Here is a 72,089-nt window from a genome sequence, read left to right on the forward strand (position 1 = left end):
CTGCCATGTACTGTATGTGGTCAGGTTCTTAGAAAAGCAGACAGCACACACAGCAATAACAACAATAATACAATTCTGGAAGAGGTGTCACTGCTGTACCTGCATTTGACACTGTGAAATGGGCATTATTCTATAATGCAATACACTGCTGTTTTCATTTCCATGGATTTATTTATGACAAATATTTCTTCTGTTTTCTGACCAATGACCACAGATGACCCAAAGCAGAATGATGTTTGAAGATGTAGCTACACTCCTATTCCCTCAAATATTTTACACACTTCTGTAAATGTTTAAAAAAAAACCTTTGTTTTCTTGTCCATGGGTAGATAAGGACAACTACAACCAACATTTTTTACCAAAATGATGACCAGATAATGTGTACATTGACCACATATGACCAAAGCATTTGGTTGACTTTGCATTTTCTATTCTGTATAATTTGGATGGCAAAAAATGAATGGCATTAAATTACGAAATGAAATATAATTTCTCTGTAGAGATTAACACTTTTATTAGAGCAGAGGAGAGGTTGGGAAGGTCACTTGTGTTTTCTTTACACATCATATTTGTTAGATCCAGTTATGTATAGCTGAATGATCTGGTATTATTACTTTATAATTAATGTCATATAACTAATATGTGAAAACAAACCTTCCGTGTCTTCATGTCCTAGTAAACAGTCAGTATTTTCCCTTCTTATTGATAGTGATATGGCAGTTGTTCTTGATCTATTTAGTTGCTGATGTTCTGTGGTTTGAAATGCAACATCCCCCTCTACTGGCTTACTTGTGCACCTGCAGCCTAGTGGGTTCCAAAAAATGTTTGACCTTTAGCATTGCTGCACTGAGTAGATTGCGATCATCCAAGCTAAATGTAATGAACAGGCATATCATGACAGAAATTAGACTAATCATTCAGAATTGCTATTTAAAAACAGTCTATCTTTAGATTATCACCCAATCTCTCAAAGGGCATATCATATCAGTTTACTATCTGGTATGATAATAATCATAGGAAATAATAGGGGGAAAAAACAGGGGGGGAAAACAGTGGAAAAGAGAGCAGGAATCGTCATCACATTAGTACCTGCATGGTGGTTTTTCTGTTTGAAATGATTTTACTCTCTCCCACATTTTTATCTCTCTCTCTCTCTCTCTCTCTCACGATTGAATGGAGCGCAGAGCCGGTCCTGCTGGGGCTGGACCTCTCGTCTCCTGCTTGTGCCAATCCCTATCCTCAGGAGGGACAGAAATCGTTCGGCACCAGCTAATGAGTGAAAGGAGAGATTGATAGTGGGAGACAAAGAGAGACTGTGAAGAGGAGAGAGGTGATTACCGTGCTACATGAAGGGAGAAGAAGTCCAGTAGGAGAAAAAGTCAGATAGAGAGAAACACAGAAAGAGGGGGATATTAGAAAGAGAGAGAGAGGATAAGAGCAGGTAAAGGGATGGATGAAGACTCTTACTAAAAAAAGAATAGCAAAGCACATCCTCTAACACATCCTGTGAGGCAAGACTAGGGCGAGAAAGAGATAGATATATAGAAAGAGAGAGAGAGAGAGAGAGAGAGAGGGAGGGAGGGAGAGTTGAAAAATGAAATCCTGTGGCATCAAGAGAGTAAAAAGGTCAAATCTCAGGTAGTGGTCAGGTGAAAGGAAGAGCAGTTTTTCACGCTCGAGAGGCCGGCACCAGGCGCTAGCGGGCAGCTTGCCCGCCGGCACGGCGCGCTCGTCCCAGCGTGGCGCTTTGTCAGTGTGCTGCGCCGCGTCCAGGGGGGTCCCCGATCCCCCTCTCCTTAGCCTAATTAAAAGAGGATTATCCGCCACGGAGGCCCCGGCCGCGCCAACGCGCCCTGCCTCCGTTACCCTTACTTTCTCCGGATAATCGCACCTCAAGGAGCCGGGGAGGGGTGTTTTTTTTTTTTTTGGGGGGGGAGGGGGGGGAGCATCCGTTCTGGACTGACGCCCAGGAAAAGAGTGTCCAAAGCGCAGAGGAATGGGCAACGGTGAGCTGCGGTCACTTTGACCGTACAGCTGTGAGGGTCGCCACAGGCCCAGCCCCCTATCCCCTGACCTGATCGCTGTTAATGTGAAATTAAGATTAATCTTTAACGTTTTTTTGGTAGCTTCAGTAGTGTAAAGCTCATGTCTAGGGGGAACTCTTGACTGTGAAAGGCCAACTGGCCTGGGGGGCAGGACACTGGAAATGATGTGTTTTACTGGAATAACACTCACAAGGCTGGACGCAGGCAGCACCTTTCAGCAGGAAAAGACACATTGAGAAAGATTTACTTCTAAATATATACACATTTATTAATCACATATAGTCTGCAGATTTTCTAATAGTTTATATTATTATAGTTACTATATATTATAGTTTTACAGTGTTTTATGGTTGTAATGTTTGGTAAAAAAAATGGTGAAACAAAACATGAAAAATAGGTTAAGTGGGTCAGTGTGCAGCAAGGTCAAGCAAACAGTTCAGTTGTAGTGTGCTTTGGATTTATGTACCTTAAATACATTCAATAAATACAGTAATTCATGCAGAGTGGACTGTTGTGGACTGTGAAGTGTACTGTGAGTAAGTTATTTAACTCTTGGAAAACATTTTGATTTTTGTTTGGTTGTTCTGATGATTTAATTACTATTTTGTGTTTGTGGTGCTGTTTATTTGCTATTGCCATTATTAATCAATTTAGAATCCTTGTCATTATTGACTGATTTAATATCTTATGAAGTGTAAAGCTTTGAGCTTTTGTCCTGACACAGAAGCATAATATATTTAGAAACATGCATATGATTAAAAAAGATTTATTAGCCTAATTATTTGCAGTCTATGAGACACATAGCATTCAGCATTGTATAATCCCAACTCATTACTGAGCATTACAAATGTCCTGTGGAACTGTATAGCTCATCTTAGTTATCAGAATTCAGAGAAAGTGGTACTGGGTTTGTAGCATAACTGTGTCATCATGACCCAACACTTTGTTGTTTATCTAATTTAATGTCTGGTTATCCATAGAGTAGGACAAGTAATCATACCCTGTCTGATTTCCCCTGAGGTAAAAGTAATCAGTATTTTCTCCTTCGGGACATGCCTATGTCTGTATTCTGTGTGCATAAACTCTTGAGGAAATGACCACACTGTGTCCTATCCTGACAAGATATTAGTCACTAGCCTACCACAGGAACAAAAAAGACCCCAAGACCACAGTAACTGAAGTAATTCTCCTAGATACATATTTCTAAGATGTGATTTTAGAGTTATTTTATTTTAGTTCTTGTGAAGTATGGAATTCTTGTTGTTCTTGTGGAATATGGCTAGACACCTACCACTAAAGATTCTAGCACGCTCCTCTCTGTATTTACCATCCTTTGAAGTAATGCATCTGTGGATGTAATGCATCTCTGATTAGTCAAGATTCAGTCAGAGAGAAAAAAAGAAAAAACTTAAACAGCAGCAATCATTGTTGTGCGACAGGCATACAAGGATTACTTTGATTACTTGCGTATCTGTCTGTCTGTGTGTTTGTGTGTTATACAGTGTTGTATGTGAATTTGAGTTGTATGAGTGGTATCATCTTAAAGTACATCCTAAGCTTTCATTTAAGCACATTGGTGAAGCTCTCTGACAAACACAGAGGTCACTGGAGCTCTTTGAACCAACAAAAACACTACAGAAAACACAACACAAAACACACATTTTCCACAATTTCCACCTAAAATATACACTTTCTTTATGCCCTGTGACATCAGAGAACATTACAGACACAAAAGACAGAAACTGAAATACGTTCTGGACTCCAAGGATTCAGGAAATGTATGCTTTACCCATACTACTTCATTGCTGGGTGTGATTTCAGGGCTAAAGGATGACTTTGGCCAAAATTCCATGGAACTTCATTGGTTTGTTAGGTAGAGGTGTAATTGTGTTTCTATTGTCATGCCAAGTGTAAATACATGAGTGTAAATGTAACATTTTGGCTACAGCAAGCCAAAGTCAGGTATAGCCTGTAAGGTAGCTGGGCAATTCCATACAAAGGTCATCCTTATGGAAAAAAAAGTTGTGCACACATAAATAGAACTAGTTGTTAAAATGTTCATTTAGGTCTAAGCTTATATTTTATTGTTTGTAACTGATCTGATTGAATTTGATGGAGAATTACACTCTTTTTACATCATAAATATGGTGTGCAACCATACAGAAACAACATTTTTCACATGGCCATATTATACATATTTAGGGCTCTATTTTCCGATCTGGCGCATAGCGGAAAACGGGTTATTTTCACTGCGCAAAGTTTATTCGTATTTTGCATGTCTCTTTTTTTGAGCAACACACAACCTAAGGAGGGGATCTGGCGCATTGTCTAAAAATCGTACACTATCTAAAACGCATTACGCATACATAATACAACATAATTAGAATAAAGATATTACGAAATACATCTCACAATGAGTAGTTATTCACCATCATTTGCAAATTGGTAATGACAGAGAGGCAAATATGAAGCACAGCTGAAGACACACTGCCACAAGATGTAGGCAACTCCTTTGCAGGATAAACATTTTTATATTTAGTCATTTGAAACTTATTGGGGTAAATGTTGTTTTTCCAGGCTATGTTTTCGATGGTAACCCATTGTCAGTCAATAGTGAAAGTAATTAACTGACACCACTGTGAAGTTAGTTTCACTTTGCCAATGAGTTCAAATAATAGACTAGCACAAATGCATGTAGGTACGTCGGGCTACTCTGCTGGGTTTTAGTTAAGCATGGTTTAGTGGAATAACTGTTCCATACGGTCAGGCGTACCAGCTTCAAGCTTCCTTCAAATGCGCAGCTGACTAAAATACTGATGCGCTGTTTAAAACTGGCCGCTATCTGTTAAAGGGAATGACAGATGTCATTATCATTGGTTTAAATTACACCCATGACTGATTAGTATAAGTATAGTATAAGTAAGTATATACTCTGTTGATCCCGTGAGGGAAATTTGGTCTCTGCATTTATCCCAATCTGGGGATTAGTGAAACACACTCAGCACACAGTGAGGTGAAGCACACACTAGTCCCGGCGCAGTGAGCTGCCTGCAACAACAGCGGCGCTCTTAAAGGGAATGACAGATGTCATTATCATTGGTTTAAATTACACCCATGACTGATTAGTATAAGTATAGTATAAGTAAGTATATACTCTGTTGATCCCGTGAGGGAAATTTGGTCTCTGCATTTATCCCAATCTGGGGATTAGTGAAACACACTCAGCACACAGTGAGGTGAAGCACACACTAGTCCCGGCGCAGTGAGCTGCCTGCAACAACAGCGGCGCTCTGGGAGCAGTGAGGGGTTAGATGCCTTGCTCAAGGGCACTTCAGCCTGGTCGGGGTTCGAACCGGCAACCCTCCGGTTACAAGTCCGAAGCGCTAACCAGTAGGCCACGGCTGCCCCTAAATTAAATTATTATTAAATTAATTAATTAAATTAATTAAATTAAATTAATTAAATAATTATTAGATTAAGAAACCTAGGAACGTCTTGTTGCACCAACCGCCTGACGTTTGATAACAAAAACACTCCCAATGTGGACTGGACATCCCACTAGATTTAAATAAGCTTTTCGCAAGTGACCATGCGTTTTAGACTGTCATGATAGGCCCATTAAAAGAGGATAAATGGACTAAAGGTTCCAACAAATTGTTATCATTTGAAAAATTCCAGATTGACAAGGGAATGGTAGAGCAATGTGTATGGGTGGGCCCTTACTAGCCTCAGAGCCTCCCATAGGTGGTATGCTTTCCAAACGTTCGCTTACCCCCTTCTTCAGAATGACACACAGGTAAAGCATGACCAGCAAGACAACATGTGGCAGACAGAGCGTTATGTCACTTTTTTGAGTCACATCGTTGCAAATGTCATATGATCAGGCTTGGAATTTCACCATTCTGGGGGCAAGGCCACTTGGCCTTCAGTTGGGCATATTTGGTGGGGGGCACAAAGGCCACATGTCAGGGCACCAAGGCCAAAGTTAACTATACAGTAGTAGGCTATAAAAATGATCAAAGATTCACTGCAGTAGACCTGCATCACTGTATGAAACATTACAAAAACATGAAACAAGACATATTACATATAACTGTAACTCATCTGATCATCTAATATTTACAGATATCTAGGCTATATTTAACATTTATTTTATATTTGGCCTGTTATGAAATCATGTATTGAACAATTTAAGCACAGTTCAGCTTTAAGAAACTCAAATAGCCTAGATGCATGCTTAGCATTTTGTGATCATTAAGGCTGCTTTCACAAACTCTTAGTCAGCTGCCCTCTGATTATCCGATATCTAGGCGACATTTGTAATATTTATTTTGTATTTGGCCCGTTATGAAATAATGTGGAACAATTTAAACACAGTGTAAACTTTCAATCCCAAATTTGGAGACATCCATGTAGGCCTATGTTGAAATGTACCGCAAATTCAAAACGGGATTACTCTGAAACGGCTAACTGTACAGGGGACTGCTTTACACCTTTCTGTTCGGTAAGGTCTGCTGTTTATTCTGATATATGGTTTGTCATATGTTAAACGAAGGGTTCGTGAAGTATTCCACCGAGATGAATGGGTAGGGAGATGGACGCAAAACCTTCAGTAGAATTTATGATTAAATTGAATATTATTTACTTTTCTCGCGAACCGTTCACCACAGCAATTAGCGGCTAACATCGTTTAAAAGCTGAGAAAAAGCTCTTTCATGTGATACTTGTGTTGTGATGTCTGTGTGATGAGGCTACTTCGCGAGTAGTTCAACTGAGAAGAATGGGTGAATTTGGACGCACTCTTTCTTGCGCTGTCTCTTTCTCCACTGCGTAATTTGCGCTGTAAATGCTAAGATTGTTTTGACAGGCCATAGGCTTAATATATATCGCTATTAGTAGGACGCAAAGCAGATTATGGGGGCACCAAGGCCACCGTGGCCTGTACACCTCTGATTTTCAAAGGGGCGTCAAGGCCAACGCAAGGGGCTACGACGGCCATGGCCGTCGTGGCCGCCGTGAAATTCCTACCCTGCATATGATGAATGTTATGAAACATATCCTACCAAGAGCTTTCAACATTCTTTTAGGAATCATCATTATTCTTCATTCATGTTTGCTGAGATTTCTTTAGGTCTATCAGGAACTGAAGAATGTAAAAACAAAACATGCAACATGCCTGGAAGGAAATAATAGCCTTGCGCATAACAGCCTGCCTAGGCCTAAAACCTGGAGAATTATTAGACCACTTCTCTCTTTCCGGCCTAATTCTGATCTCTCCCCAAACAACTACATGGGCTCTGTACCTTTAAGATCCTCCCTCAATTGACCAAACCCCTCTCTTACGCATACCGGGGAGGAGATAGTTCTAGCCTACTGTCTGAAAGGTATCAGAATCAAGGCGATCAGAACAGCACCGCTTTGAGCGGTGATACGGTGTGTTAACCTCCGAAAACATGGCAGATCGTAGTGAATCGTCTCTAACGCGGAGTCGTACGAATGACAAAGAACGCCAAGGTAAGGTTAATCAAAATATCAGGTCAGTTCGCTTAACTACAATGTTTAACTTCACTCTAAGCAAACAAACCTTGTTTATTGATAACGGGATAACGGGCCACAGTGTCCCGTTACTCGGAATTAGCAGCTAATGGACGAGGCGGAGGCAAACTACGTTACCACAGCGGAGTTTATGACGTGCAACGACAATGACAAGGAGGAGATACTGTGAAGTTATCAAGATTATTTTAGGATGTGGCTATAGTATCGTTAACTGGATAACTTTGGTAGACTGGAGGAGGTTGGTTGGTAGTGGCTCTGGTAGTGGCTGTTCAATTTACTAGTCACATAGCTAGCTAGCATATTACGCCTCTGCTGCTGTATAGCTGCTAGTGAAACTATAATGTGGTCTAACGTTAGTACTATGAATGACAACAACTGAAATAATTCCGCAGAATACGTAACTTCCCGCCTTAAATGGTGGAATATTAAAATTATTTTTGCTGCCACATTGGTTCCCGTTGGAATGGCACGCATGGTAAGTAGGCTAGTTCGGGCCGCAAATGTCTGTCCAAACCCGGCCCGCGTCCGACAGAGTTGCGTCCGAACCCGACCCGATGGAGTGTGTTTGAACCTTAGGTCCCGTTTTGGTGTTGCACCTAGTAAATCAGCACGTTACGATAAAGAGGAATTTATGCGAGTTAACATTATTATTGGGCAAACAATATTTTAATATTCAGTGTCGGAGTGAAGATGTTAGGAGCAGAATATAACAGAAGATGACGCTCCACCCCATTGGTTATTATTCTGCCTGATTTACCCTGATATAAATAGCCGAACTGTTTACTTTTTGTTAGATGATAACAGACACTGTGACAGAGTGGAACTAAGTCTCTCTCTCTCTCTATCTCTCTCTCTCTCTCTCTCTCTCTCAATTAAATTCAATTCAATTGAGCTTTATTGGCATGACAAAAAATACAATTTGTATTGCCAAAGCATACATGTACGTAGTAGTGTGTTAAGACAAAACAAAACATCTCTCTCTCTCTCTGTCTCTCTCTCTCTCTGTTCTAGCTCTGGAGGAAGCAGACTCGAACATTGGTCTGTGTGGATGGTTCCTGGTAGGAATCTCCATCTTGCTGACTTTGGCCACCTTCCCTCTCTCCATATGGATGTGCATAAAGGTAGCCTTGCGTCCCAGTTTGAAAAGTTACTTAATAAAACTGAATTAAATTGATGTTGGTGTACTGTACGTGTTATCTGTAGGTAACATCTGTTTTTTGCTCAAAGTGCGTGTGTACTGAAACTAGCAAACTAATCACCATCCTTCTGACTCTGACCCTGTTCCCTCTCTCCATATGGGTGTGTATAAAGGAAGCCCTATATGCCAGTAGTACCCTGTCTGAAAAGTTACTTAAAGATGTTTAAGTGATTGTGAATGACTTCACATTTGTTGATATTTGAATCAAACACCAAGCAAAACACCAGAGAGTGAGCCCTCCCCTCCCCAAACTCCCCTGGTCAACTAAGGTGTGCGAATCCCAACTGACTGGCTCAAACAGTGCCTCAGTGCAATTTGGAGATAATAGACCTCTGAAGTTCACCTACAAAAAGGACCCAAAAGCTGCCATCTTTGCTCATAATAAACAGATCCGGTTACCATCTTTGCCCATATCGGGAGGCGGATTTCCTTAGATGGGCAAAGATGGCTAGCCTGGACATGCTTGGGCAAAGCCTGGACAAAAGCCTGGCAAAAGATCTCTTTTCAGGGAGATACTAATCTGGAACACCATAATTCACTAACGTTTCCATTAGACCCCAAAAAGGTCAGGCCGATCAGCACAGAGAAGGGATGGCGCTATAGTTTTGAATTGAAAGGGGCTGTGGTAAACGGTAGTAGCAGCACCTGCAAACATCAAAAATTGCAGTCGGAAGAATGTGTACATTTATTTACAACAAAGTTAGGCCTACATATATTATTTCCTGACTGTCGATGCTGCTTATTGTCAGTTTGTAAAGTTTAGGTGAAGTAGGAAGTAACGTCAGGAATACCTGATCAATGTGATTGGTTAGGCTGGACCAATGATTTTAAAGTTAACGCCATGTCTACGCCCGTCACCATAGTGTTGGAAACGTTTCCCAATCATGAGTCCCCAGACTCTTGAGTCTGGTTTTAACCAGGCTAAAAGATGGCAGCATCAGGGGGCAATTAGGAGGTGGACATTCTATCAGTTAATGTCAGCTATCATTGGCATTTGTCAGTTGAATTTTCTGAATTTGAGTTTCTGGACCAATTAACTAGTGAAAATCTAGTGAAAAAACTAGTAAAAAAAAATCATCATTGAAATTAAATAGTTGTTCTACTTCTCATAGAGAAGGACAGTGCCCCAGAATGACATTCTACTAAATTGAAAGGAAATGAAACTTCCTTGGTTGAACCTGGGTTTTTTCCATTGGCTTATCTGACCCATTGTATTGCATCAGTCATCAGATTTGGAGTGTTTGGGGATAGTTCACAACAGTGTCAGCTTGTTTGAACGGAAATGACAGAAAAAAAAAACCTTTTCCTCCCGAATAACTTTTTTTTTTTTAGAAAACCAGTGAATATAGCCAGTTTGTGTAAATCTAGCTGCATAAACTTAATGAATAACCACATTTTTCTGTGTTTCCTGCAGATAGTGAAAGAGTATGAGAGAGCCATCATCTTCCGTTTAGGACGAATTCTCAAAGGAGGTGCCAAGGGGCCAGGTGAGAACCTAAGTATACTATGTTGCAATGCTGTGTCATATGAAGGGTATATTATTACATTATGAACTATAACTATACCTTTTTAAAACACAGACACTTGGAATGCATATAGTGTCCTGCAGATTGTGTATTTATATTTTTTAACTTTTGTTGTACCACTCATGACGACACGTATTAAAACGTATACGACACGTATAGTGAAATACGTGGCGACATGTATTTGTAGAGAATTTAGTTTTTTTTTGCTTAGCTAGCTCTTAGCTAGAAGAGTGTAATGAACACAAGTCAGAATCTGAGTGGGCTTGTGATTTTGTGGAAATAATTCTACTTTTTAGTTGGAAGTAGCACCTCTGTCTATATCTTTACAGCATTTTTTTCAGTGTTTTTTTGTATACCACATGTTATTCTACAAAAATGTGTTGGGAGCGTTCATCCCCAGTAATTCGGAGCCACTTGCAGTTTGTGGTTAACCAGTCTTGCTTAAGTGTTGCTATAATGATGTATTTATAGTGAATTTCCTTTTTCACTTGCTTAGCTAGAAGAAGAGAAGTCAAAATCTGAGTGGGCTTGTGGTTTGGTGGGGAAAAAAATCTACCTTTTAGTTGGAAGTACACATCAAGTGCAGTGTTTTTTCGTACACCATGTGATTCTACAAAAATGTGTTGGGAGTGTTCATCCCCTGCAATGCATTAAGGTGGAGCCCCTTGTACTTTGTGGTTAACCAGTCTTGCTTAATGATGTGAACGGTTGTACTCCTCTTGGATTAGTTGATTGTCTATTGATTTTTATATTGCTCCACAATTGATCTACAGCAGTTAAGAAGACTACTACTACTACTGCTACTACTGAATACAGGGGCAGCCGTGGCCTACTGGTTAGCGCTTCGGACTTGTAACCGGAGGGTTGCTGGTTCGAACCCTGACCAGTAGGCACGGATGAAGTGCCCTTGCACCTAACCCCTCACTCCTCCCCGAGCGCCGCTGTTGTTGCAAGCAGCTCACTGCGCCGGGATTAGTGTGTGCTTCACCTCACTGTGTGCTGAGTGTGTTTTACTAATTAACGGATTGGGATAAATGCAGAGACCAAATTTCCCTCACGGGATCAAAAGAGTATATAAACTTATACTTATACTTAAAAATTGTAACTAATTTAGGGCCAGTCTGAATATAGAAACGGATTCTGACAATATGACAGGGGTAGGGGAAACAGCAGATGGTTTTAAGAGTTAGGTCACATGTACATTTTGTTACTCACATTATGACTGAGAAATCTTTAAAAACTTATTTTACTGTACAAAATTACTCATAACCCTGGCAAATATTGATTTAATGTTGATCTTCTCTTTATCAGTATGTTTGTTCTGACTGAAAATGACACTGCCACATGCCAAAAGGTTGCAAGACAATGTGGTAGAAACATGGAATCAGAAAAATAACCGTTTTTTTTACTTTTGTTTTTTATAAAAAAAAGCTCTCAAAGGCAGAAACAATTATTTGCCATCACTCTGGCCTTGTGCTCACTTTTTGGACGGATTGAGGTCTGGACTCTAAAATGTTGATATTGTTCTCTGTTAACCATTTCTTACCTTGTTTGGCTGTATGTTTTGGATCATTGTGTGATCATCATATTTTGCCAATTTACAAAAAACTAATTATATATAAATTTGTTTTAATGATAAATTGTTCATGTTTATATAGTCAAGATAGTGATAATTTTTTTCTCAAAGAAATAATGCCTACATTTTGGCCATGCAAAGGTAGTGGACAGGTGGTGGTGGTCACAGAGGTACCTCTTTGTAGAAATGTGAAGTACTAACATCTTAGTTATGTGACCTAACAATTATTTTTTCATACCAAAATTAAAGGGAAACTTGGCAGGATTTCCCCCTCTGCTGGAGAAATTGTGCATTATGCTATTTCAAACTGTGGAAAAAGGTAACATAAAGCACATGGATTTGTTTACAAGCTAGCAAAACGGTTAGCATAAGTTCGGCAGACAATGTGGATGTTACAAGGTAAGAAACACGATTTAAAACGAGTTTCTTGTTTCTCAGTTCTCTTTCCGGGACGGTAGTCTCAATGTTGCAAGGTTGGTTTTCCGCCTGGGGACGCTAGGGGCAGCGGGAAAAGTCACCATTTTCACCGAAACAGGTCATTTAACCATCCAAATGATTTCTAAACGGGTTTATTACGTTGAAATAGTTGCCAAGTTCCCCTTTAAAGTCCACTTAGGTCCATATAGGCTTTGTGTTAGTACCAATTAGAAACACTAAGATAAATTAACTGTTGCCATATGGCAACACCATGCAGTAGAGGGCTAATGGTCCAATTGGGGCAAGTCTCTCCACAGACTGCCTGATCTTTTCCTCCAAAATCTTAATGTAGTTTTAGTGTTACTATTTACTTTGAGAAGGTCACCAGGTCCCATTGTCTGAAAAACACCCAAAACTATCCATGTTTCTACCACATAGTCTTACAACCTTTAGCCATGTGGCAATGTCATTTTCAGTCAGAACAAAAATATTGTTCAAGTGAAACATTAAATCAATATTTGCCAGGGGTATGATGTATGAATCATTTTATTCTTAACTCTACGTACTGGGGCAGCAGTTAGCGTTTTTAAGATATCCGAACTCTGTGAGTCCCTGTCATTTTGGATAAAAGTGCCTGCTGAATATGTTATTATGTTATATCTCCATTTTCTTGTAATGTTCATGTCTTGTTTTTTCCTGTAATGGGTGTAAGAGGTGTTAAACCATGCAAACCATATCAACTTCCCCCCCCCCCGCCACAGCCTTTACAAGAAGAGACTTCAGATAGAGCTGCGTGAACTGTGGCATACCCCGCCACAGCCTTTACGAGAAGAGACTTCAGATAGAGCTGCGTGAACTGTGGCATAGAGCTGTATGTTGTTTATTATACAGTATTCATACTGTGCTCAATCTCTGTCGTACAAGATGTGCAGGTAGAGGTGGCGTCTGCGCCTTTCGTCTAATCCTATGATATGCCCGCTGCGTAACTCCAAGATAAAGTTCATTGAGGTAGGGAAGTAGAGACCGCACTCAGGGACTGAGTCATATACAAAAACTGTATTTAAGGTGCCGAGAAAGCATTACAGGCATGACAAACAAAACTAGACAAACGCTTCGGGCCTAGCCCATCGTCAGTGTCTCAATTTAGAAAACAAGATGCACAGACATAAACCCAAGCACATCTGGACCCCAGTTTTCCCAGCCATGGCGACTTGTTTCTAGAGGAACACGTTTAACTGTATTAATAAAATAATATAATAAAATGATGATACACATTATGACTCGGATAACTTACTGTGACTGCATGAATACCCGCTATAACAACTAACAACAGGCATGTGCAGTGCAGCAATCTGGCCTTGAGCTAGAGATTGAGATAGGTCGTTGTCTCAAAACAGAGCATGACTTCCTAATGGTCGCCGAAGGCTGAAAGGTCCGATGCTGAGCAGAGTGAAACCACTCCTGGCCTGCCTTTTAATTACTGTGTAATTTCACTATCAGTGGCTGCAATCTAGACTTTCAAGTGAATTAGGCCACACTTTCTACTGCACTTGGCGTTTAGGCATTTTGTTTTCAAGAGCAGTAAACCTACTTTAATTTAGTGGTCAGTGCTGGTAGACAGGAAGTGAAGTTGGAGAGAGCTGCGCGGTGTGAGTGTTACCGGAACCCAACCGAATGTGGTCAGTAAGCTGCCTCTTACACAAAAGCAGCCCCACAGCGCACCTACTGTAGTTTCAGAGTTGGTATTGTACAGTGATCATTTAGTTAGGAAAAAAAAGTTAACTTTGTTTCAACACATGCTCTGCATGCCTACATCTGGAAGAGATTCTTTTTGAGGAAGCTATTCAAAATATGAACGCCGCCCACAGACGCCCAAATGTTTACTCAATCAGTGAAACTTTAAAGCAGTGACTCACGGTCATATGAGCTTGGGGGCCCTAAGTTCAATACACACGGGACAAGAAGTGAAGTCTGAGGGAACTGGTGGAGATCTGGTGGGGTCAGTGGTCCCCACACAGCTTTATTTAGAAAGCTTTTTGACCTATGTAAGTAGCTGGGCATGAGATAGCCCAAATAACTGACAGCCATGTGTAACATGAGGCAGAGTACACCTGTCAGTGGCCTCCCTGTAGGCTTAGGATGCCTTTAACAGTACTGTAGGTCCAGTGGAAAAACAACAGTATGTTACATTTGAACTACACCTATATTTGTCCTATACAGTTATACTGATGTATGGATTTCAGTTCCTCAATGTAATGCAACATTAGAAAGCAATTCTCAACTATTCACAAATATTTAAGTGCATGTGAGACTGAACAACATAGGCTATGTGGGATTGGGCTTTCAAAAAAGTGACTTGAAAAGATTGTGTGATTGCTGTGTCCTCTCCCTGTAAATGATACAGTAATTGTTTACATTAACCAAGTTATGTGTTTCCTTGTTCCTTGTCTCATGCCATACACAGCATGATGTTTGGTTTAGTGCAAAAAAAAAAAAAAAACTCACAATGCACAAATTAACTGGGAGCCAGTGGAATTTTCCATGATGTATCGCAGGGTCTTTTGTTGTATAAAGAGAAGTGCTGTAGTTTGCAGTCTTGCTAATGGCCAGATGCTTGGTGGATGGTGCCTGGTGTTGTCCTGGAACAACCCCAAGGCCAGTTGAATTATCAGCTAAACAATTATTTTATTGTGTGTATACCCTGGTTCTTTCATGAGTAATTTAACAAATGATTGGATGATCTAGGCTATCCAGGCATAAATTAACTGTTGTTTAAACATGACCCTACAGTGGCCCTGAAGTGCCAAACACACAACAAATCACAAGAACACAAATAAAAAAATAATTAAGAAAATAAACAAAACACATGCAAATGAACACGCAAAACATCTACATCAGTTTCATTTAGGAAATGTTGCAAAGACAAAAAACACAAATATTAAGATGCCCCTAAAGTTGTCTGGCCCCTGGGCTAGACTACCTGCTGTTCTGCTGTTCAACATTGTTTATACTAACTGTGTATTTGTGTCCCAAAGGTCTGTTCTTCGTCCTGCCCTGCACAGATACCTTCATTAAAGTGGACATGCGCACCATCTCATTTGACATTCCCCCACAGGAGGTGATGAATTCTCCACACACACACACACACACACACACACACACACACGCGCGCATACATGCACACACACACACGCATACATGCACACACGCAAAGAATTTATAATCACACACTGCATATGTAAAGGTACAGTTATTTCCTCTCGGTGGTGGTGTTTTGGTTAAGGAACCGGGTTAGCAAAAGTCAAGACTCAAAAGTCCAGGGGTTGCCATTCCCAGCTGCCACCCTTGTGCACTTGAGCAAGGCACTTATCCCCGAGTTGCCCCAGGGAGACTGGCCCTGCAGTTAATTATAGTAAGAGTTATAGTATTTTGCAGATGCTTTTGTCCAAAGCGACTTCCAGAATATGAACTTTACAATAGTTAAAATGAACAATTATTTAAAAAAAGTTGAAAGAACTGTAAGAGAATTGCATAGTAACTTTAGTTTAAAACATCAGCCAAATACATGAAGATAAGCTTAAAGAAGGATGGAGTACAAAACTGACTCATTCAGCTGGCACATCTTCATATTGAAGAGATGCAGTGTGGACTAGATTTTATAACTATTCTATAACTAGGCTATTTTTCTGTATTTAGTGTTTGTGTGTCTTTTTGTGACCCAGATTTTATACTGTGAAAATAACATCTGCATGCTGAAAGCACTCTATTAAAAAAAAAGAATACTTAACTGTGGTCTCACAAGCAAATGGCCCCATTTTTAGCTAACCCACAATTTAATTTCTCCTACTGTGTGTGTGTGTGTGTGTGTGTGTGTGTGTGTGTGTGTGTGTGTGTGTGTGTCCATAGGTCCTGACCAAGGACTCAGTGACAGTGAGTGTGGATGGCGTGGTGTACTACCGCGTGCAGAACGCCACACTGGCTGTGGCCAACATCACCAACGCTGACGCCGCCACCCGCCTGCTTTCTCAGACGACCCTCAGGAACGTGCTGGGCACCAAGAACCTGGCCGAGATCCTCTCAGATCGCGAGGAGATTGCACACAGCATGCAGGTACAAACACACACACACACACACACACACACACACACACACACACACACACACACACATCTTCGTTTCTCAAGTTATGCATGACATTTAAGAATAGCAATGAGCAACTCAGTGAGCTACTTTAGCACATACTTTGACTCTCCAAAGCTTAGTTTTACACTGTCACTGTTGCCGTAGAAGTGGTACTCATAAACCAGTTTGCCGTGTATGATAATATCAGTGCAAACGTTTTACACTGTTAATGTTGCCGTAGAAGTGGTATTAATGAACCAATGTGCTATTTATTCTGTGGGTGTGGGTGCTCATGGATGTGATGGGCCTTGGGGTCCGTTTGTACTTCCCCAGGCCACTCTGGACGACGCCACGGACGATTGGGGCATCAAGGTCCAGCGTGTGGAGATCAAAGATGTCAAGCTGCCCATTCAGCTGCAGAGGGCCATGGCTGCTGAAGCAGAGGCCTCGCGGGAGGCCAGGGCCAAGGTACACATACACACACACACACCCCACACTCAGACACACACACGCATACACATATACATACACACACGCCACACTCAGACACACACACACACACACTTTTTTTTTTTTTTTTTATATTTTTGATGGCCCTTTAAAAGTAAGCATATCCTTTACGCCTATTTGCTTTTCTCCTTCTTTGTAGGCTAATCATATAGGCAAACATATATTAACAGCCCATTTCAAATATATTTTATTTAATATACTTTAATATTATCTGACACACTTGTGTAGGCTATCTTGTAGCCTGAATAGCCAGAATAAGCATTAAGTGGCTACGGGTTGAAAAGCAGTCACTTCAAATCCATTGCCAGCTGATTTTTCTGCTTTGCATTGATAGAAGTCTGACCCCTGCACACGCCACACTCAGACACACACACACACACACACACACCAGTGATGTAGTACTCGAGTCCGGTCTCGGACTCGAGACCGGTCTCGAGACCGATTTCTGCTTTCTCGGACTCGACTCGGACTTGCTCCTTCAAAGACTCGGTCTTGACTCGGTCTCGGACCACAGTGGGAGGAGAAGGACTCGTAATTTCAGACCGAGTCCTCGAGACCAACGCATTTTTTTATGTTCATATAAAAAAAAAAAAAAATGAAATTTCACGGCAGCCACGTCTTTGCCCCTTGCGTTGGCCTTGGTGCCCCCTTCTTTCAATATAATAACAAAATAATTAGCATCACAGCGCAAACTAATTCAGTCTTACACAGTGGAGAAAATGACAGCGCATGGCAAGACAGAAAGTGCGTCCAAATTCACCCATTCTTCTCAGTTGAAATAGCCTACTCGCAATCGCTAAGCCTACTCATCACACAGACACATGTATCACGTCACATCAAAGAGCTTTTTTTCAGCTTTTAAATGATGTTAGCCGCTAACTGCTGTGGTGATCGGTTCGCGAGAAAAGTAAATAATATAATTACATTTAATCATAACGTCTACATAAGGTGCTACACCCATCTCCCTACCCATTCATCTCGGTGGAATACTTCACGAACCCTTCGCTCAACACATGACAAACCAATATCAGAATAAACAGCAGACCTTACCGAACACAAAGGTGTAAAGCAGTCCCCTGTACAGTAAGCCGTTCCAGAGTATTCCGGTTAAATTAAAAATGTAATCTGCAGCAAGTCTCATGTCTCCAACTTTGGTCTTTAGGTTTCAAAATGTGTTTAAATCGTTCCTCATGATTTCATAACAGGCCAAATACAAAATAAATGTTACAAATATTGCCTAGATATAGGTAAATATTAAAATCAGAGGATTTACAGCTGAGTAAAAGTTTGTGAAAGGAGTCTTAATGATCAAAAAATGCTAAGCATGCATCTAGGTTATGAGTTTCTTAAAGCTGAGCTGTGCTTAAATTGTTCAATACATGATAACAGGCCAAATATAAAATAAATATAAATATTAAATATAGCCTAGACATCTAAATATTAGATGATCAGATGATTTACAGTTCTATGTAATATGTCATGTTTCATGTTTTTGTAATTTTTCATACAGTGATGCAGGTCTACTGCTGTGAATAGGCTAAATACAACTTTGATTATTTTTATAGCCTACTACTGTATAGTTAACTTTGGCCTTGGTGCCCTGACATGTGGCCTTTGTGCCCCCCACCAAATATGCCCAACTGAAGGCCGTGGCCTTGCCCCTAAAATGGTGAAATTCCAAGCCAGGGCCTAACTGTTGATTATTAATTCGGGTGATTTTAAATCATGAATATGAAAACTGACATGTTTTTATGGTCTTGGTCTCGACTCGGTCTCGACTCCTAAAGGACTCGGTCTCGACTCGGACTTGCTTCCTCAAAGACTCGGTCTTGACTCGGACTCGACTGTATTTGAAAACCAACGGACTCGGTCTCGACCCTTCAAAGACTCGGCATAGGCGGTATTGTCCCCATCACTAACACACACACACACACACACATACACACACACACACACACACATCTATGCATTCTTATATGCTCTCTCCATCCTTTACGCAGACATACTTTATATGCACACATATTTGGTATTATACACACACCCGTAGTTACAATATCTGCCCACAGATAAAAAAGAGGATGCATGTGCAGTGGTCATAAGAGAAGTGCACGTGGACAGTCACACACAGGTTTCACATGTTTAATCCTGTTTCTACACTGATTGTACTCTTGCATCACAGCTCTTCCTGCTTGTTTGCTTGCTCCATTGACAGTTCTAGACTCTCTCTTCCCATTTTCTCTCTGTCAAATGCATTATTGGATTGAGGTTCTTGTTATGATTGTAGTCAAATTAACACTGAACAAGTGTAATCCAGCCAGAATCATGGCAAATACGTACATGTAATTCAATGTAATTCACAAGCTAGTTATGTTAATGCCCCATCGGTACCTTGTCTCTGTCCTACTCTCTCTCTCTCTCTCTCTCTCTCTCTCTCTCTCTCTCTCTCTGTCCCTCTCTCTTTCTCTCCTCCTCTCTATCTCTCCCTTTGTTCCCCAACTCTAGGTGATTGCGGCGGAGGGCGAGATGAACGCTTCCCGTGCGCTGAAGGAGGCGTCCCTGGTGATCGCCGAGTCCCCATCTGGCCTGCAGCTGCGTTACCTGCAGACTCTCAACACCATCGCCGCCGAGAAGAACTCCACCATCATCTTCCCCCTCCCCATAGAAATGCTGCAGACCTTCATGAAACATTAAGACTCCCACTCACACACACACACACACACACACACATGCACCCACTCACAATACATACGCTTACACATGTCACACGCACACACTGTGAGCATATACTGGACTTTGGACTGTGTGGATGGGATGCGATATTCTCACTATCATTGAAGTCAGACAGATGGCCATACCACATTCTGGGTGCCTGCAGAGATAATGCAGAGAAGTATCCTGACAAGTGACACATACATAGACCATAAAAAGATGCTGTTCTGGTTATGGTTATGAGATTTGGCAGGCGCTTTTGTCCAAATTGGCAGGCGCTTTTGTCCAAATATGATTGGCTGTTGTTGGTAGATAATTAGGTAGACATTTGATTGGCTGTTTTGTTAGAATGGTGGAAGAAGTCTGCTCCATGTACTACCACCACCATGGAGGTTATGTTTTTGGTGCTGGTTTGTTTCTTTGTTGGTCAGTCTGTAAGCAGGAAATCACACAAAAAAAAACGACCTGCCTGATTTTTATGACACTTGGTGGAAGTGTAGCTTGGGCCAAGTGCCATTCTGGAGCAGATACAAAACACTGGGTGGATCCACAAATCCAAGCAACACATCATTGCACTATATTCCCGGCATTTCAGAATTGTGTCAGACTTTGCGAAAGAAATTACATAAAACCTTTTCCCGAAAGAGTTTGTGTTGTCGGTATAGGACAGTCATGGTATGACTTCTATACAGTACACACAGATGTATCTCTTTATGGTATGAGTATTCATGTGAAGTGGAGTGGAATCCAGGTCATGAGATACTCTCCCTCCACTTTAAGGCTTTCAGAAAACCAGAGCATCAAATAACCAGAGGAAATAGAAGTAACCACATCTCAGCCCTGCTGCAAACCCACATGTTCTTGCATTTCTGACACACATTCTCACTGCATAAACACAACACCACCGCGCACAAGCCCTTGCCCAGTGAGAGTAGTAGTGTGTTGAGCCAGAGGTACATTTAAATTCAGAAAACAGACGTGAGTGTTTGTGTCGATTTGCACATTGCACCATATTTTTGTTTACAGTTTAAAGCAAACAATTTGAAATGTCTTCACAAAAACGTTCTAATTTAAAAGTTTGCCTGTTTGCCAAATAGGAATGTACCTCTGAGTTAAGGCTCAACATGCCACTAGTTTGTGTTTGGATCCGTTTGCCTGTATATGTGAGTTGGTATTTTGCATCTGAAATCCCATACAGTATCAATGAGTCACAAAGGTCAGTGTAATTGAATGGTCAACACTGTAAACATTATTGAGGATGATTACAGTGCAGTGCAGAGTGATGCTTAATTGTAAGTGTGTGTGTGTGTGTGTGTGTGTGTGTGTGTGTGCATGTGTGTGCATGTGTGTACGCGCGCGCATGCGTGCTTGTGGGAGTAAGCTGTTCTGAATGCAAAACAGATGCCTTGTATTTTATTATGCTGTACCTGACTCTATCTTTCTCTATCCGTGGTCGTATCTGACAACATAAAGCCTTAATGAGTGTTACATGCTAATCTCACCTCCAAACAGACTTTTTTAAACAATTTATCAGGAAATTTACTTCGGAGCTTTTTTTATTTTAACTAACACATTGTATGATTCAGTATTATAGCGATTGATCAAGTTAACCCTGTTTGTATTACCCATGGCTGTGGCTAGTTATAGAAAGCTAATAATAGAAAATATTATTGCGGTGTTTTAACTGCCCTGAAACAAGCAGTTTTGTTCACTGCCTACTGACCTGCTCTGCCTACTAATGTAATGTCTCGCCAAAGATGTGAATGCCCTAGTGTTACGTGCCTATTTGTACCTCTGCCAAGTTTACACTCTAGGTTGCAGCGTGTGTGGGGTTTCAAAATGAAGCCATGGGCTTTGTTTTATTGCTTCCTGTTGCACTTTGCTATACTGTGTTTTCCAAGTATGTGCCAAGCAGCACATATTGCCATAATAAAGTTCAAATTAAGCTTTGTGTTGTTAAATGTATATGAAATATTTGCTTTTACCAGTATGTGAAGTGCAAGAGCTATATACCCTTGTGTATGAAGTTGGTGTTTATTGAATATCACTTTTATTTGTTGAAGTTGTGTAATGTTGAAAACACGCACTGACGTCCGCATTTAACAACTTATATAAAGCCAATAAACAACTGAAGGTTTATACCATATTTGTACTAAGCCTGATTCTATTGCCCATGCTCCAGATCAAACTCCACCAAAAATGAAATCAGACCACATCTTGGACCACAAATGTGTTTATTTTCTTTATTTCCATCAACTCTCATAGGTTGTATTTATTGTAACAAAAAAGTAAGGCAAGGGAATGAATGAATTCTGCAGTTCAGTTAGCAACATTGAGGTTGTAAACTTGAAGCAGCAAAGCAGGGGAAACCCTCTAAGGTCTGGCTGAAGCTTTAGCTGCAGACAAGCAGGGCTGGTGCAAAGCCAGCTGGAGGAGACCAAGCCAGCGTTGATAGATGTGTTCAAGATGGCGTCTACGCTGTGATGTTTCTGTGCCTAGACCTTTCTCCATCCACTGAATTACCTCTCAAGGAACTCTGGCTCTACACATAGTTCAGCATATTTAAACAAAGCTGAACGTTACGCTATTACTCTTAATGCGACCATGCAGTGGTGAATCTACAGATAACACCTCGGGAAATCTCAAATGAAACAGGCTTCCTCCTCTGAAGGTCTCAGATGGAGCGTGCCTCCCCCACCCACTCCCCCCTGGTCCTCCCATCTAATCACATCCCAGAATAGCAACACAAATTGAAAGTGCCACTGACACATCACCTATTGTAGCTCCAGCATTCCAGCCCAAGATACCAGCACCCTCCCCCCTCCAAGGCCTCATTCATCAGCCCTGGCACATGAAGTGCATAACTAATGTGATTAAGGCTATAGGGTTTCTTCATTCAATAGCACTACCATTGTTCAAGAGCACTCCCATTTGTTTGTTCTGACAGGGAATCTCCATATTTGTATGTTTAAGTCTCATTAGAGTGGAAAGAAGTGTCCTCATTAGATAAATGACTGGTGGATGTCAAGGAGTAGATAGGAGACTGGTGGATTGTAGCCACCAAGGCGCCAACATGAGCTGAATGGCTGTTTTGTTGGAAATGGAGAACCTGAGACCTCTAGTGGCCATTCATAGTTATTGCTTGAATATCAGTTCCCTCCCAGGCTTTCATTTAGCCATCTCACTACCAGTTTAAATGTGGAATGGATTAAAATATTTTTCAGTAGTGAGCTATTACGCCTGAACATGTTTTTTGGCAGTATTGCACTTTCATCTACTCTTTCAGAAGAGGCTTCACAGATCAAAAGTGGGTAGGAATTTCATTACCCAGCCTATCCATAGTTATGGACAACGAATAGTTCATATGATGGCCAAAAAGACAGCATAAAGGCTTGAGGTTCATTCTTTTGTTAAAAGCATCTTGACAGGGTCCTTCATGTTGACTATAATCCTACTTGTGGCAGTATGCATGTGCAGCAGCATCTATAACAGTCATCCTGAAGGGGTATTTCTAAGTAAAAGTCCTTACTGTTGGACAATTCTAATGCTGACATATAAAAACCACACTTTGTGTACTTCTATAGAAAAACAACATGCAGGAGATGTCAAATGAGGCAGGTGTTCTTAGTCATTGTAAAACAGTTGTGTGTGTGTGTGTGTGTGTGTGTGTAAAAACCAGGTGAGATCAGGTCTTCTCTATGTACCTAGTATGCCTCAAACTAGCATAAATAAAAAATGCAGAAAAATGGCTATTGTCCACTGTACGTGTGGAACTGCTACATGCAGAGAGAGCAGCTAATTATTGTTTTCCTTCAGGAGTGCCTGGGGCTTTAGCTCAGGGCGGTAAGGCAGTGGAGCGAAAAAGGTTAAAGGTTAAAAGGTCACAGTTCAAGTTCAGCCATGGCACGCTCCAGGGGGTCGCTGGTCCAGTAGTCATGGTCCCAGCCCAGGAACCAGCCGGTGAACGTGGGCGGCTCGAAGCCCTGCTTGAGCTTCACAATGGGCGTCCGGCGGTCGCGGTTGGCAGGGTCAGTCTCGATGTAGCGAGAAGCTGGACGGAAGAAGAGGGTTGATGATCTGTAAACCACATTTTCTACACAAAAGGCCTGCATCAACCGATAGTCTTACACCAGAGTTACACCGGGTGTGCAATTGAAGTGCTCCATTCGCGTGGCGTAAAAATAGTTTATGGAAGACTTCTAGAAGTCTATTTTTTTTAATCTATACGCGCTGCTATCACGTCTGTCAGTTCTATTGATTATATATGTGAACGGAACGCTTCAGTTACGTGCCCGATGTAGCCTCCCTGTTACACTAAGGGTTGATGCCTCTTAGTATTGTCATAGTATGACAAAGATAATATCCTTTAAACTTGTGTTTGAGCATTTACAGACCGTGTGCTGGTGGTCTAATTTATTTTCTGTTGTGTGTCTGTTTCCTTGAATACGGATATGATTGACATAGATTCCAATTTAATAAACTGATTATCTGCCTAATAGCTGACGTCGGCTGCTTACATCCCTTGTGACCTTAAATAAACAGATTTCGGGTTTCGGAACATACCGGAAGCCATGGCTTCAGTCTTCTCCTCTTCCTGGGCCTCGCTGCCGATCCATACAAACACCTGTGGAGAATTCAGAGAGTCGTTAATGTCTGCATCACCTCCATTCGCTTCCCCTCTCATGTGACCAAACATACTGGTGTCTCTGCCCTACCTGTTCCCAGGTGTCCAGGATCATGACGTCATCTGTGGCCAGATCGTCCTGTGTCAACTCGCCAGGTACCTCCTCAATCTGAGCCAAGAAAACAAGGTTAAGTACATCCTTACAAATATGAAAACTGAGTCTGAATATGAAATGGCATCCTTAAAGGACCTTTAAACTGACAGGACAAATGAAGCGCCGTGGGTAAAGGGCTCTGTAAGACTCACAATGAAGTTGCCTGTCTTGTTGGAACAGGCGAAGAGTCTGGGCGGGTGGGTGTCCATCTTGTCCTTCAGACGGGTGGAGGTGCGATACGCTGCCTTGCCTCCCAGTGCCTCCCAGAAGTCATCTATATGGGAGAGACAGTCAGCCATTACCAAGAGATTCAAACTCTAACTGAACTGTGAGTGTATGTGTGCTCTGTGTTTCTGGATCTGAGTCACTAGCCGCATTTACAGTACATGGACGTTTTTTTTCTTGTCAGAAGCTCCTAGATGTACTGTATTGCCGCCATGGAAACGCATTGTTTAAGTCACTCTGCCTTATTACCACATAGGGAACACCTACGCAGAAAGAAGAAATGTACTCCAACTATTGTTTACATGGGTGGATTTTTCAGTCGATCGAATTATCAGAACGGAGTACACCATCTCTCTCGATCCGTTTGGAAATTTAGTCGGATCAGGCTGAATCCGATCGATTGAGGTTTTTACGAGGCATTTTTATTCCGATTGAGCCATTACTCTGTTTGTAATCAGATTGAAAGCGTCCATGGAAACGGGGCCACTGTTTAAGTTTACTTATTACACATTATTTAAATGTTTCACTATTATTTATATGTTTCGTAATTTATAATAAATAAAAGTAAAAAATATAATAAAGTTACTGAAGGTATTTTGCAGACCTTGTCCAAAGCGACTTAGTGAATGCTGACTTTTAAGGAGCAGTTGTGTGTGCACGTCTCTGTTGGCGTGTGTGAGTGTGTGTTGTGTCGGCGCGTGTGTTGTATTGGGGTGTGTTTGGCGTCCCACGCACCACTCTCTCCTCCCTCGGGCAGCTCGGAGGCAGACACCCCCAGGATGCCACACAGCTGCTGGGCGCCCTGCTTCTCTGGGTCGCTGGCCCCCTGGCCCACCCACACGAACGCTCCCCCCGGGGTCACCAGGACGAACGCGTCGTTCGAGTTCAGGTTGGAAGACGCAGCATCAACCTGAGGCGGGGTCAGAGTCAGGTCAAAGGTCATAAGACTGTGAGTGTATACGGTGATGCTTGAATAAACAAACTCCAAATTGAATATTGATATTTTTACATGGCAAATTCTGTGTATTTAAATGTCGCAAGCCAACACGCCTTTTAAAGAAAGTATCAAAGTCAATGTGTTTACAGAACAGTAAAACTTAGCTTCAGATAACAGTAGCATAACAATACTACAGTATTACTACACTGTAAATAAACTACATTTAACAACAATTTAACAGCCTGAAGCTCATAGTACATTTTGATATCAAAAGAAAATAAACTGCCAAGCAATAACCACTGAACAGTCGCTCACCTTTTGATAATGCTTTACAGTGCATGTTGTCAGAGAGCATGGAGCAGCATGAACTCACCTCCACAGCACGCGTGTGTCCAGTCGAGTTGGAGCGAACCTGGAAGAGGTGCGTGTCTGCGGGGGCCGACTGCCCTCCGTCCCTGGACGTGCCCCCCTTGTGCACCACCATGGGCAGCCCCCCGAACAGACTCATCATGTGGGCAGGCTCTTTTCCCTGGACCACACGCACCTGAGAAACACACACACACATACACACACACACACACACACACACACACGAAATTAAAGGATTATTCATGGTCATTTTTTTCCAGTTTGCAGCCTTGTGGTAGCATGCTCAAGATGAGGTGATTGATGATCTGGGAGTCCACAGAATGTGATGCTTACCGGTACACATTTTATACACAACATTTGCACAAACTTTGTATGCGCATAAAAAACACAAGTGCACACTAGAGGACCTCTCTTTATGAGAACTGTGAGTATCAATTCAATGTAACCACTCTTGTTTTAGTAAGTTCCATCATGCTGTTTTTTAAGCTGTGCTTGCACACTGTGGCCACAGGGTGTCAGTAGCGAACGCCAACAAAAAGGAATGTGACATCGAAGCCAAACTCCTCAGTCCCAGCATCCTCAGCTGTTGGCCGTGTGACATGTTTTCGGGGGGGAGCGTCTGGCCTGGCCTGCTGTTTTGGTCTGTGTGGAGTCTCTTGCCCTCAGCCGGTGCTAAAAGGGCCCCTTTCATGCCCTCCTACTCCTCCTGGGCAACACTGAGACCGGCTGTTTTGGCCACGCCACTATTTCTCGCCACGCTGAATCACCAGTCTGTTTGCATCTGTTGCACCAGTCCACACATTTCTGCCTCATGACCTCGATTCACCCCCTCCAGGCATTTTATCAAGTGTGAATTCACACGGACGACTCCTCATCGCACCCAAGTCTCATGAGACTCTTCGACTCCACACCCTATTGTCCTCTGTTATTTTCCAGTAATGTCACCGTGAAGCCATCGCATGGGATGATATGATGAAGAGTGTAAACATGCACCGACTCAGCCCATGCAGACTTAATACGGTGTGTTTGTGCACACAGTGGACACAAACAACCCCCAAAACAAACACAGAAACACTCACAAACACACAGGCACAGTTATGCCGTACTGGAATAACAGGCAGGCAAAGTGGTGACTGAATTGGGGAGTAATGGACAGGCACTTGGACACGATACGTGAGTGACCACACAAACCACCATGACATGAATGAGCACACAGTCATGCTGAGTGAGATGAACAACACACAGGGAAGTAGAGAAAAGGGCACAGACGATCCCAGATATTTAGAAATGTCAGAGTCAGAACACTGTCTGAAACCTATAAAAGCTGCAGGATTTGTACCACAGATGTGGGAACTGTATACTAGGCTGTATTCTACTTGTTCTGTTTATCCTTTTCTCTGAATCTGGAAATGCATCTGCCAGAGCTAGAATACTCTGCAATTGGGATCAGTGGCTAGCAGCAACAAGGAACAAATGACAACATTGGGCGCCCCTCAAAAACATCTCAGTGGCATGTCCTGTTTTTTGGCCTCTCTTATTCAGATCAGATTTTTATCAGCTACAGCCAAACTAGCCACTGACACTAATGGCCATTCCCTAGCGGACTTTAGGTAATGTAGTACCTGTGGCAGACAACACCTACAGAGCCTATCTATGTAACAGTCCACATAAGAGCTTTACATTTAAAAGTAGTCAGGCTACATTTTGGGACACGTTCAATTTTAACCCTTTGGCGATCCGCTAATGCATTTCCCATTACATGTGGACAGCTCCCTGGCCTGGCCTGGCACTACATTTGGCTTTCAATCACACCAACCCTTCCAGCCAGAATACAATTCAGTCCTGGCTCTAACTTCACCCTCTTTCTGGGATACTGGCCCACAATGCACTAGCATTCAAACCCTCTCTGGTCAACCCCTGTGGAATACATACAGTATCTGACCCCACGCATAAACAGAGATACCTGTGTGGTAAGACGGGCACCAGCAACCTGCAGACAGAGAGGCAGGGGAAATGAACGAGGGATTAGAGGAAGGAAAGAGAGAGGGAGTGACAGTGGTGGATGGAGGAAGGAAAGGGATCAAGCGGATGGAGGAGCCAGGAATGGAAGGACACAGCAGAGAGTGACAACAGCACTCTGAGGAACAATAACTCCACTATACTGTAGGTGCTTACAGCTGTTTTGGGAGTAGTAGAACTGGCGAGTAGAGGAATGCCGTGTTTTTCTAGGTCAGGACACAGTCAACTGAAAGTCTGGCCCAAAAGTAGCCAATTCAAAGTTTCAAACTAGCCGCAGTCTTCCTCCTAGCTAAATGCGAGCGTGCATTTGGGAATCTCTCCTATGGGAATGCAATAAACACGTTCCTACAGGGATGTTCGGCCTGCCAACGGAGCCTGAGAAAATTTAGCAGTTCCTAAAGTTTCACTCAGCTCTGCTGACCGATAGCTTTTTAATCATTACTTCAGAATTGCTTATGCTTTTTCAGGAAAAATTACTCTTAGTTTGTAGAAAAATGCAGAAATCGAAGCTCAAAGTTTAGCATCTCATCAATGATCAAAATTAGCTTCAAAACATTGTAGTTGCATTCCTTTGTTTTTTAACGGGCGTGTGTTGAGTATTGTTTTAGATGAATTCTGTATTAACTTTACCTGGACAGGTCCTCCTCCGAGTTCATCATCAAGCTGGGCACCCAAGATCGCTGATGCACCAATCTCATCTTGGGAGGAGTCCATTCCCTGCCTGTGGGAAATTCAGGTGAATGTACCAAGGATAAAATGCAACTAGCAACAAATGAACAATTTTCAAGTATGAGGAACATGATGTGAGCTACCAGTACCAGAACTAAGTAGGAAACCTCAGGCCTCTCCGAAAAGGGTTCTAAATTTACAATTAAAGCCCCATTATGCAAGATTTCCACTTAATAAAACAGTTTAGAAATCATTGTGATGGTTAAATGACCTACAGTATTGTGGCGAAAATAGCAGCTTTCCCTGCTTCCACTACCATCTCCTAGCGGAAAACCATCCTTGCAATATCTGCACTAGTGTCCCGGCAAAGTCTGAATCGGGAAGTCTCGTGAGAAGTGAGAAGGAGCGAGAAACACAAAATGCTTCGAAATTTTCTGGACATACACATGCCCCCCTCAAACACTGATTAGCCATGCCGTCTAGCTATAAGAACTAGCAGCGATGACTTTATTTTTTAGATGTTCATCATGGCAGAGCCAGCGAAAAAGACCAAAGAGACAGTTGTGAAATATGCACCCCAAAGCTGTAGGGGGAGCTCTGTAGAGAAAAATGCGACAACAAAAGTGAGAAATCGGCAAAGAAATGACTGGAGTTACAGAGTGGGGCTTTAAATTAAACTTGATGAAATCTTCCCAAATTAATTTCTTCAGTAGTCTGATTTCTCACCAAATGTAGATGATGTGTCCTTGACGTCCTCCATGACGATAGTTGTAGAGGATGATGTAGCTGTCTCCTCCATAGAACTGCCCATAGGTAGATGGGTCAACTGGAGCCTTGTCGGAGCCCTCAATACGCCAGATCTGAAAGGTCAAAGTTCAAGTTAGAACAGGCATTCTAATCTGCACAGGATGCGTGTTGGGTCAGATTGTCCTTGACATCTTGTTGCTACCAGGAAATTTGTGTTTTCTCATTGCTATCAGCTTCCTTTTGTGATGTTTGGGGATGTTGACAAAAGCACACCCCAAACCAAAAACACACGCAAATAAAAACATCCAGAAGCAATGCCAACTTGTAATGACTTCATAAATACTGAACTACTGATATGCTTGACAAGATTTGGTAGATGATGATTAGACTTTAATAGCCTGATTAAGTACTGTTTATATGGACTAATTATCTGAAAATACTGTTCATGTGAAACAGTCCTAACACCTGGAGGCCTTTAAAAACACCTTTTAAATTTTTATGGAAGTTTAAGAAATTAGATGAGCGCACGGTACTAGAAAGACTTACATCTGATCTTTGGACTAGAGGTAAGGTTTAAATCATTAGCATTTGTATCTACATGTTGCTGTTAGCTGGATTGCTAGCATTTTTACTCATATGAACTCATTATTACAATGAATGCATCTTCCATTAGCTATGCACACTTGATAATTAAGTGGTATCATTATCTGGGCTTACAGTGTTTGACTGGAACTCATCAAAAGCAGAATATGGTGTAAGCTCTCAGCTCCTCTCAGCTCTCTACACCTCACCACACCTGCACCGTTCCCATTACCTGCTTCTCTCCGTTGCCGTCGTCGATCATCCCGTGCTGCGCAGCCATGGCGGGCGACTCGTGGAGTGTGGCGGCATCGAAGAGCACCTTCTCGATCTTGGCGATGGAGTTGGAGATGTAGGCCACGCCCAGGCCCTCGGTCTGGTCCATGTCGCGCCAGTTCTTGAAGAACTGCTTGAAGAGCGGCGTCTCACCGTGCTCGGGCAGAATCTGCACCTGCGTGTGCTTGGGGTAGCCCATCTTCTTGATGAACTCGTCGGCCGCCTTCATAGCAGCCTTGCGCTCGTCCATGTTGGCGTCCTTTCCTGAGAGATGTTTAGGGGGGGGGGGGGTCGGGGGAGAGATAAAGTAAAAAAAAGAGATAGAGGACAGCAACAGAATGAATGAGAGGGAAGAGAAAGCACAGCAGAGAGAGAAAGAGAGAGAGAGAGAGAGAACTTAGCCAAGTCACAAACAAAATACTTTTTAAAATGTGTTTTCCCAATCATGCCCCAGTTAATGAAATTGGAAATGCATGCAAAGGGGATGGAGAGACTTCATGCCAGAATTGAAATTACTGGGAGGGAAAAAGTTCTTTGGAAACAATAAACTGGAACTCTATTTCTGCTTTACATAACAATTGACTCGTAATAGTTTTATTTCTCAATCATTACCCAAGAAAAATGATGGGAAGAATCTATTGTTTCATTGTCAGACAGAACCCTTGCTAAGCCACTTCTAAGCTTCTTTCGTTTCTGTTTTTCTCTTTCTTCTTCTCTCTATTGATCTCTCCATTCCTCCATTCTCTTCTCACCCAACTTTACTTTTTCTCACTCGCTAACGGGCTTTCGCACAGATGATTAGACTCTGACTGAGATCAGTGCAAAGACAACTTTGTCAATACAGTACAATGTCTACAGAAAAGACATTAAAGTCTACTACAGTCGTCACGGCCGAACCGTCAGTTTACCTTTCCAGACAAAGATCTTGCCGTCGGAGCCGTGGTCCAGGATGAAGCAGTCGCTGGACTCCAGGGCGCTCTGGGAGAACGGGTTCTCAGCCGCCACCAGAGCAATGGCCATGTCCCCGGTGGCATCGGACACCTGAGACAGCACAGGTCAAAGGTCAAGGTTGGTTCCCTGGGCCTACCCTTGGCCCTTCATGAAAGATTTTTGAGTTTCACGGAATGGTTGATTGACCAGTTGAATGAGTTATAGATCATTATAGATTAAGCCACAATTGCCTTTCATCATGGGTTTGATCTCTACTGACTGTTTCATGAAAACTATCTTGCTGACTGCCAGATAGAACTACAAAAAAATGACTGCACCCTTGGGATTTATGATTAATAAGTCATTTGGGCAGCATGAAAATAAAATAATCTAGATGCTGTCAAAAATAAAGCATCAAGACAAGTAGGAAAGTCTGTATTTGTGTACTGACTGATTGTCTTCCCTTGTAAATGGCATAAGCTGCTTAGTGACATTGGCTTCTTTCACTGCTAGTCTTATGCAGTTTTCAAAAAACTCCAAAACTGACACAACGGGTCTTTTATCTGGTAGGAAATTATTTCCTCATGTTCAGAGGGCCTCGCAATTTGATTTGGTGATAAAAATGAATGTCAGCAAAAAGCGGGCTTGTTTGCACCAGGCTTACATTATAAGCACCTTTAAGAGTTTGGCATGTGCAACAATAAGCTCACAGATCAGGCACCTTGTAAAGCTTGGCGCGCTTCCTGTTGGACGCGTCTGCTTTGATGTCATCGGAGGCTCCCTCAGGCAAGTCTGGCTTAGGCCCCAAAACCTGCACACACACACACACACACACACACACATACACACACAGAGATAACGTGTTAAACACACACACACACACACACACACACACACACACACACACACACACACACACACACACACACACACACACACACACACACAAACACACACACACAAATATCATTACTAGATGTTTGAGCTCAAAGCGTTTCTTGTATTACTCATACAGACATGAAATGCAGACGTCACGGTGGACGTCTACATCAGCTCACTTCACCCACAGGCTTGCTCTCGCAACTTAACAACTTGGCTGGACGTATGCAATGAATTTGCTCAGATTTGCTCAACATGTTCACGGTCAGTGTAGTTTCCACACACCCCACATACCCACTCCAACCCCTATCCCCCCATATGAACACGAAAACACACACAGACACACACACAGACACACTCACACACACACACACACACACACACACACACACACACACACACACTTACCTCAATCATCTTCTCCCTTTCGCTCCCCTCATCACACACATACACTCGTGCTCGTCCACTGCGCTCGTTGTCTCGGATGCCCTTGGCGACCGTAGTGGCCTTTAGCTTCTCAAAGCGGTTGCTTTTGGAACCACACCATTGGTAAATCTCCTGTTGTAACATAGGATAAAAAAAAAATAGAAATAGAATAGATGTCAGCCTACATTCAATAGGCAACTGTACAGTTGTACAGTAAAGTCATATTTAAGAGGTACAAGGAAAACTTTTCCTTATTCATTTTCATACCTCATTTCTATGCCAGACATTTGCTTCTCAGCAGAATATGTGACTATTGAACATTTGCTCGGTAATAAAGTTAGCCTTCAGAAAGCCTTCAGTGTGCTGGATTGTTCTCAGGGAGGAGATTGTTGTCTTTGAACATCCCTGAACCCAAAGTGGAGTGATTTGTTTAAACTGGGCTATTATTCTGAGGACTGAAACAGCAAAAGTAACTGATATGGAAAGCTTTTAAGCAAGGAACACTTTAACAAGCCTACGACCATTAATCTCTGTCCCGCCCCCCCCCCCTCTCTCACTCCCCTCTTTCTGCCAATTTCTTTTTCTCTTTCTTTCCTTTGTGTAACCTTTGTGTTTCCCCGTCAGAAATCCACAAAAACAAAATGTATGCCACAACTCACACTGCCCAGGTCCAGGATGAAGCAGTCTCCAGTGTTGAAGCTGTCCCAGCTGACTGCCACCTCTGTGGCCCTGACAACTCGGCGACCTTTGACCTGGAGCACACGCTGCACAACAACCTCGTTGGTGACCACGTGTTTGAATCCAGATGCCACTCCTCCTTTCTGTAGCAAAAGAAAGCATTTGTAGATGTTTGCCTGCATATCTGCATGTATATTTATATTCACGCATATACAGTATCATATTCACACAGACATTATACTCACAAATATATTATATTCACACATTTAATGCATATATTATATTCACATATATTATATTCACGCATACACCTCTGATGTTTTTGTAGGCCTAATACAGGTGGGTCTCAAAAAATTAGGATATCATGGAAAAGTTCATTTTCCCCCCTAATTTAATTTAAAAAGTGGATCTATCATAATTGGCTGTATTTTGCACACTGGAGCATGCCGTAAAACTCGTTTTCCACCCGGCACAAAGTTTAATGCCTTATTTTGCACATTTATTTTTTAAACAATGCGCCCAGGGGTGTGGCAATTACAGTAACAACTTAGGGAGTGACCTGGCGCATTGTCTAAAAATCGCTTTTGTACACCTGGTCAGAAGTCTATGGCGAGTTGTTTATATGTTATTTTAAGAGCGCATTGTCAACAGTCATATTGGCGTCCTTCTATCATCCATTAAAGCACACCAGCGCACGTCCATGAAAAACATTACAAATTGCACGATTACAATGGAAAACATAATTAGAATAAAGATATTACGAAATACTGTACATCTCATGATGAGTAGTTATTCACCATCATTAGCAAATTGGTAATGACGGTTAAAAATGATTAGGGGAGAGGCGAGAGACACGTATGAAGCACAGCTGAAGCCGCACTGTCACCAGGCGCGCAGGAACCTATTTTTGACCAGGGGTACTGAATAACAAAAATAATGGATGTCCGACGATTTCTCCCCCACAAATTCCAATGTTCTGCGACAGCACTCCGAGTCCACTGCGCCCACCCTAACCACTTGACATCGTTAGCCTATTTGGTAACACTTTATAATAACTACACACAATTCATCATTTATTAAGCCTTTGTTACTTATTGGTTAATGGTTTGTTCATCATTAGTAATTTTATGTTCATACATAATGTATCATCAGTAAAGCATTTGTTCACACAGTTATAAATGGTTTGTTCATAAGAAAATAAGCCTATCCGAAACATGTGTTTGTAAGTACATGATTTATACTTAATAAATGATGAAACAACCACTTATAAATTAAATCATTTTCCCATTATAAACCAGTTGCAAACTATTACAAAATTACTTTGTTCATCATTTGTAAAGCATTGCTCCTATGTTAATTCTCATCAAAAAGTATTTGTACACACAGTTATAAATGGTTTGTTCATAGTAAATAAGCCTATATCTAAAATATGTTTATAGATTACTGTTAATACTTAATAAATTATGCAATAATATTGTGTTGATGAAGTAATATTTCCATTATTTAACAGTTGTTACATACACATGCACTAATGATTAGTTAGGGTGAGGATACATATTTTATAAAACCACTTCCTAATACTATAATTCATGATTAACTCAGGAGTTACAAGTGGTTAGTTAATGATATTTTGTGAGCTTATCTAAAGTGAGGACTTTCTATGCCTTGCAACACATTTTCAAATGAGTTGTAAAGATTACATTCACATTCATTAATTTAGCAGACAAGCGACTAAATTAAATTGAAGGCCATTGTCTCAACAGTGAAAGCCGGGAATCGAACCCCCAATTTTTTAGGCTACTGCATGCTAAAAAACCCTATCCACTACACTACCTTGGCCCAGATAGAAACACCTACAACCATGCAAGATTCTGTTTTCTTCTACTACACACTGTTAAGCATTTATTAAACATCTGTAAACTATTATTAAATGATGTAGTACTACATTAATTCTCATCTGTAAATCGTGTTTACACACATTTAAAAATGGTTTGTTCATAGTAAACATGCATATCTAAATTATACATTTTTGAATTGACTGCTGTAATACTACTGGGCAGAGGTAGTGTAATGGATAAGGAGCCGGGTTAGCATGCAGCAACCCATAACGTTGGGGGTTCAAGCCTCGGCGTCCACCAATGTGGCCTTGGCCTTTAATTTCATTGACATGTGTAAGTCGCTTTGGGTGAAAGTGTCTGCTAAATGAATAAATGCAAATGTAAACTTTATAACTCATTTGTAAATGTGTTGCAAGGCATAAAACGTCCTCACTTTAGATGAGCTTGCAAAATATAATTAACTAACCACTTTTAACTCCTGAGTTAATCATGAATTATCATATTAGGAATTAATTATCATATTAGGCTTTAAATATAGGCTAATAATCAGGCTGCAATGATCTCGCAAATAATTTCTGAATAGCCTAAAGTGTGTCGTCTCCACAGCAAGTATTTGTCCTAATCATTTCTATCTTAGCGACTAGGATAGTGAATGATTGCACTAGCTATGCATTTATTATTTTTGCAAAACTGTAAAACACAATTAAAGTTTCTTTCAGCTTATCCATGTTTTTTTTGAACGTGTAAATCGCATAGAATATGTAGGCCTATATCAACCGTAGGCCTACACACTTGATCGCTATCGCATAGATGAAACCACGCTACGGTTCTTACTGTAACTGACTCACGTTCACGTTGATCTCTATAACTGTTAATTTTTAGTAGCCTATATTTAAACCTATCCATAACCCTTTTTTGCTATTTGACTCATCATTTCACATACTACAAAAATATAAATAATGTCAGACAGCGAATTAGTAATTATAAAAAAATATATATAATATTTAAAAAAAAATCTAGCTCCTGCCAGCAGGGGGTGCTGCAGCACCCTCAGCACCCTCCTTCCCGTGCCCTTGACTGTCACGACATATAAGCAACTCTTCTGCAGGATAAATGTTTTTTATTCAGTCATTTGAGCAATATTAGGTTAAGTGTTGCTTTTTCCAGCCTATGTTTTCGATGGTAACCCATTGTCAGTCAATAGTAAAAGTAACTGCATATAACTGTCTTGTCGTTGACTGACACCATGGTGAAGTTAGTTTCACTTTGCCAATGAGTTAAAATAACAGAGGAGTGCAAATGCGTGAAGGCTTTGCTAGGTTTTAGTAAAGCATGGTTTAGTGGAATGACTATTCCATACGGTCTCGCAAGCAGCCTCCTTCAAATGCGCCGTTGAATGTCAAAATACCGATGCATTTATTTGACATCGCGCTTTGCGCCGTTAAAGGGAATGACAGATGTCATTCTCATTGGTTTAAATGATATTATACGCCTCAAACACACCCATGACTGATTAAAAAACCTAGGAACACCTTGTTGCGCCATGCGCTTGACGTTTGATAACGAAAACCCTCCCAATGTGGACTGGACACATCCCACTTGATTTGAATAAGCTTTTGAAACATGAAACTGCGGTGGGTGCTGGTAGTGCCTATTCTGCAAAAATAACAAAAATATACAATATCGCAAGTAGGCTAGCTAGCCTATGTCAGCAACATGTTGAAGTTTGTTGAATTTGAGCAAGGAGACATAAGCAAGCATACAGAGCTGAGGGACAGAGCAGGTGGTGGAGAGTGCAACAAGAATTCAGTGATGGAGCAGGTAGGCTATGTGTGACATGCTGATTATGATGACTTATTAATTGTGATAATGTAATTAAGGCCGTGCTGTGATTATAATAACAAATAGCAAATTAAGTTTTCTAAATGAATGATTTCCAAACCCGGACAGCAAAAGAGTGTCAAATCGACGTTAATTGTTGGTCATGAGTGGTGATTGGTCTCTTAAATAGGACGTCGAAAGGGTTATCTCAGAAGAGTTCTCTTGGTAAAAATGGGCTAAAATACTGTAGACTGAAATGTAGGCTACAAAACGTCAAGTCATATTCATGCACAAGCCAACTAAGCTGTATATAACGATAGGCTACTGAATGACATTAACAGGAATTAGTTATTGTAGCTGTTCTGTTATAAAATGTACCAGTACTAGGTAAGTAGTACCAACAGGCAACAAAGTTGCCCTGTTTATTTTATGTTGTTTCAGTTGTCCTATAACTGGTATAAACTAGATGTACCGCAGAGCGGTACAAAATATGACCGCCGCCCAGTCCAGCACATTTTTTCCACAAAAAGAAATCACGCTGAAAGGCCTATATGATTCTAACTGTCTCACTAAATTGCATTATCCACACTCAATTCTCACTGGTATCTGCTAGACAACAAGTCCCAAAACATGATTAGTTCATAGATTTCACATGTAAAATTCATTTTATACAACCCCACCTCCATCTTGCCTGTTCATAATTCTGAGAAATTCTTGATTGTTTGTGTTATGTTTATGTTATGTGTGTGGGTGTGTGTGTGTGTGAGTGTGTGTGTGTGTGTGTGTGCATGCTTGTGTGTGTGCCTGCGTATGTGCCTGTGCATGGAAGCGTACATATGTCTACTGTGTGAGTATATGTCATACGTATGATTACTGTGAATGTGTGTGTGTGCGTGTGTATCTGTTTGTGCACATGTGTGCACATGAAATGGGTTAACATGACCCCTGGAGGCAAATATACGGAAAAAAAATTGTCATCCTAGGCCCTACAGTTCTCAAGATATTCACAGAGAACTGTGTCTGGCCTACCCTCCTTTCGGGGGGTCCAGTCCAGCGGGGGGGCTACAGATCAAAACGAAAAATGACGGTTCCATGCTATCCATGTGGGGGTACATGCCCACCAAGTTTTGTGTACCCCGGTCTTTCAGTGTCCCGGGAATCCTTGTTGGTGTACGTCACTAAATGTACACATAAATTATTTTATTGTAAGGCCCCCCATGAACGAAAGTACACAAAACTTGGCATGCATTCGGAGGGTGTCATAATGATCCTACACTTTCAATTTCGTGCAGTTTTGACCATGTCAGCCAGAGATATTGTGATGAAAACACCTACATTTTTGCTTTTTAATTTTTAACTAGGTGGCACTATACATGAAATAAGTGGTAATGGGATGGGTTGACATGGCCCCTTGAGATCAACATACAAAAAAAAGGTGGACCTCCTAGGCCCTACGGTTCTCGAGATATTCACAGAAAACTGTCTCCGGCCACCTACAGGCCAGTTGGTGTATAGTAACATAAATTAATTTGTTGTGTGGCCCCCCATGAACGGAATTCCACGAAACTTGGCGTGCATTCAGAGGGTGTCATAATGATCCTACACTTCCAATTTCGTGCAGTTTTGACTATGTTAGGTCACAGATACCTGCGATTACAACACCTCATTTTTACTTTTTTGTGTTTAACTAGGTGGCGCTATACATGAAATGAGTGGTTATGGAATGGGTTGACATGGCCCCTTGAGATCAACTTACAAAAAAAAAATGGTCCTCCTAAACCTTACGGTTCTCGAGATATTCACAGAAAACTGTGTCTGCCCTACCCTCCTTTCGGGGGGTGCAGTCCAGCGGGGGGGCTACAGATCAAAACGAAAAACGATGGTTCCATGCTATCCATATGGGGTTACATGCCCACCAAGTTTCGTCTACCCCGGTCTTTCAGTGTCCCGGGACTCATTGACGGAAATTTGGACATGCGGAAAAAGAAAAAATAAATAAATAAATAAATAAAAAATAAAATAAAAAAATCTGACTAAACCTATATGACCGCCGCTTCGCTGCGCGGCGGTCATAATAAATTGCAATAAGGTCTACAACAATCTAGGTAGTTTAGTTCTTTACACATAGGCTTCAGTAATATTTTGGTAATGCTATCAATTGAGTATTGTACAGTATAGTTTAAATGTAGTATATTGAATAATTTGAAATGATACTTTGAATTCAAGCAGAAATGCTTCTTTCATAATTGCTTGTATAGCCTACTTGAATATGGAGATCATGCGCTCCATGGCTACCTCTGATCAGTCAGCGTGATAGTGTAGGCTACACAGACTACAAAAGGTCAATATTATACTCTCTGTAGAGAAGGGCCATCTGAACACAGCAAGTGTTTGCGGTCAGAGAAACGTTAGCCTGTCCATCAGCTATTTATTCTTCATAACTCAGGTTTTTACTAACCTCAGACTGTCAGTCAGCTCTTTATTTTGCTGATTGCAGTCTGTCAGCTGAAGAATATGGCAGCTGCGGACAGTTATTGGGGTGTGACCATAGCTTCATATGTATATTTGGTTAACAAGAAAATTAAGCAACGTAAGAGGGCAAAAGGTTATCTGAGGATAGAAAAGTATCCATGACAACACCCAAAAACGATTTGTTAGGTGGATTGATATATCCCATTGCCATTGTCATATCCCTTTGCCAAGACGTCAGAATTTGAACACCAAATTCTGATTGGATTGGTATAGGAAATAGGAGGTCCTTTGACCCCTTTGTGAGGATAAAGGATGGAGCAGAGCTGCTCCAGTCTCAGATTTTGTGCAGATCTCAAATTGGGTTAAATGCAGAATATACATTCACTCTACTGCTCAGTGCTCACTTTCGTCTCAGCGTGTTTCCTTGGATTGAGGTTTACCAGAGTGCTAATTTGGTCTTGAATTGAATGGGTAGGTGTGATTTCTTTCCACCACAATAGCCAATGAGCCTACATTTGTCCATTTTCAGTGCTCCCTGACACTTAGGATTTTGCAGAGGTGGAAAAAGTACGAAAATATTGTACTCAAGTAAAAGTACCAATACCTTGATGAAATATTACTCAAGTACAAGTTAAAATACCGATCTGAAAATGTACTTAAGTAAAAGTAAAAAGTAGTTCATTTAAAATGTACTTTAAGTAAAAGTTACTTAGTTACTTTTTTTTTTTTTTTGGGGGGGGGGGGGTACCAGAACAAGCAGTTTTACCAGAGACTTTCTAATGAGGAGATACAGCACTCAAAAAATCCTCCATAGTAATGCATGGGGTTAGTCAGTTGTCTACAAATATCACAACCCTTCCGCGGGAAAACGTTGACTTGTGAATACATTGAGCCAATCATGTGGTGTGTTGTAAAATACATTGAGCCAATCATGTGGTGTGCTGTGAAGACATTGTGCCAATCATCTGTTGTGATCTCGCTGCTGGAGCAAGATTGGTGTCGTGAAGCCTTACGCACACGCATTTCTGCCGAAATAGATGCACGATAAGTGCCCAAAAAGTGTTGCAATATGGCTGCTGAGTGGAGGTACTTGCCTGAAAAGGACTTTGGTCCTAGCTCGAGTTGCTGCAGCCAGCAGCTAAGGCAGCCATGTTCATGCTCCCAGTGTGTAGCGCTGTAGCTGCAGCAACTCGAGCTAGGTAAAACCGATTGTTTCAGTTTTGTTCATACCGACAGTACTCGGTGACGTTGAGAAATGGAGATCTATGTGAAAAATCACCGGAGTTCTCCTTTAAGTTTGAGCAGTAGTTGATTTTCAAAGTTAGTTGCACTCATCCTTGCGTCGCTTTGCAGTGAACAGTAATCCAGCACAACTGAAAAGCCCCTTTACAGGCAGCTGAGGCAGGCAGGCCAATGTTGAGTTGCAGAGAGTTTTTTTTAATATTTGGAAACGAGCAGAAGGTTCAGCAGAATAAAGGGCGTCGAACTGTGGGGGAGAGTGGGAAGTATAGGGCCCCAATGGAGGAGAGGGCCCTTGAAAAGTGGAATACGGGGGGGTACAACATTTTCACCAGGCATTAGTAATAACTCCAGGTAAGGTAATCCACACATAAAAAATCCAAACAACTCCATAAGTAGAGTCATGTGTAATGAAGTGGAATAACACAGGGAAAAAGTATTGAACAAGCTAAGAAAAAACACTAAGGCAAGGAAAGGGAAGGAACGAGCTGGAATTATCTGCAAGTGGAAGAAACATCACTGCCATGCAGGATCTCCTCGCAATATTTCTGACCAGGGAGTCAGAAGGATAGTCAATTCCAAGAGCCAAGGACCACTCGGAGAAAGCTCCAGAAAGACTTGAAGGCAGCCAATTCAATTAAATTCAATTAAACAGTTCTGGAAGTAACTAAAGATCAGGATTCACAAGAGGGACCCCTGGAATCTGTTTAGAACAATGATACTGTTACTGTTACTGATACTGTGACTAATACGTTTTGTTATACAGGAAATGTCTTGAAGCTGTCTTTACAAACAAAGGCTTTTCCACAAAGTAGCTATTGAAGAAATTTCAGTAGGCACGTTCAATACTTTTCCTGTGTCATTCCACTTTAATACACATAACTCTTATGTTTGGATTTTTTTATATGTGTGTTAATATAATGTGTGGTGAAAATTTCGAATAGACTCACTGGAAGTTTGAGCTAATTACTTAAAAAAAAAAATATATATATAAATGTCCACCATATATTTATTTTACCTGAATATTTTAACTTCCAAATTAAATGTCAAAATGAATGTCAGACGAAATTTAAAGTTTGACTGACTGGATTTTGTATACAAAACATAGTGAAAACTGTCTAAGGTCACTCACTCTCCCTTGCTAAAGAGCTAAATGGTTTAGTCCGCCTGCAAGATTCATAAGGTAGTCTATCTTTTGTTTATTTAGTTAAGCATCGCTAGTAGTGGACCGCTAATTGTTGTGCTGCTGGTGCAATGTCTTTCTCCAAGAAAGCCAAGTCAGGTTACTAAAAAGAGAGACATCAAAATGAGGGGAAACAACTGCTAATAAACTTCTTTCCAAAGAAAGGTGAGCACAAACGTCAAAACACGAAATCCCATGGTGTTTCCTTGAATATCTCCGCTATCATTAGTGCTACAACGAACTAAGACAACCCATTGAAATAGCGGGAAATACACTTTCATAGGTTAGGCTACACATGTAATCTGATGCATCTCGTGATCCAGCTCCATCTCCATCACTTTCAGAAAGACTGCATGGCGCCAGCTTGATTCATGTCCTGTTGTAGGCTACATGCTGATCATTATCACTAGTGGTTTAGGGCGCGATTTCTTTTCTCTCCCTTTCTGTTTTCTTTAGTCTTAACTTTTTTTTTTTACTCAAGTAACGGATGGGATTTTTTATGTAGCGAAGTACAATACTTCACTCAAAATGTAATCAAGTAAAATTTAAAATACCGATTTTATAAACTACTTAAAAAATACAAAATACACAGAAAAACTACTCAATACAGTAACGTGAGTAAATGTATTTCGTTACTTTCCACCTCTGGGATTTTGTATTTAATGAGGTGTGCCCGACCGATTTGAGGGCTGCTTGGGCCAAATATGCCAGGGCCATTTTTTTGTCCCAGTCCGTCCCTGTGGCCTTCTTTAATACACTAACCAAGCATCAGCTAGTTAACAAATGTATGCTAGTGATTCTGATATTTGACAGTGTTGGGCATATTCAGAGACTGACACTGGCTTCCGATTGGTAGGCCTACTTAACAAAAAGCAGCTGCAAACTTTGGCTGTGACCTTTGCTGTGTGGTGCTGGTGATGTTTGTGTGTGTGTGTGTGTGTGTGTGTGTGTGCCTGTGAGAACTGCATGCATCCGGGAAGGCTAGGTTGCCAGCACATTGTCTGAACTATTCCATTTATTACACAGCTTTGTGTGCAGAGGAAACAGACTGTTTCTTAAGAATGTAATTTGAGGAAGGTGGTTAAAATGCTGAAATGTAGTGAGGCATGTCCTTGTACACAGCATTGCAACAGAAAAAGGAATAAACTTCTTCCACCATGAGACACCATGCCTTCTGTATACATCTAGGCCACCATTTTCAAGAGCCTTGGAACAAATGGTATGCTACTGTAATAGGTCACTGCAACATTGTCAGCATTAGAAGATTTTTTTTTCACTATAAGCTATACGAAACAAAAAATAACTCTAAACCAAATACTACGCTGAATGCACAATATCGCAAGTAGGCTAGCTAGCCTATGTCAGCAACATGTTGAAGTTTGTTGAATTTGAGCAAGGAGACATAAGCAAGCATACAGAGCTGAGGGACAGAGCAGGTGGTGGAGAGTGCAACAAGAATTCAGTGATGGAGCAGGTAGGCTATGTGTGACATGCTGATTATGATGACTTATTAATTGTGATAATGTAATTAAGGCCGTGCTGTGATCATAATAACAAATAGCAAATTAAGTTTTCTAAATGAATGATTTCCAAACCCAGACAGCAAAAGAGTGTCAAATCGACGTTAATTGTTGTTGTCATGAGTGGTGATTGGTCTCTTAAATAGGACGTCGAAAGGGTTATCTCGGAAGAGTTCTCTTGGTAAAGATGGGCTAAAATACTAAGCAAAAAATAACTCTAAACCAAATACTATGTTACTCACCAAGTTGCACAAATGCAGTAATCAAGTTAATACACCCATGTACTGGGTGCCTGTGAGACCATAAGGTTCTTACCATGTACGTAAGTCCCTTCTTGAAGTAGCCCAGGAAGGTCTTGGACTCGTGGCCCTGAACCTCACGGTACTGGATGGGCTTCCCTCCGAGATGGTCATCCATCTGCACGGTAAAGATGGCCGCTGACCCACTCTCATCCTGCGTGCAGTGGTCACCTGTTACATACACACACATACACACACACATACACACACACAAACACACACACACACACACACATACACAGAGATATACATGATTAGAATGGTCTCATATACGGTACACATACAAAATCATACTCATAAACACACACACACACACACATACACACACACACACACAGACACAAACACACTTTTGCATGTATTTTTGCATATCTATTTTGAAACAGAGGATGTGTGTCTGAGTCCCTGTTGTGCTGGTGTGTGTCGTGCTATGTTGACTGATTCTGCTGTATTTTAATGAGTGCTGATCTGCATGTGTAATTAGAGCGTTTCCATTCCACAGAGACGGCGCCAGTCTGGCACACTCTCTCTCTCCGAGCAACGCTCCCTGGGAGAGGGAAGCGGGAGCCACACACTCCTGGGAGTTCACTGAGGACACACACAATCTGAGAATGCTGCACTCTTTTACTTCCCCCTCTCATACACTCATACGCTCACATGTCTAATGTTTAATTCTGTGTATAGCAATGTGCGCTCTTTAATCTTTAATCTTTAAAGATATTGGAACGTACCTGTATGACTATATTTGTATGCATTTGTGTCTGTGTGAGTCTTTTTTGAACTCAACAACACACCAGTGGAGGTCAATTGTAACCACTACCCACTTCCTCCTCCTTCAGCTTGAGTTTGTTAACTACGAAACGATGCTCACTGACTCTGATCTAACATTTGACTTTAGCTTGACTTCTTTCCACTCCTGAGCCCTCACCCAGCCAAAAGTGCAGGTCGTATTGCAGTTGTCCTGAGCGTTGCTTGATGGTGTTGAGGATGACGTAGGCGTCGCCAGTGTAGAACCCTCCATGGAGGTTCTCGGGGACGGGCACCAGTTTGAAGTTCTCCACCCGCCACACCTGCAGACCCGGCTGCTCACCAGCACCTTCAAATTCGGGGTGGTGCACCATCCTTCCTGCAGGTGGCACAAGAGAGCAGGGACTGGTAAGCACACAGACTGGGAGCCTTTAATTAGTGTGAGTACATGGAAGGATTTATAGGCATAATAAAATCACATGATTAACTGATAAAGATTGTTATTGAGAAATGTTTCCACTCTTGTGGATGCAAACTTAAAGGTTGTATCAGCGATAGAGGGGATACGTCACTTCTGTTGATGTTCAAACAAAACAGAGAGCTAGCTCGCTACTCCCTCCCCCTCCCTCCCATGCAATTGAAACTCTCCTAAACACGCATCTTGTCGGTTATTGGTTGTAACACTTTTGCCTTTGAGTGGGTTTCCAACCCTTGTTGGTAGCAATTGTTTTTGTGTACAGATCTCGGAGCCTAGGCTGCCTACAGTGATGCGTTTTTTTGACGGCCTGCTTATGGGGCAGAAAGCTAGTGGATCGTTAGGAAAGATTAGATGAATGTGATCATTTATGTTTGGGCCTTTTTTGGGCCTGAAATCGCTGATACAACCTTTAAGTCTTAAGTTTACAAAGAGTTCTAATGTTTAAAAGGTTTAATGCCAGATGCTCCGATAGGGTGTCATATGTAAGAAAATACAAATTGTATAATAAAAAAATGTCTCGACCTGTCTAACAAACAATACAGAACCTATATATGGGAGATGCATTTGCATCTTTCCTTCAGCTTTCACAAACCTATGATTTACCCAAGACACAATTCTTTTGTTACCATCAGAATAGGAACTCTGTGCAGAAAAGATCCAAATAAGCCCACTAAGACACAGTGTGATTGTATCCTAGAGCTGAACTCGAGCTGCAGAGGACTAATACAGAAGGATCTTTGACTAATATCCCGGATCTATGGGTCCATCAGTAACACTAATCCTCACTCCACTGAACATTTGAAAAGAGCCTGGGACACTGATTTGGGTGTTGACTTGACAGAGGACCAATAGGAGTCTATCTTAGACCTGATACACATATCATCTACATCTGCTTTACATGGCTTAATACAGATGAAAGTGGTACAGGGAGTTCATTTAACAAATGCTAAACTGGCAAAGCATTTACCCAAACATTGATCCATCATGCCTGTGATGTAAAGGCCAGCCAGTAGAACGGATACACATGTTTTGGCTGTGCCCAACTCTTGCATCCTTCTGGATAAGTATCTTTAAAGCTTTCGGTGAGATGTTTGGAACACGGCTTGACCCCAACCCGATTTGTGCTTAACTCCAGTTGAGTCCTGTGCGAGTCTATCAAACAAAGCTTGGGTAGTTATAGCTTTCACTACACTCCTTGCCAGGCAGTTGATTCTTTTGAACTGGAAGCAACATGCCCCTCCATCTTTCTCTACGGGAACTAAAGATGTGTTATATTTCTTAAAATTAGAACAGATCAAATACACACTCAAAGGCTCTTCACATACTTTTTTTTTATTTGGCCTTTTTATGCCTTTAATCAGACAGGACAGTGGAGAATGACAGGAAGTGAGTGGGAGAGAGAGTCGGTGGGATCCGGAGGGGACCACGGGGCGGGAATCGAACCCGGGTCGCCGGCGTATGGTGCAGGTGCCCCAGCCAGTCGTGCCATGGCCGGGGCCTCTTTACATACTTTTGATCAAATTTAGAGGTCTTTCCTGGACCTCTATGACTAACAACCCCCCACCCCTTCCCCTCTAATCTGTAACAGAGAGCAAACCCACTCTGGGTTTCGCAGGCCTACTCTCACAAGAATGGTTCTCCGTTGAATCTACCAAATGTATAGGATAAGTGGCATAATACTTTTGAGTGTTTCAACTTTTTTACCACTCGTCTGATTACATACAACTGCCTACTGCATATTGGAAGTTTGTTGTGATAAACACTCGTGGCGACTAGTAGGCTACAGCTAACGACAACTTGTGACGGCCATTCATTTACAATTTGTTGTAAAATATTGAAATTGTCGGAAGTTTACGGCTAGTTTTTAACTGTATGTTTTTTCTTGTCTCCCATGCCTGTTTCATTTATCCCGACCAGGAGGGACGAATGAAACATTACACATGTTTCACTTTTGTTGATATAATTCCTAAACGGTTTTGTTTAGAGCTGAAAATGCCACTGTATTTGACAGGACAGATGTAGGTTGCTAGTGACAAAATATTAGCTTTAAGTGTGGCACTATCTCTTTGTAAATTACAGTTTAATTAAAAAGTGTTTAAATCGTCCTGGCTCTCCGTTATGGTAGGCTAGTTGTGAGCAACAGGCACGCACAAAATGCAGCTTCAATCAAAGGTGTTGCAGCTTTATTAGTGACCAACAATTCAATAACTTTACCTCAGTCGCCACCCCATCTAACTTCTATTAGTTTTGCGTATGCGTTTTCTCTCTCCCTCTGCACTAACATGTACCAAGTAAAAAAAGGGAGCCTTTTGCTATTAAAGGAGCAACACCACTTTTCTGACAAGACACTATGCTATTTTGTTGACTCAGTTTTGTTGCAAATGTGCATGCAGGACTGGCCAATTATCAGCTCTGTCCATCATTGGTGGTAGGCTTAGAAACATTTTCAGCACATTTGAAAAATACCATGATAATACTGATAACCATGATAATTTTGGTCACTATAATCGTCATGCTAAATTTTCATACCGTTACATCTCTAATTGGTATACACATATACATGTACCTTGTAATGCCTGCTTGGGTGGGTGGGTGGATGTAGGGATTTCCTTATTTGATGTAAACTTCTGTTGTGGGATGAAAATGTGAAAACCAATACATATACATATATTTCAAAAAAAGTCTGGACCTTTGAGAGTTATCCCATCAGATGTAAACTTTACTTTCGGCCTACATTTCTAACCTTCATCCTTGATTGCGTGCACCCCTAAGTCTATGGAGACTTTCCAACAGCTCCAGCCTAACTGACCCGTAAGTAATGTTTAGATCATGAGTCATGAGTCGTGCTACAGGCTTTGTATTGCTCATGGGTGAAATAACAAGAGATAGTTATCAGCTGAATCTGCACAAGGGGCTTGACCGGCACACACACACACACACAAACACACACACACACACACACACACACATGAGCGCGCACATACAACATTGGCGCTGGGTGTTTCCCCCTTTGCTCACATACAGGGCATACAGGAAAGGGAAGAACTATGAGCCAGGGCCAAGATACCCTTACACACACACACACACACACACACACACACACACACACACACACACACACACAAACTCACACCCTGTCTAGGACAGCACTTGACGATAACTACTCACACACACTCAGACGTACAAATAGTGCATTGGCTTTCATCTTGCCAGCTGTGAGCGGTGACAGGCGTGAGCAGGCTGGGCACCTGAGGAAGGTGCCCACGCAGGGGCCAGTTGGCACTCAGTCCAGCTGGACAAGCGTGAGGGGGGGGGGGGGCAAGCGTGCCTGGGCCATGAGTCACTCGTCCAAACAGTTAGAGAAGCTTTGCAGCTTCTCTTCACCACATACTCTCTCTCTCTGTTCTTTCTTTTTACAGTATCTATCATTTTTTAATCAGTTCTTTCTGTTTTGACCTGTCTGTGTGATGTTTCCCGCATCACCATTAGTTTCACTTTTACACGGCTCTTAATCTTTGCTCTCATTTCTTATCTCATTTCTTTCTCCTTCGTGTTACACATTAACGTGTCTCAAATGCTCATTTCTTCACCTCACGATCATTTACTATGGCAGCAGTATTAGCTCACAGGAGATGTGTGGGAGCAGGAGAGTCAAGTTGCGCACCGCCCTCCCTCTCAACATCCAGCAGCCCAGACATAGTGCAGAGAGGGACACTAAAGCTAACATTCAAGCCACTGCAGAAAGTGTGAACAGATTTTTAAAGAATGTGAAAAATGTAAGGGAATCCCAGTCTGGGTAACCCTATGATTTGGAAATTGTTCAGTGTGAGTTATATACTTTGTCCAGTCCAAAGTTCACACAGTCATGTGTGGTTTTATGAGTTTTGCGTGACATATTTCATCTGAGCAGACCAAGCATGACCAGGGGAGGGAAGTGTGCATCTCAATAACCTGATAACATTGTCAAAAACAGAAACCACACACCCACACACACACACAATAGATACGACCTCACCACTGCTCTGTTTCATCAACAGCAAACCGAACGACTAGCGATTCAGAAAGAGATGTGCACAAATTAAATGGTGTAGTTCCTTACAGACTGGGCTCTAAGAGACCCTCGTAAACTCTTGTGTGTGTGTGTCTGTGCACATTGTAAAGCAATTAAAGTCTCCGGTTTACATTCCAGCCCTCTCTTGCCTCCCCTCGTTGGGTAGGTCCACTGAGTGAGCAAGTAAACACAACTCTCTGTGGAAAAGAGAGAACCTCGCCGCGTTCCCTTTTCATCCTTTACGTGAGTGAGGAGAACCAGGGCGTACTTCTGCGGTGCTGTGGTTCATGAGGAACTTCCTGACAAAAACAGGCCTTCCCAACGGAGCTGATGTGTCAGTCTTTCTTTCCGACTCACACAACTATGTACACACACACACACACACACACACACACACACACACACACACACACACACACACATACGTATACAGCTCTCCTGTGGTGTCCCCCCACCAAAAAAAAAAAAGAAAGGGAAGTGGACTCGAAGGGAAGACATTGGTACGTCTGAAAACGGCAGTTCCCTTAGAGGTGTTCCCCTTTATATCTTCCTCTATTGCTCCTTTGATGTCTGGTGCTGATCCCACCCTGAGGAGCGTCTCATGTCTGTACTGTCATTAGGTGGCCTGCTGCTGAATACATGCTGATGCTCTTCAAGTGGCACTAAGTCAATCGATGATGCTTGTGAACAGTTATGATTTCTGTTCATGTAGTCAAACTAGTTTAATATTCTTGAAGTTGAAGATATCTGGGGCTAAGTGTGTGTGCTTGTGTGTGTGCATGTGAGTGCACAGTACAATATGAGTCATTGGGGGATGATGATGATGTGTATTTTCTGTGGTTAAAGATTTGGTTTGCCATTGTTTGACAACTCTGGTTCCCTTGCCAACCATTTCCTACATCCGCTCACACTCTTGCCATAAACATCACATTGATTTCTGATGTAGTTAATATGTAACCACACGAACATCTTGTAAATGGCACAGCAAGAGGAAGGTATCTTCAAAGCCATAAATATGCTCTAATTCACTGATGGATGTCTAGTGCAGCAAAGACCATATTTAGATTAGATTAGCTTTCACAGTAAGATTTAAAACATACTAAGGCTTCCGCTGTTAGGTATATTATGTCTGAAGCCCACTGTTTGAATTTGATCTAGGTTACACAAACAAAACAAATCTGATGCAAACACCAAATAGATTCACTCCTAATCACATGGGAATTCTAAATGGAAAGCTTGTATAAAAACAATTTGGGCTCCTCTTGGCCTGTGGTTCTGAATTCCTGGGGCTGTCCTCTGGGGCCGAGTTCCTAACTCCCTAGTACCTTTGGAACTTTATTTAAACCTGCGTGGGAACAGCAGCCCGAGTGAGCATGCTCACTGGATAGAGTGAGCCACAGCACAGGGCAAGTGAAGGAGCCGGTGACTGGCTTATCCGGGTTTCTGAAATCGGAATATGATGTTTACATGCGCAAACACAAAACCGGGATACTTTAAAATCCCGATAATAACCGGGATACTGAAGTGCATGTAAACACGTTCACAGAGAGAGAGAGAGAGAGAGGAAGAGAGAAACGGTGAGAGACTGATAGAGATAGAGCGACAGATAGATAGAGAGAAAGAGGGACAGGTAGATAGATAGGGAGCACGGGCCTTTGCTCTGCTGCTGTCAGTTGGCTCATCAAAGCCTCCTGTCAGATGCACCCAGGGAGATTAGCATAGCGAACGTCGTGGGAGCGGGAGCAGTGTGTGATGAAGTGCTCTACCCTGCCTCTCTCATCTCACAGACAGAGATACGTAATTAACCCCCCAAGGGTGTCGGTCGCGGGTGTCGAGATATTATTTCAAACATCACGCTTTGATTAAGTGGGAATTCAAAGGCCAGATATAACATCTCTCTCTCTTTCTTTCTTTCTTTCTTTCTTTTAATGAAGCTGAGATATGTCAGCAGTCAGCCACAGTGCTAACAGAGTGGCTGTTTGTGAGTGGCATGCAGCTGTCGGGTGTGCCTGGCAGGGAGGGCATTTGAAAGGGGGCCAAAACCATCCCTCAGACCCAACAGTCTCACTGGCGGTAGCAGCCAAGCTGTTTTGAAGCCAATTTGAAGCAATCTGAGGGCTACTTGTGTTGGGAACTCATCTAATGAACTATTAACATGATGGGATTAACTATGGGATTCACAAACTCTAGAGGGTTTCATATAGGGTTGCCAACTTTCTGATATTAAAATAAGGAACGGGGGGGGGGGGGGGGGGGGTGTTGCACTTCAGTGTCAGTACACCGGCCCTTGAAAAGTCTGGTCTATTTGCATGTGTAAATTGCAGGTCGTTTGTACCCGTCAGCCACCGTACTGATTTGCTCTGATGAAAATGGCCCTTGTAAGTCACTTTGGATGAAAAACATCTGCAAAATTAATAAATGTAAATGTGGTGAGGAATATATATCTAATGTACTCTGTACATATTTTTTTTACAGTGTGGAACGATTTCAATAGACTAGTCAAGCTTATTTCCACACAAATAGGAAGGCTGTGGTTCTATGTTTCATTTGAATTTGTGCATGCGGTCACAGTCTCTGTATGTAGTCACGTAGTTGTAAGTTAGAGGAGTTAGAAAACTAGTGACCAGATATACAGTCTCTCTCTTTCTCTTTCACACACACACACACACACACACACAAATAGGAAGCCTGTGGTTCTATAATTGCTTTCATTTTGTGCATACTGTCACATAGTCTGTGCATGTAGTCACGTAGCTCTTACAGCTAGTTTCATGTCCCATCCTGTATTGGGTTTTCATCTTTTGGTGTATACATTTTTTACCTTCAGTAAATGTCATGCTGAGGTGAGTTTAACAGGTGTCACCTTTTAGGCTGTGTAATATGCTATAATCAATTAATGTAGTATATTTTTATAGTATACTAGATAGATAGATAGATAGATAGATAGATAGATACTTTATTGATCCCCAGGGGAAGATAGTATTCACTATAGTATATAGTATATCTAGCATTTTGGGGGGCCCAGAATTATTTCTGTCATAAGGCCCACATTCATAGGGATAAATGACAGCAGCAACATTTCCTTTTATCTCATACGAATCGTGCATTCTTTGTTCATAGTCTAACTTATTATACTGATCTGTCATGGATTTGCACTGAGTTGATTCTCAATAACACGGAACAAAATGCGTTCAATACGGAACACTAAATATGACGATTCCTTATTTTACGGAACGGTTGGCAACCCTGGTTTCATGAGTGCGGGATTCCAAACAGCATCGTGAAAGGAGTAGGCTACTGTTCAGTGCCCAGTTCCTCAAGTCTGAAGAATACAGTATATTTTGTTTGGGAGGTTTGTTTTGTTTAGGAGGAACAGTGAAACAAAGCTTCTGATATAATCACCTCGATTATAAATTGAGGCCTTGCTAGGCATTTTTGTCAAAGGTAAAGGTGACTGATATTAATCCAAAGTGGTACAGACTCACAATTCTCAAATCTGGGCTGACCAATGAAATGACCTGTACTACTCTACCACGCCCACCATGCGCTTGCCAGTGCACTTGTCAGTGCCTGAGACACACAGGAGTTCATATGTGGGGACATCCTCAACTCTGATGTGTGTTGAAAAAGTGCAAGTGACTGAAGTGATAAACACAAGATACAGGAGGCAAAGAGGACAAAACAACTTTTTCCATGTGACAGTCCAAACAGCATTGTTTACAGCTAATTACATTTTCAGGAATGTTAAAAAAACAGGTCACATAGCAACCAGAGTGACAGGGACACACACACACAAACACACACATACACAAACACACACATACACAGGTCCAAATGATAAGTTAGCAATTATGCTCAACATGAGGGTATACTAAAACTGACAACACTAGTCAACTCACATCCCTCATAGTTTAATCTGTTGCACTGTTAATAAGGACAGCACAGAAAATAGGGTAGCAGACAGACTGTCACACAGACACACACACACACACAGACCCAGAGACAGCTAGAGAGAGAGCTCCTGGCTGGGGATATAAATAGCGTTGTGCAGTCACATGACTTCTGGTACTTGTCTCACTGGCACATGAGGAGGAGGAGGAGGAGGAGGAGGATGAGTGGGGAGGTGCCAGCAGGGATAGGCCTGCCCCTGAGCCATACCAGCCCACTGCCCAGCACCCGCTACCGCCCGCCCCCCACCCACACTGTGGCCACTCAGCCATGACAGGGGGCCCTGGGTGACGAGCATCCTCATGCCTCTGACTCATATTAACCCCTCACCTAACCGCAGGTCACTCGCTACTCATGCTAGCAGAGTCAAATCATGCCACAGCAGCTAGTCAGTATGTATGACTGGAACACACTCTCATTCTAATATTATTTCACTGCATTTGCAGTTGAAGTATCACTTGTGCATTATGTTTTGTACAGGAAATTATTTGTATTTCTTGTCAGCAAAAGGAACTAGGAAAGGAATCTGTCTACAACCTGTCTGCAGCTGTCGAGGTCCAGGTCCATGTCAATATGCACTGCATGTATATGACTGTAAGCTGATAACAAGATTTGTGTTTTATGTTCTGTGATTTGAGTTTTGGAATCAAGAGTTTTCAGACTATTTCTATGCCAGCTCCAGAAGACTAAGGCCTACATTCCATAACAATTTAGCAGTGACCAGAGTTGAGAAGGAAACAAGACACGACTTTATCAGCAAATAGGTTATCTTTGCTGGCACTGGGATAAAAAGAACTTCAACTACGAAGAATGGCCCTCAGCTAAATAATTACATACCATAGAAATTAGATCATTCGCTACACAGACATCACAGGTGTGTGTGTGTGTGTGTGTGTGTGTGTGTGTGGGGGGGGGGGGGTTGCTTCCTATTGTGTGTGATGATTCAAATGTTTTATCTAAGATTGTTTCTTACATATTGAGCAATAGTTGCTGCCAACTTCCTCTGTTCATCTATGGACAAAAAGATACTGTTACATACTTGATACTCCAAAAATAATTGCATAACACATACCTCTGTGTGCATTACAGTAGCACAAAGCCTACATAATGTGCAGCAGCACAGGTTTACTGTTATTTACAGTCAAAAGGCAGATATGTCTGCTTGAATGCCTGACATATCATGTTTTCTGGATATCTTGGACCAACCAATGGAAAAATCTATTGGTTTGGTTCTAATGATTGCTCTGGGGAATAACAGAGTCCTTAAATCAAATGGCTGACATCATAGTGGTGTCCAGTGCTGTTGAACTGTTTAGGTCAGCCAGAAGTCTGTGGAGAAGATTTAACACAAGCATTTAAGAATCCTCAGCCCGGTGGTATTTCCAGGATGACTCATCTTCTCCATCCAAACTTCCTCTCCAAGTGTGTGTGTGTGTGTGTGTGTGTGTGTGTGTGTATGTGTGTGAGAGAGAGAGAGAGAGAGAGAGAGAGTGAGAGAGCAATGTAAGAGGCTTCCTTTCTGTCCTTACCTTACTAAACAACTAAATCCTCAGCATGGGGTCTTTAGCCTCTCTCTATTGCACACACACACTTATTGCACACACACACACACACACACACACACACACACACACACACACACACACACACACACACACACACACACTCACAGGCAAACAAAAGGTGCCCTTCACTTCAGCCAGACACAGCGGGTAGGATGCACCATATTTTACAGCCTCATTAAAGTCCTGCCTGCATCCATACATGGACACAAAAGCTCTGGTCAGCAGAAAACGACAAGGCCTCCAGTTTGGCTTTGATCACAGCCACTCTGGCTACCTCAGCTGACAGCTGTTACGTCTGACTCAACAGGAAGTACCCTCAACATTACCTGCAAGTATTTAGTCTGGCCCGCCCGTAATGGTTCACTTACATTGACAACCGTAGCCTGTGCAATGCAAAGGTAAACCTGAAAACAGGTGTGAGCCAAGTCAAAATTATTTTATTTCTAGCGAGTATTGACTTTTATTCACTGCACCTCGCCCTTCCAAAAAAAGTGTGATGGACTAGGCCAATAACATGTTTGCTGTTTGCTGCAGTCAGTGAGTTGTTTATGTGTTTGTGTTGTCTGCCTTCAAGGTCTGTAGAGACGGATTTTGTCGAGCCGAGAGCCAGTGGGGTGGTTTGGGGGTTTTTATTAGCATGTTTGTTGGAATGGGATGGCTGCTTTGCATTTCTGTGGCTCTGCTTTGCTTTCTACCAGGATGAGGAAGCAAAAAAACATCCATTCATCCATGCATACTCAGTAACCATCACTGCGCAGAGAACCAGTCATTGTTTCAGACTGCCTGCTGAGCTCAGGTTGGTGCGAGAAGATTAGAGGCCTGGTGAGGTTTTGCACAAGTTCCACAGCCCTTTCGCACAGCTGTTTGGCCGCCACCCACCAACCCCCTCCATCTGTCTGTCTCATTCCGGAATGCATATGGGCCTGCCTGCACCCATCCACAAGCACATATCGCCTCATATCGCCTGTCCTGTTCACCCCTTCCAACATGCAGTGGGCTATCTGTATCAAACTGTTACACACAAGTGCAGTTTCAAGAGCCAGCCCCAGGCTCTGATAAGGAACAAGTGGCTGCGAGTTTCAGACATGTCCCACAGGAGTTTCCTATCTATGTTTGGGGGAGTTTTCACAGCCATCACTTGAACAATGTGACTTCGGCTGTAAGTTGAAATCATTTTAACAAGGCAACGTTACCTGCAATACAGTTAAGACCTAATCATCCTAACCAATGATACGCTTTTCTTAATACATGTACATATTCAAAATAAGTTGCCATACAGTTGCCATAACAGTTGCCATTACAGTTGCCATAACAATCTAGAATTACTTTTTCATACTAAAAGAGAAACTGACTGTGCTTCTGTTAGCAAGTCTTGTGTAGGGGCACCAACTTCCTGTTTTGTTCATCATGGGTATATTTAGTGACAGAGGCTGGAGATGTGTAAGTGACTGAGATATGTTTGTTACTGTCTGTTTCTATGGCAACAAAACATTTTCATATACCAGTCGGCTATGCAGGAAGCTATGAATTGCTCTCACACTTGCAGTGGTATCACATTAAGCATTTGATTTCACTCTTGCTGATATGATATAGCCTAGGCTAGACTTCCACTGTTGAGTTTCTCCTCAAAAAAGCTGAATGGATAAACATAATAAATTAGTCTACTGTCCAATCCCTCAAATATTTTCAGAGATAAATTGAAGTAAATGTTAGTGTAGGCCTAGAGGGTGTGGTCAGATCTACACCACCCTGACAGGCACACACTGTGGAACAAATGCGGCCTTGATCGATCAGGGCCGGATCAACCCCAGCTGTTACCTGACAGATGTCTGGCCTATGTGTTTTTTCCATTTCACTGTACTCTCTGCCCCGATTTTATGATATCAGACTCTTACGGCTCAATAAGTTTCCACGCTGTGAGCATGGAAAGATGTACTTGCAGAGTGTGTAAAAGGGTTGAAACATTATAATACAGCTGCAGGCCTGGACAAGTCTTGAGGTGTAACAACAGTGTTGTAACAGATCTGTCATGGGCAGGCAAACCCTTCTGCTCATCATCCAATCACAAGCTAGGCTGCATATCCATCTTATCCTCATCTAATTCGCTTCTTTTGTCATTCCTGACCATTTTTCTTAGTGTTCTCCATATATGGACTTGACTGTCCTGGTCCAATGCCTTGCTCTGAAAAGCATGTTACAAATAAATCTGATGAGTTTTTCGACTGCCTTTTGACGTAGCTGTATGTATCCTAACGTTATCTGTTGCCTATGGTTTCAAGTTCAGGACAGGACAGAGTGACTTGTCGGAGAAAATGGTTAAAGCTACAATAGCTTACGTCTGCATGTCCATGTGCGTATTTCAGGTAAAGTCGCTCATGACTCAAAATATCAAAATCGGTGGAATAAGTGGTAAGTTTATCCTTCATGTGTTTCACAGAGGCAAACAATTAATTGATTAGCCTGCACCAAAGCATCACATAGTAACAGACAAATGTTAACGGGGAATTCAAGCAAAACACTCTTACCTCGCGTTTGCTGTTTCGAGTGTTGAGAGCAGGAGCCGCAACAAAACTAAAAACTTCGGGGGGATGGGAGAGATTTAGCTGCAGAAAGAAATAGTGTCGCTAGGGCTGGGCGTCTGCGTATTTGAGGCTTGGGCAACACCCCTCTGACTCACTGCCTACAGTCAGCCGCTGCGAGGGCACATAATATGCGGGGGGATCCGAGCAGTCTAGACTCCTCCCCACAGAAGCGGCCTTCGACTGGCCGTGCTCTCCTACAAATCTGTGCCGCATCTCAGCATGCAGTCTGCTGGTAAGCTTGCCAGGCCCTTCACTGTGAGCCACCGACCTCATTGGGAGGCTATGCGCAAAGGCGGACTTGACGCACGTCAAAATTTGTATTAACAGTGCATACACGTTGTCCAATTTTTCTTGTGAGTTATGGCTTAAACACGTAATTGTTTCACAATGATTAAGCAACCTGTCAGCGTACAGAGAAACAAACAGGCTAATGTATACGGTAGGCCTGTCAGCTTTTTAAAACTTTTGCCTGTGTGTGTGGACAGTTTTGGAGAGCATTCACCATGTCCATACAAACATCTGCTGCCCTCTGTTGTTCAAATGGTCAAGTGTATACTATGTGCACTGGGGAAATCCAAGTACTGTAGGCCTATGTGGAAGCGCCCAGGATACCTTAAGCAGAGTGCAGGTTAATTCCCAAACAATGTCACATTTTTGTCTCACTGTCATACTACCATTTCCTTTTGATATTGGGACGGGAGCAGTGTTATGCAAAGACTGACTGGAAACCTAAACACAAGGGAGATACCGGCGGTATGGCTGAGACAGTGGTTTTTGTAGTTTCTCTCTCTTTTGTTTCTCTCTCTCTATCTCTCAGTGTGTGTGTGTATGTTTGTGTGTGTACGTGCACATACGTGTCTGAGTGTGTGTGGTGGAACATTTAGATAAAATGATGAGGCATCGGGCAGTGGCATCACATTCCTACTGTATGGATTAGGCCCATTGTACTTCATGCAGTGCTACGCAGATCTGGCTGAACATGATGCATGCTGGCATTAACACAATGCGTGTTTTTATCACTTACGGACACATTTTCAGAAACAAGCCAATTAGGTCCCACATTACTGGTGGACACAAAAGTACGTTGAATGTTAATTGTGAATAGACATTTTTTAAGTTGAGAGGATCATGAGGAAGCCACTGGCCGCAATCCATCCGAGGCTACAGAGAATGACCCACCAGCTTCAAAAATACAACTTCACAATCACTCACCATCCCAGTAAGGACACTGGACTGTAGCTGACACACTTTCCAGCAGTCATGGGGGACTCGAGTCACATGACTTGACTCGAGTCAGACTCGAGTCATATTTTTTAGGACTTGAGACTTGCTTTATTTTTATTTTATTTTTTTACTTATTTAAACCTTTATTTTACCAGGAAGGTCCCATTGAGACACAATGTCTCTTCTGCCAGGGAGTCCTGGTCAAGATGGCAGCAATTTTTTTAAAAGACAAAGAAAATACAACATGGGACATGGGTACAGAGCAAGGACATCAACAGCACACTAACACAGAGGACACAGAGTCAGAGACAACAAAGCACACTAACAACAACAGCACACTAACACAGAGGACACAGAGTCAGAGACAACAGAGCACACTAACAACAACAGCACACTAACACAGAGGACACAGAGTCAGAGACAACAAAGACTAAGGAGAGCTAAAATATATTAGAAAACTAGAACACTAGAAGCAGTGACACTGCTCCGTGTAAGCCAGCTTTAAAATACTTTTAAAAACATTTAAGGAGTGAAGGGAATATTTCTGTATGATAATTTTATGTGAACAGTTTAATGATTCAAGTCTTTATGACTTGAATACTGTGTAGTTCTTATGGTCATTTGTGATTTTGTACCCATGTGTACCCTGTATGTGTCTTTGGTCTGTATGCAAGCATCCTTTGTTTATCCTTGAATTAAGTGAAAGCCTGTCTAGATGCCTTTTGTTCTTCAGATAGGTGTGAAATGCTCCCCACTGGCTCCTACCATTTGTCCACCTCTGTTCTGTCTTTGGGTTAAACAAAGACCTTATAGTTAACTTTAGGTGAATTATATGTTTGTGTTATTAACTGTAAATGTATTGTAACGTCGGCGCAAAAGACAGTGTTCGCGTTCTCCCGCGCAGGGGATCCTGGGATACGAGAGCGAACATTTGGGGGGTTTATGTCGTTATTCTCCTTAGTTTTGTGTGTACCCTTCTCTCGTTCCCAGTGAATAAACCTTTTGATTGGACAACTGTGTGGTTCGCTATCAAATCGTTACATTGGTGTCAGAAGCGACTTTCGAACATGGCCTCCGCTCAGCGAGAGAAGCTGGGAGCGGGAGACCTCACCGCTGGGTGGAGGCCCACGCAAGAGGATCCAGAGAGAGCCCTTGTAAGGACTACTGAAGAGCTTGAGGCCTTCTATCGTTACCGCCGCCGGAGGAGAAGAGCTATCGCCGAGACCTGCCTGCTGCCATGGAAGGAGATCTGGCCAGATGAAGTGGTCGCGGAGAAGATGACGCTGGCCTGGGCGCTGACTCCACGGTGAGCCGCGACGCGTGAGCAGAGCCGAGGGAGTGCGGCGAGGAAGAGGTTCCTAGACGATGGACGGTTGGCGGAGCCGCTGAGGGCAGCGAACTCACGACGGTGGGGCAGGTTTGACGGAAATGCCCTCTGAACTTTAAAAAAAAAAACTTTTGGGTGCGTGTGAGAGGCACCGTGCTGTGTGGGCGCCCGTTCTAGTTGGCCTGTTGGCCGGCGCCTTTTGAAAAAGTTTGTGTGTGGAGTTCGATAACACGACCATCTCGGGGGTCGTGCCTTCGCCGAGGCCGCGAAGGAGTGGAACGGGCCGGGAACAGAGCAGTACGGCTCTGCGAGATGGCAACACGAGGAGGGACGCCGAAGACGGTAGCTGCAGCGGGAGAGCTCAGCGCGGTCCGGTTGCTGTGGAGTCGGTGTCTGTCTGTCCTGGTCGGCGACTCGACGGAGCGGAGTGGCGTTGGCGCAGCTTCATCTGGCCCCCCTCGAACCCCGGTGCTTGGTACAGTGTCGACGGTTGTAAGGCCACCTAGGGCCCCGTCTGGAGAGGAGGAGTGCCGTGGTGACACGCCGCGGAAAGGGCAGCCTGAGGGCGGCTGCTGAGAGGGAGCTGGTGACGAGCGGGGTCGGCCACGTGGCTGCTAGCACGCCCGAACTGGATTGCTAGCAGCGTGGCGCCCCGTTGAGTGAGCTCCTGCGGCGCGTGCACCCCACGTGAGTTGGCGGTACTGTCGCACTGAACTGAGTGGCGGGCGATGCGCGCCGACGTTAGCATGTGGCTACCTCGTGGTCATTGCCGAGGACGGCAATGGCTTGTTGGGGGAGCTATGTAACGTCGGCGCAAAAGACAGTGTTCGCGTTCTCCCGCGCAGGGGATCCTGGGATACGAGAGCGAACATTTGGGGGGTTTATGTCGTTATTCTCCTTAGTTTTGTGTGTAATGTTAGCGTCTTTATTGTAACATGTTTCCCTTTTAGTTCTCCCTCGTGTGTGATCCTTTTTGTGTGGGAGGCTGCGTCCTCCCCTGTATGTGTAGTGTGTGTGCGTGCTTGACCTGCCCTTGTGCATTGTGTTCTGTGTCTATCTGTGTCCCGGCTCTCGTTCCCAGTGAATAAACCTTTTGATTGGACAACTGTGTGGTTCGCTATCAAAACGTTACAGTATTCATGTTTGGTATCATTGTAATAGTCTCAGTACAAGGATTGTAATAATTTGATTGTGAGAATGTTTGGAACATTCTATAAGTGATATTTCTGATATATAAGATATCTCTCCTCATGCTATTCAGATAGGTGTGAGATAGGTGTGAGTAGGTGTGTCTGATGCCAAGTGGAGAACCAATCACGTGGGATTGTTTTTGGCGCCATTTCTTTCTTTGTTTAAAGCATTCAAAAGTAACTAAACTGAAATGTTTGTCAGACTTAGACTAAGAAGAACTAGAACCTGGAGAACTGAGAGAGAGAGAGAGAGGGGGATCCACAGAGGCCATGGCATGGCCTGTGCCATGGCCTACAGAGACCATAGACCATTTCTTACCCTCGCTGCTTGTAACAGAATAAAGCTTGGATCCTGACCTTTCATCGTCCTGATTAAGTCTCAAGAGAAATATGGTAGTAAAAATATACTATCAGGAGGGTAAGGAGTCCATGATGAGTGTGTGTTGAAGCTCATTCCAAGCATGTGGTGCAAAGGATGAAAAGTCAGTTTTTCCCAGTTTAGTTCGGGAAATTGAAGACTGTAGGAGGAGCTTGTTTGAGGAACGGGTGTTGTATGTAGAAGGGCAAAATGACAAAAGACTACAAATATAACTGGGAAGTTTGCCCATTAGGGCCTTTGCTATAAAGATTAAAATATGGATTTTTCTTCTTAGATGCAATGAAGTCCACTGAACCTTTTCATATAGCATGCAGTGATGTGTTCTAGAAGGTGCTCCTATTACAAACCGCAAAGCAGAGTGATGCACCACATCCAGTTTCTTTAGGCGGCCTAGAGAGGCATGCATATATATTAAGTCACCATAATCTAACACTGATAAAAAGGTACTTTGGACCAATGTTTTTTCTTGCAGTAAAAGGAAAGCCATTCTTTAAACGGAAATAAAAACCTAACTTAGGCCTCAGTTTCTTTAAAAGATTATCTATGTGAACATCAAGAAATAACTTGTCATCAAGCCAGATGCCAAGGTATTTATATGAGGTTACCCTTGCCATCCAGTGACAGTATTGTACGAATTGTCAGAATTTGACCGTGCCCGTGTGAAAGTCATATATTTCATTTTTTTAGCATTTAATACCAGTTTTAACTTGACTAAAGACATTTGTAGTGAATTAAATACAGCCTGTAGGGTATCCATTGCCTCTTGTATTGAGGGAGCAATAGCATAAAGGATTGTATCATCTGCATAAAGGTGTACCTTGGCCCGGTCTAAACCCATACCTATGTTATTTATATACAGAGAAAACAAAATAGGACCTAAGATTGACCCTTGTGGGACACCAGTCTTTACTCCCAGATATAGTGACAATCCTCTAAGGAGACACACTGTGTTCTCCTAGTTAAATAGTCATCAAACCAGGCCAATACAGAGTCACTGAAGCCCAAAGTACACAGCCTTTGCAATAAGATCAACATGTATAAAAGACTCGACTTGACTTTGACTTGGTATTCATGACTTGAGACTTGACTTAGACTTGAGACAAATGACTTGAAATGACTTGACTTTTTATTTTAGAGTTAACGTTACAATTTTAGAAAATCTGCTTAGGTGCTGTTACACGCGAGCGAACATGTCATTGTTACCAAGTGACACGACAGACCAACAGCAAGTTCCAGATCAAATGAGACAGACTGAGGTAGGCTACAGTAACTTGCAAATATGAAAGGCTCTACGTTTATACCAAAACATAGCCTAATAATGTTTGGTTTTACAAATGATGTATCTGACAACTGTAAGGAGAAATGAACAGCAGTCTGCAAGTGTGCAAAATAGCGACATAACCACCACCACGCTGATTTTCATCCGTCAGAAGTTAGTCGTGTTAGAAACCTAATGTCAAATTTGAGTCATGTTTAGAGTTGGCTTTGAATCTATTATGCTTTTTAGTTAACGCCATATTAGGTTAAAATGTGCGAGATGGCAAAGTGAAACATTTTCTTGTCTAAGTTTAATCTTGATATAGCGAAAATGTTGCCAATGCAACCTAAAGTAAGCGCCTCTCTTTCTCCCTCCCTCTTAAACACGTCCCTGTTCCATACGTTACAGCCTAGGCCTAGCTAACTGCCAGCAATCAGAATAGAAAAGTAGCTTACTTCACATGTTAGGCTTATGTATAATATGATATAGCATTGATGGTCCTAAACCCTCCTAAAACCCATTGCGCTGTCGCGCTTGTCAAAGTTTGGCAGTGACGTCGGCGGCAGCGTTTGATTGATTAATTAGTTCACTTTTTCAACATTAGGCTACTGGAGATGTGACAGGTCAGGACTCAGGACAGGTGTAACTTGAACTGTTTGAATATATTTTCATGATTTGATGTAGCTTACCTAATATTTGAGGCATATTGAAACAATAATAGTCTATTTTATAATAGGTCTACTTGAAATACATTTATTTTTATTCGTATACATTTCGTCTTATTCTATAAACCGTTCAGATGTAGGCTATGTGGCTTGAATGAATGCCATGTCTGTTTGTTTGTTACAAATAAAACTCCAGCAGTTCATTACTAGTTTATTGTAGCTTATTTTAAAATGGAAACATGGGTAAATCATCATGAATTTGTATGATTTGGCTATGACTTGACTTGACTTGCTTGACCCAAGACTTGACTTGACTTGCTTGACTGTCACAAAAAATGACTTGGACTTGCTTGTGACTTGCACATGTGTGACTTACTCCCACCTCTGCTTTCCAGAAAAGCACATAGGGCTCACAACACCAGCCTCAGCAAAGGGATGGATGTACAGATGCATACATTGCACAGCAGCTTGCCAGTGAACAATGATTGGATAAAAGACATTCAAGCTGAAAAGAAGGACAAACAGCTCCCATTGTTGGGGGAAATCCCTCAAGACGGATGGCCTGAGGAGAAAAAAAGTGCCCTCAGAGCGTGAGTGAGTTCTGGAACCAAAGAGACGAACTGTCCAAAATGAACGGATGTTTCTTCAAGGAAAAGAAAAATCATCATTCCCACCAGCTTCAGAGACAAGATGCTGAAAAAGATCCATGCAGGCCACATGGGCATGGAAAAAGGCAGACAAAGAAGACACAGCAACACAAAAGAACAATAATGTAACATCATGTTTTGGCCTGTAATGTCCAAGTGCATGGAGAACATGGTGAAGGAATTGCAGCACATGTCAAGAACACCAACCGGGAAACCCTAAAGCACCCATGATACCACATTACATCCCAGACCGATGGCAGGTAGTGGCATCGGACATGTTCACCTGGCATGGTGAGAATCTTATGACTGATGACTACAGCAGGTTTTTTTTTAACTACATGTAGATAGACTTAACAGTACCACCTCAGCATCAGTTATATACAAGCTATAAGCAGCTTTGGCAAGACTACATTGCAGAGACAGTTGTCTCAGACTACAGTCTTCAATTTGCATCAAAAGAATCTGAATCATTCATCCAGTCTTGGGAATTCAAGCAGATCACGTCATTACCCTTCGAGTAGTGACCTTGCCGAGAGACAAATAGTGCAAAGAATTTGGAGAAGAATTTGTTGGTGCCTGCATCAAGGGCTATTTTGTTTGGTTATGTTGCTGATTGGATCATAAATGGCCACAGCAATAAAGATGACTGACTGAAGAATTTCTTGGTGTTTGTTTTTATTTGTGGGTGACCCTCATCAACGTCTTGCTGTTTGTCCGGTTATGTTGCTATTTGTATCGTAAACGGCCACAGCAACAAAGACGAATGACAAAAGAATTTGCTGGTACTTGTTAGTATTTGTTGGTGCCCATAGGATCATAAACAGCCACAGCAACAAGGAGGATTGACTGGAGAATTTGTCAGTATTTGTTGGTAGAGAGCCCATCCCGAGTGTGTGTGTGTGTGGTGGGGGTCTGGGTCGCCATACAGCACTTTTGGGCCTATTTCATCGAAACACAGATGAAGTAACATGCCTGTTTGATAACCCTGCTAAGTGCTCTTAAAGGCTGCTTTGTTGGTGATGTTTTTTTTTTGCCCACAGAGGTTTCTTTGTTGGTGATTTTGCTTTTGATGGCAAAAAGGCTTGGTTGGTGATTGGGTGCTGTGGGACATCCCCTACCTATAGCACTTGGAATTGAACACCTCTCCTATGTATCTGAAAGAAATAGGCACATGTGCCTCAAAAGTACTTGTGCACTACCTTTACAGCTCAGCATCATCTCCACAAAGAATCTCCCTAAAACCTGTTTCAAAATATCTGCCCATAGCCAGCCACTCTGAAACAGTCAAAGGCGATTTAAAACAAGTCAGAAAGTTGAAACAGGACCCATCGTCAAAATTTCGGTGTCTACCCCTCTAGTTCTTTAAAAAAACAAAACAGAAAATGGACTCAAAGTGCTAAATACCAGAATTATCCTTTAACTATTATCAATTACCACTCAGTTAAAAATGTTGCTGCCAAGCATCTTCTGTGTTCATATGTCTGTCTTCCTCCAGCAGAGATGTAATGTGACTGGTCTTCCCAGAAGGTCTACATACCAGAGGATGTAAGTGCCGGTAAGTTATTTGAAACCTTTTAAAATGTTTAAAATGACCTAAACCAGAGACTTTCTAATGTGGAGACACAGCACTCAGAAAATACTCCATAGAAATGCATGGGGCTAGTTTGTCACGCCAATATGGCCGTTGTCTACACATATCCCACCCCTTCCTCGGCAAAACGTCGACATGTGAATATATTGAGCCAATCATGTGGTGTGATGTGAATACATTGAGCCAATCATATGGTGTGTTGTGAAGACATCGTGCCAATCATGTGTTGTGATCTCGCCGCTGGAGCAAGATTGGTGTCGTGAAGCCTTGCGCACGCGCAGTTCGACCCAAAGACTGTGCCCGATGAGTGCCCATAAAACGTTGGTATATGGCCGCCGAGTGGAGGGACTTGCCTTAAAGGACTTTGCCTAAACCCAAAGAGGTATAATAAGTTTCTTCTCAAGAGAATGTTGAAGAACGCTGTACTTTTCACAACAGGTGGAGCCACTGCACTCCTTCCATCTAAAGAGCACTTACACATTAAAAGCCAGAGGCAGTAAAAGTAAATGAAATATGAACTCTGCAGCCTTTCATACCCATGCTTCATCTGCAACTGTATGAGTCAGCTTTGATGGAAAAGCTAATGAAACTCAATTACAACCACTACGGCCAAAATAGACCCATAAATGACACAAAATGGCTTATGTGACTCGTTTAAGAAAGACACTGTGTAATTTTCTTAGTGACTTCTTAAAAATGGGAAAACTATTTTTTTTTCGAACCACACCAATTAGGAGATATTCAGCATTCAGTTATTTTTAAGTGAATCTAATTACACTCCCTCAAAACACTTAATTACTTATTCTTAAATCAGCTGTCTGAGCCTATTAATATTGAAAAGACCTAATGGCAGAGACTCTTTCACTAGTGCATTCCTGTTTCACCCATAATCTGTACTACTGTAACAAATGCTTCTCTCCGCGCTCACTCTACCAATAAAGAGCGTAATCCTTCAATAGTGTCATTTCCCCCGTGGGCCTCACTGATCATATTAGCGACACAGGCAACGTTCCAGGAAGGAGGGACTAAGCGGAGCTGTCGTTGTCGTTGTGTGCACTAGATGGAGACATTCACCAATGTGTTCGAGGTAGGATAGTCGGGCGCCTAGAATGCCTTTGACTGAGCTGAACTCTGCGACCCCCCTGCGCTGGAGAGTGGCCTGAGTTCAAACGGAGGTTAGCGCGGTGTTTCGCATCGCTCCACAGTGATAGAAACTCTGGTTTTGATGCTTTGTTTTACACAACAGTGGTTGAGGCCTTCCCTGAATGAACAACACAGCTTAGCGGGGTTTGTTGGCTCCAGTTGTGGTTGGGAGAACGGCGGCATATGCTAAATGCATCTGCACTGAGGTGTTAGCGTATTGCTGTCTCTTTAGACTTGATATGACATTCATTTGCGTCGGCCCATGCCAAAGTCTTGATGAATAAATATCTGTAGCTTGCGATTAACCACAGAGTGTTAAGGACAGGAGAGAGAGAGAGAGAGAGAGAGAGTAAAAACAGATGTGAATAGAAAAAACCCTGGAGGGAGCGAAACCCAGAACTAGAGACAGAGAGCTCTCTTTAATGTTTTATTTATTTACATTGAGGAGAGTGGTGATGGTTGGCCAAGAGACACATTGAAGGAGATGGATTGAAAAAGAGAGGAAAGAGAGAGAGAGAGTGAGTCGTTGATGAAATTTTCAGACATACGGGGAAAGCATCAATGGAGAGGGTAGTAAAAATGATGGCGGCGCATTATCGTAATCTCCCCCTCGCCTCCATTCTGTGGGGCTCATAACGTGGCGGACACCGTTAGTGCGGACGCGCCGCATAATTGCTTTAGCGTGTGGGAGCTCGCCGTAGTTTTTTTCCTCCCCCAGCTGTGCTCCGCAGTCATTTTCTTTTCTTCACAGTCATCTATCCCCCCTTCTTACCCCCACCCTACCTCCATCCTGAGCTCCGCTCTCCTCTCCTCCCATCGCCACCCCACCCCTCTCCCCCACCACCTCTGGAGCCAGGCAAGTCCATGGCGCCACATTTGCATTGACAGCTTAATGCCACATTTCGAAATAGGCTTTGTGGACCGGTGGTACAAAAATAAAACAAATACAACTGAACAAAGAGAGAGAGAGAGAAAGAGAGAGAGAGAACAAGAAAAAAGAAAGTTGCTTGGACAGGAAAAGAGCACCCAAGAAATACTGAGAGAAAGGGAAAGCAGAAAAAGTAAAGGAAAAGTGAAGAAATAATGAGAGGAAGAGATAGAGAGAGAGAGAGTGAGAGAGAGAGAGAGCGAAGGGAAACAGCCTATCCGCCCCGTTGCGGGTGTTGTCGGCTGTGTGCTTTGTCAGTGTTGGCTAGCACATTGGTGGTTACAGCAACAGCAGAAGCCTGGCGTTGGGGACGCGGAGTGGCAGTAGATGAATGGCCACGCCGGCCTCCTCCGGCGGTCACCTCCTATTGGCCTGTTAGGAGGCTAAAGGCCCCCACACCTAGACGCTGACATGAGTGTGGTGCACACTGCTTTTCAACAGACGATTACTTTAGATTCCATTGAATTCAATACAACCTTACAAACCACGGCGGAACCCCTTTCCCCTCCACTGTGTACATTATGATTCAGTTCTATTTTTGTCTAGCGCATTGTTAATTGAATTCTAGTAAGTTGAATATTTCGGCACTGGTGTGCGTGTGGGCTAAGTGACAGAAAGTGTCTGCACACTCACGTCGTCGCCTATACAGTATGTGGTGCGCTTAACTGACCACAGGGCCACTGTCACACGCTGCTGCTGCTGCCTCATATCTCGCTAATCGCTGTTGGGAGACCAAGACTGAGACAGACGCAGCGAGGGAGGATCGAGGCAGAGCGCCAAGCATTTGGAAATGCCGCTTACGCCAGTCTGTCAGACCCAAGCCTCACCACGGGCTTAATTGGATTGTTGACAAATAGCTTTAATCAGTCCAGCAATGGACAGAGTTGTACAAATTATTTCTACTGCAGTCAAGTTAGATGTGTGTTTTCTATGTAGGGTGTGTTTATGTGTGTCTGTCTGTGTCCGTTTCCATATCACTTTGCATGTGTGTGTTTTATGTGTGTGCATACACAACAGATTATAAGCTTGTGTGTGCTACTGCAGGCTCAGAGTGTATAGCAGTGCATAGGTTTATACTCCTGAGCCAGTCATTGGCACGCAGACACTGAGCTCTTTCATGACTGAAGACTGGTTGTCTCACCAACAGTTCTTGCACTCCCCTCTCTCCCTCCCTCTCTCGCTCTTTCCCTCCCTCTCTCTCTTTCTCTCTATCTCTCTCTGTCTCTCTGTCTGGTGTGGCCGCAGGCGAGAAAACAGAAGCACAGTTGAAGGCTTTTAATTACAGCCGGTCTCTGGATGCGGAGCGATCGGACCCGCGGCAACCTTAAATCATGCGGCGTTTCTCCCAGCCCCCTTCTCTTCCTCCTCCTCCTGCCATCCAGACCAGTCTTATCTTGCTTATAAGGCAGCCTTTACATGAAGCAGGAAGCCTGTGGACAGGTATAGCTTCCACATAAAAATATTGCTCTTGGCGGTGCAGCGAAAGCACAAAACCCTCTTTGTGCTTTTTGCCCCTGCAGAGGAGCGGCGGCAGTGGCGACGGGTTGTGTGTTGTGTGTTAGATGACGGGTTGTGTGTTAGATGATGGGTTGTGTGTTTGCGGCGCGAGCCGTATAGATGCCGGGGTTGTGTGTTTGCCGCGAATCGGAGCCAGTGCCTGGGTTTTTGGGTCTCCGCGTTGCAGGCACGTCAAAGCACGCCTATGTAGGGGAGGTGGGGAAAGTGTGTGTTGTGAATAAAAAATATGTGTTGTGCATCACAAGAAATGTACCTTTGGAGTGTTGCTGTTTGCTCTAGGGATGGGTAAATATTTTCTGGGCCGGGCGTTTCAACGTATGTGACTATGCAGCAGATACTGAGATTACTGGTTGGGGGGGGGGGGGGGTCAACTGACCCTGGCTTTGGTCTATTGCAGTGATTTGCCTTGACTGACATTCTCCTTGAGGAGGAAATCATCCCCATAGCTTGGTGTTTGTTTTGATCCCTTAAACATCTTTTTTACTTAACCAATGACTGCAAGTGAGAATAAACTGTTCTCTAGATACATCATCTCAATATAATATATATCAATAGAAATGTAACATTCTGGTAGTCATTCAGGATTCTGCACGTGTACCATTTTAGGATTCTAACAACGTCTAAGCGTACTCCCTGAGGAAAAAAAATCTCCAGAACTCTTCACAAAGAATGCAAGACGCTGCTCTCAGACACTGCAGTACAGCTTTGTACCATAAGTTACACATACAGAGCTGAAATATGGCATAGAGAAAGAGAGAAACAGCAAGCGAGAAAAGGTCACTGGAAAGAGGGAGTGCACGGACACGTGAAGTATATCAACCCACTAATGTCCATTCTTAACTTATGAACTCCATAGGGCATTACTTGCGCAAAACAGACAATTTTCTGTTTCCTACAACATTAGCCAAGTGGGGTTATTTTATCACCATTTAAAGTGTCTAACACTATCTCCATCCCAATCACGTTACAGGTACCAACAATTCTCCACGGAGCCTGAAAAAGTACTTTAAAAGTCAGCAAGGACTTTGTTTAATGAATTTGTTAGACAGGTTTCCCAATAGGCCGAACATCCTTGCTTATGCAGCACTGAGATGAAGAATAAATGACCACGCAATTACTGTTTGATTACTGTATTTCAAAACAGATTAGACACAAGCTGTCAATTGGGATGAGGGTTTTTTTCAATAAATGATTTAATAAAGCAAGGTCACTTCACAGCCCTTATAGCGTGTAGTCTTCCTGTGTCTGAGAGGGTTTGATATGTTGAGAAAATGTGTTTTTTTCCCCTGTCTTTTTTTGTTGTAGCGCGTGTGAAAACATGCCTTTGACCTCGCTGCCATAATTCCTCCAGCGTAACGGGTTCCAATGTGGCTACGGTTGTGGTGAATTAGTCGCGACGGCCCGCTTCAAACAACTGTCTATGGCTACGTTGGCCGTGTGTCCCCTCTTGCTAACTCCCACAGCTTTATGCTGCTTGCTTTGTCTGTGATCTAGCCTTTTCCAAGCACAGATGTCCATAATGAAATATTGTCAGGATGTCGCCAGAACATTTAATCTATCAGACATGTTTACGGAGCGGAGGGCGGGGGGAAACGCACCGCAGGGAAGAGAGGAAGTCATTGTGTGTCCCCCTGCTGGGTAGAACATTTTGTCTGTCTCTCTCACTCTCTCCCATTCTCTCTGTTTTCCTCTGTCTCTTTTTGTCACTTTTCCATTTCATGACTTATCTGTCTTTCTTGTTCACTTTTTCTGTCTTTTTTTTGTGTGTCACTCTCACAATTTTTCCATCTATCTCCATTATACAACAATGGTTTATTATTTTCTCTTTCTTTTTCCTGATTACTTTCATGTTCCCTCTGTCTCTTCCTTTATCTGTGTCCTGTGGTCTGACTCATGGCCCCTCAGGTGTCTCAAAGACGCGAGCCAGTCAGTCCAGGTGAAAGGTCAGAATGAATCTCAGTTTGAGGCCACTCTACTCCAATATCATTCGCTCCCTTGCTCCAGTTTCATGGCTGCAGACTTCAGAGAGGCTGCAGAAGAGGTGAGCTGAGGAGAGGAGAGGAGAGCGGAAGAAATGGAATGAGGAAATGGCAAGTGAGGAGAAGAGGGGAGAAGACATGGGAAAAGATGAGGGAATTAAAGACATGTCCTTGTCTGGACTGTTTCATCTTATTGCTCGTAAGATGCCTTAACTGATTCATGAACTCTGATTTGAAATGCCCTCGAATGAAATGACTTTAACTTTGAAATCCAAGTATTTGGGTATATAAAATAAATCCTATGCATACTTGAAATAAGAGGCCATTGCATCATTGCCATCACATAAGTCACTGACAGAAGACAATGAGACAGTTGCATATCTTATTATTGAGTCCTCTGGATTAAATCAAAGTGTTTTGGTCTATGCTTGACGTGGCATATGTCACTGTTGCCTTCCTGCTGTCTGTTTGAGCAGTCAACAGGACAGCGTGTCCTCCTGATCCTCATTATCACTGTCACTACTCACAACTTTCCCCAACTCTGTTTATTTTGATATGGTATAAATCAAAAACACAGCAACACAACTGTATATGCGATACATCATCACTCTCATCAGCACCATCATCAGCATCATCACCATCATCATCATCATCACCGCCAGCATCTCCGCTCTCCATCTCCTCAGAAGAGGGATCGGCAGCCCTTGAGAACAAATGCTTCCCTCTGACACATTTTCTTCTTTGCAGGTTTCAACACAGATCAAAAGAAATTGCTTTCGCTTGACATCAAAGACGCCTCACTCTCTCTCTCTGTCTCTCTCTCTCTCTCGCGCAAAATCACTCAATAGCTGTTTTGACTTTGGGGAGGGCGAGAAAATAAAGTTTTTTTGTTTTTTTTTCGGTCAGAAAAAGTGTGGAAATCCTGAGAGCGGGGCCCAGGTACGTGTCTGCTGCAGGTCCTTCAAAGGCAGCAATCAGATGTCTGAGGTAAACTTCACGTGTACCACCATGCCAAGAAAAACAGGGTCTGGGCGCTTACCACCGCACTGCTGTCCCCATTTCACAACACATCCCGCTCTCTGAGGTGGAACCATAAACTATAATTGAGGCTCAGTGTCTGATTTACTCAACAACACAAGAGAAACAAAAGCATTTTATGATTTATTGAAAACACAACAGTGCAGAAACAACTGGATACTAATGTCTATAGGCATAACTGTCTGGACAAGTCCCATATGGGAAATATGCATTATATCAATATAGCCTGATTATACCTTGTCCTGATTACAGAGACACACATACACAGGCTCTTTCATCTTTGTTGCT

At 42.5% G+C, this 72,089-nt stretch overlaps 2 protein-coding genes across 3 annotated transcripts; one reads left to right on the plus strand and one right to left on the minus strand.

The window, feature by feature from the left end:
• Positions 1-7,406: 7,406 nt before the first annotated feature.
• Positions 7,407-21,803, plus strand: stom (stomatin). The gene is made up of 7 exons (XM_076284651.1): positions 7,407-7,559; positions 8,613-8,722; positions 10,214-10,286; positions 15,354-15,436; positions 16,225-16,428; positions 16,774-16,908; positions 19,453-21,803. Exons 1-7 carry the CDS (start codon positions 7,499-7,501, stop codon positions 19,639-19,641), a joined length of 855 nt encoding a protein of 284 aa, XP_076140766.1. The 5' UTR covers positions 7,407-7,498; the 3' UTR covers positions 19,642-21,803.
• Positions 21,804-21,888: 85 nt separating this feature from the next.
• Positions 21,889-57,045, minus strand: gsna (gelsolin a). 2 transcript variants are annotated; one of them, XM_076284652.1, is made up of 17 exons: positions 56,858-57,045; positions 44,472-44,669; positions 43,560-43,714; positions 33,153-33,314; positions 32,476-32,625; positions 31,910-31,999; positions 31,167-31,299; positions 30,218-30,522; positions 29,383-29,516; positions 28,618-28,708; positions 27,932-27,958; positions 25,973-26,143; positions 25,398-25,572; positions 24,590-24,711; positions 24,375-24,452; positions 24,223-24,283; positions 21,889-23,710 (listed from the first exon to the last, which is right to left on the minus strand). In XM_076284652.1, exons 2-17 carry the CDS (start codon positions 44,662-44,664, stop codon positions 23,541-23,543), a joined length of 2,217 nt encoding a protein of 738 aa, XP_076140767.1. In that variant the 5' UTR covers positions 44,665-44,669; positions 56,858-57,045; the 3' UTR covers positions 21,889-23,540. The 2 variants fall into 2 exon arrangements, with proteins under 2 accessions (XP_076140767.1, XP_076140768.1); XM_076284653.1 differs by lacking the exon at positions 27,932-27,958 and having other exon boundaries at positions 56,858-57,042.
• Between the last annotated feature and the right edge of the window lie 15,044 nt (positions 57,046-72,089).

Source organism: Alosa pseudoharengus, unplaced genomic scaffold (assembly GCF_046254945.1).
Source record: "Alosa pseudoharengus isolate Yale_2024_CS ecotype anadromous, Long Island Sound unplaced genomic scaffold, YU_APseudo_1.1 YU_APseudo_1.1_scf_14, whole genome shotgun sequence".
In the NCBI taxonomy this organism is placed as follows: Eukaryota; Metazoa; Chordata; class Actinopteri; order Clupeiformes; family Clupeidae; genus Alosa; species Alosa pseudoharengus.

Excerpts from the sequence above, each read along its gene's own strand:
- stom (XM_076284651.1), top strand. The coding sequence starts at position 7,499 with ATGGCAGATCGTAGTGAATCGTCTCTAACGCGGAGTCGTACGAATGAC. Across the intron at positions 10,287-15,353 it reads AGGAGGTGCCAAGGGGCCAG|GTCTGTTCTTCGTCCTGCCC; the intron begins GTGAGAACCTAA and ends TGTGTCCCAAAG. Across the intron at positions 16,429-16,773 it reads AGATTGCACACAGCATGCAG|GCCACTCTGGACGACGCCAC; the intron begins GTACAAACACAC and ends GTACTTCCCCAG.
- gsna (XM_076284652.1), bottom strand. The coding sequence starts at position 44,664 with ATGGTGCACCACCCCGAATTTGAAGGTGCTGGTGAGCAGCCGGGTCTG. Across the intron at positions 29,517-30,217 it reads ACGGCAACGGAGAGAAGCAG|ATCTGGCGTATTGAGGGCTC; the intron begins GTAATGGGAACG and ends TTGACCTTTCAG. Across the intron at positions 24,284-24,374 it reads TCCTGGACACCTGGGAACAG|GTGTTTGTATGGATCGGCAG; the intron begins GTAGGGCAGAGA and ends AATTCTCCACAG.